Here is a 70,380-nt window from a genome sequence, read left to right as displayed (position 1 = left end):
TGCCCCAGTCAAGCCCTCTGATGACGGCAGCCCTGGCCGACAACTTGACCTTGGGAGAGACACTGTGCCAAAACCACCCCGTTAAGCCACTCCCGGATTCCCAGCCCTTGGAATTTGGGGGTAACGTGTCACATGGCCAGAAAACTAACACAGGAGAAAGGTGGGAGAAACCCTGAATGCTGGGGCTGGGGTGACTGTCTCAGTTTGATTCAGATTCACTTCCTTGCCACCTACCCCCCATCTTTGCCTCTGCTCAGGGAAGAGGCTGAAGGGAAGAAACTGCATGGGCCTGGGGAATGGACCTCGAAAGAAAGCCTCTAGCCCTCCTGTTGGAAATAAGAGCCAGGGTTCTAATGTTTAAAGCCACAGAAGTGAGGGGTGCAGGAGTGTCCATTCATTCATTCATTCATTCATCAAACATGGGCAGAGCCCAGGGAGCCTGGTGCCGGGCCATCCTCGGGCGATGGCTCAGGGAGGGGCAGAACAGACACCAGGCCTGCCCTCCTGGCATCTACAGTCCCCTCCTCCTGTGCCCGGTCACAAACATACAAGAACCCAAAGATACACAGACTGAAGGCTGGGAGTGTCCACTGCTGGCTGCTCCTTAGTCCAAACAGGACTCCGTGGCGGCAGAAAAGCAAGCGTGTTTTATTTTCTAGAACAGACGCCAATCGAGGCATCTTTCTGGAGGAAACACAGGCACCTCCAAAGACTTAGGAACCTGGCAAGGAAAAAAACCAAAAAAATCTAGCATCCAGCCTGCTGGTCAACCTCTCTTCCCGGCACAGCCCCTGGGGCACACACAGGTCACTGGGTCATCTCCTGCTTGGGAGACGCCCTCCCCAGCCCCACCCAGGTGTACACAGGTATCACTGTGGGTTTCAGTCCAAGGTGCTGCTGGGGAGTGAAAGTGAAGCTGAACCTGAACCTGACTTTGAACCTGGCAGGGAATTCTGCCAGCACACCCTGGCTGCCTGGCAGGTCCTAGCACTGAGCCAAAGCTGTTCTTTGTCCCCATCAGCCCCAGATCAGGTGTCAAGGCAAAGTGAGATGCCCGTTTCCCCAGCTTCTCTCCCTGGATCAGGCCTCCGTAGTTCCCGGTTCTGGCTCCACCACCCTGTCGCCTTCACTCCCTCCCTCCAGCTGCTCCCCCCTTTCTCCCCCAGATTCCTCCTCGCCTGCACTTGGACCCGGGCTTCCTGGCTCCCTGTGTGGTCCCTTTGCCCCTGTCTCGATGGCTGGCGATTTCCCCAGGAGGGAGCCACACTTCCCAGGCCTCTCCGGGGAATGTCTGTGAGCCCCGCAGCCTGCAGGTGACAGCTGAACCGTCACCTATGCCAGGACCTTTCACACGCCTGTGTGACTGGGGACCAGAAGCGTCCCCATCATTGTACCTCAAACAACTCCTCCCTGATGCTTTCTAGGACAATAGAGGATGGGACCCTTTGTTGTTCCTTCGGTTGAAGGGGAAATAATTTCCCTTTATTTCTCAGCAGTGACAGCCAAGCTACCAGATACTGACTGGCACCTCCGTTCCTTCCCCCAGATCCTCAGCCATCTGGGGACGGCTCATCCCGCTCACACCCCAGCAGAGCATACTCTTCGTAAGTCCTGGAAATGACCATCCGCAGTAACTGCCGCCCCGGGGCTCCCGATAGCATCCCTTCTGCTGTGACAGAGCTTCCTGAGGACACAGGCACTGGTTGTCATGGCCACGTCACTGTCACAAAGTACACCCCCTCTGCCCTTTCTCTTCAAGCTTCCTAAGACATTCGGACCAGCTTCTGTAGCCAGTGCATCTAGGTAATCAAAGTAATTTGCTAAGCCTACGGATTCCCGACAGCTCAGGTCTTCTGAATGGAAGTCAACAGATAGGTAAGAGCCAGCCTCCTAAGTAAGCAGGAAGCTGGGAGCTGCTGGCTCCTTCACACCCGCCTGTGCACAGGCAGAACCAGGCCCCAGGCTCGGGGATCAGCTGTCCTGTCCCTGGCCTGAGGCCTTCTTACGGCTGAGAAACGTCTCAACCACCAGGTCGATGCAGACCGACCAGCCACTCAGGCAAGTCTTAGAAGCAGGACCCAAGACCTGGGACAGAATCAAGTGTTCTTCCACACCAGAGAGCACGGTTAAAGTTTCGGTGTGTCCATTCCAAAACCAACAAAACGTGGCGAGTGTCTGTTCTGTGCCCGGCACTGCTGCGTGCCGGCGCTGCCAAAAAGAGCGCCCGGACTTCCTGCCTTTGGGGGACAGCTATGGGCTTGGGACAAGCACTACAGGACCCCAGAGCGCCGGCTTCGTAGAGGAGACGACATTCAAGCTGGACTTTGAAGGATGAGCTGGAGTTTGCCAGGAGCAGGCAAACGCTCTCACCATGGAGAGGTGCACGGCTGTTGTGTGCTCAGAGGAATTTATGCCGTAACCAGACAGAAGGGGGCGGGGGTGCTATTAGGTGAGTCCAGGCAAGGGCCAGATTATGTATGAAAGATTTCACCTGCTGTGCTGAGAAGCTTAGGTTTCATTTTCTTTTTTTTGACAGGCTGGCATTTAGCCTGATAATAAAATACAGATCTCCTGATGCTTAACTAGAGCCTGGGTTTTAAGCTCCATCTGATCTCTTAGGGATGAAAAGTGGCTTTCTTAACCCATTTTTCTTAAACCTCCAGAGAGCACTTTTGCCAACATAATCTCTTGTTCTTTCTTACTCTGACATGAAGTTGCTTAACAGTGAAATAATTCATTTCTTTATTTCTCAGCATTGCCAACTGTGAGGGGTTTTAGGTTTTATAAAAACTCGGGTTGCTGTTGGCTGCCGTTGTTCAGGAAAAACCTGACGGCGTTCCAACGCTCAGCGGAGAGGCCAGTCTCCTGAGGACAGGAGAGGCTGGGTTAGGTCTAAGAATGCAGAGTCGGAAACTGAACTGAATTCTGTGCTAATAGGAGGAGTGAGCCCTGCGGCGCAGGGCCCACGGGCTATCCCCAAGTGCTAAGTTCATCAGCACTCAGTAAATAGTAGATAATGCACCTCCTCCTTGTAACCGCCCCGCCCCTGTCTCCTTCTCCCTCTCTCCACCCATTCCAGGTGGTTTTAAGTACCAGCTGTATACTAAAGCCTGCAAAACCTCTTTCTCTGACCGGCTGCTGGGCTCACCCACCCACCTGTGTCCTCGACATCTCAGTCACACTTTGCAAGTCTTGATTTCTGCGTCCGCCCCATGGCAGACTGCATTTCCCAAAGATGGGCACAGTAGCTCCCATCCCACATGCTCTTTTGTCATGTGACCTTGACCTTGACCCCCTGCCCCCACTGAGGCCCTGATCCTTATTGCCTCCCCTTGAAATGTGTGTGTCTTCAGGAGGCTCACCCTCGGGCACAGCCACCTGCTCTGAGGTTGCTACACAGAGAGGCCGGGTGGAGGAGTCCTGGCCGGCGGCCCAGGGGAGGGCCCAGCCGACAGCTGGCCTCCACGGTAGACGTGAATCTGAGCTGCCCCAGGGAACACCACTTGCACCCACCGAGTCCCCGCTGAGCTCGGCCCACCTTGCAGATCTGAGAGTGGAACTCTGACTGTTGATGTCTGAAGCCACTACATTGGGGATGGTGTGCTCCTCGGCCACAGATAGCTGGAACCCCCTCCAAATCGGCCCCTCCTGGCGTCTTCTCTTTCTCGGAGAAGAGGAGCATGGTTGCTCCACTGCTCAGGTCAAACCCCAGATGCATTTTCCTCTCCCGTCCCACATCTCATCTCTCAACAAACCCCGTGGCTCATTGGAGAATCAAGTGCTGATGACGTTCCCCGTTATGACACATCCACACATGGCCCCGTGCACACTGCCTTCGGAGCCTCGCTCAGCCACGACACGGCACCACCCCCAGCTTCCTCCATGTAAATATGTAACATTTGCACAGTGCTCCGCCATGAACATGTGTTTACATGCATGCTCACACAGCATCCTCACGAGAACCTAGGGGTGGGAAAACACTTTTGCAGCCCTCCAGTGTTTAGTCAGTAAAATCAAAGCTCAGAGAAATGGAAGTGATCAGCCCAAGGCCACCCAGGTAGTAAGCAGTAGCCGGTACTCAGTAGGTATCCCAGAGTCTCTGTGTTAGTTTGCTGAGGCTGCCATCCCAAAGTAGCACGAACTGAACGGATTAAAGCAGTACAAGTTTATTCACTCACAGTCCCAGAGGCGTAAAGTCCAAAGTCAAGGTGTCCAGGAATTTGGTTCCTTCTGGAAGCTCTGAGGGGGGATCTGTTTTACCCCCCACGCCAACCCGCCAGCATCTGGAGTCGATGACAATCTTGCACGTTCCTCGGCTAGAAGCTGCCCCTAATCTCAACCTCCATCCTCACGGGGAGCCCAGCTCGCTGTGCATCTGTCTCTCCTTCCCATAAGGCACCAGGCAGGCCGGATTAAGGGTCCACAGATCCTAACTTCAATTACATCCACAAAGACCTCATTGTTGGATAAGTCACATTCTCAGCTACCAGGGGTTAGGCCTCCCACGTATCTTTTGTGGGGACACAGATTAACCCAAAGCACTTTCATAAATCACAGGACTGGGCCTAACTAGCGGTTCTTGGGCCTGTTCTTGCTGGTGGGTCTTGCTTTGCCACAAAGCGCCACCTGGGAAACACACGTCCCAAAGAGTACATCAAAGTACCCACCAGGGGGCACCACTTGACCAGAAAAATAACAAAAATAGCTGTGGTTTATCAAATTCCCTAATGAGTTTGCTCCTTAACTTTATTTCTTTAATTAGGACCTTAAAAATATGACAACCCAGAGACTTCTGGCAAGATGGAGGCATAGGTGGACGCACCGTACCTCCACGCACAACCAAGATTAGAACAACAACAATTGAGAGGCAGAATAACACCCAGAACTGACAGAGAATTTATCTGAATGGAAGTCGGACAGCCAAGAAGTTGAAGTAGACCCGTTCATCCAGACCGGTAGGAGGGGTGGAGAGGAACAGCCAGGTGTGGGTCTCAGCAAGGAGAACAGGGAGCAGTGGGTGCATAAGGCAACTGGGGGCACATAAGACATCTGGGGTGCGCAAGATCGCAGTGGGTGGACCCTGAGTATGCAAGCGGCAGCTGGCGTACCCAGTAAGGCTGCGATTGTGGACCAGGGCGGAGCGCGCAGCCCAGAATCCCAGGGAAGGGACTGAGATCCCGAGAGAGTGGGGCTGCTGCCATTGTTCCCTCCTGCCCCCGCCCCCACACACAACGTCACAATCTAGCGACTGGGGTGCCCAGCCCCGGTGAACACCTAAGGCTCCGCCCCTCACCGTAACAGGAGCGACCACACCAGAAAAAAAAGAGAGAGAGAGAGCGATGGCTCAAATAGAAGAACAAATCAGTGCCCCAGAACTCATCCTTTTCAGCGACCAAGAAATAGCTAACCTATCGGATGCACAGTTCAAAACACTAGTGATCAGGAGACTCATGGAATTGATTGATTTTGGGTGCAAAGTAGATGAAAAAATGCAGGTTACCATAAAGAGATGAAGATGCATGGAGAACCAACAGTGATAAGAAGGAAACTGGGACTCAAAACAATAGAGTGGACCAGAAGGAAGAAAAAAGAAACCAAACAGGAAAGAATGAAGAAATAAGAATTCAAAAAAATGAGGAGAAGCTTAGGAACCTCCAGGACATCTTTAAACGTTCCAACATCTGAATTATAGGGGTACCAGAAGGGGAAGAGGAAGAGCAACAAGTGGAAAAGTTATTTGAACAGATAATAAAGGAGAACTTCCCCAATCTGGCAAAGGAAATAGACTTCCAGGAAGTCCAGGAAGCTCAGAAAGCCCCAAAGAAGTTGGACCCAAGAAGAAACACACCAAGGCACATCATAACTCCATTAGCCAAGGTAAAAATGAAGGAGGGAATCCTAGAAGCAGCAAGAGATAAGGGGACAGTAACCTACAAAGGAGTTCCCAACAGACTGTCAGCTGATTTCTCAAAAGGGACCTTACAGGCAAGAAGGGGCTGGAAAGAAATATTCCAAGTCATGAAAGACAAGGACCTATATCCCAGATTACTCTATCCAGCAAAGCTTTCATTTAGAATGGAAGGGCAGATAAAGTGCTTCTCAGATAAGGTCAAGTTAAAGGAGTTCATCATCACCAAGCCCTTATTTTATGAAATGTTAAAGGGACTTATCTAAGAAAAGAAGATAAAGAAAAAACATGTCTAGTAAAAAGACAGCAAACTCGCAATTATTAACAACCACACCTAAAACAAAACCAAAAGAAACTAAGCAAACAACTAGAACAGGAACAGAACCGCAGAAATGGAGATCACATGGAGGGTTAGCAACAGGGGCGTGAGAGGAGGAGAAAGGAGAAAAGGTTCAGAGAATAAGTTACATAGATGGTAGGTAGAAAATAGACAGGGGGAGGGCAAGAATAGTATGGGAAATGTAGAAGCTAAAGAACTTATAAGTATGACACATGGGCATGAACTAAAGGGGGGAATGTGGGTGGGAGAGGGTGTACTGTACAGGGGGGAAAATGGGACAACTGTAATAGCATAATCAATAAAATATTTTTAAAAATATGACAGCCCAGAGAGATTCAAGTATTTTCTGATTTTCCGATCACAGAATTCCAAGCAGCTTTAAAGCTCGTTGTTCCCACATGCGTAGCACTGGGGTTGGCGTCGCCCTGTGCTGACAGACTGCTCAGTGAAAGAGGGGGGGCGCCTCAGGGTCCTGACAACAGGGCACTGCGTTGTGAAGCCAGGAGAGCCACATTAGAGCAGTCGGGTGCTCCCACTGGCTTTATGATTTAAGTGAGATTGTGCATCAGAACATAAGTTGGTGCCTGGCTGGTGTGGCTCAGTGGATTGAGTGCCAGCCTACAAACCAAAGGGTTGGTGGTTTGACTCCCAGTCAGGGCACATGCCTGGTTGCAGGCTGGGTCCCCAGTAGGGGGCGCAAAAGAGGCAACCACACGTTAATGTCCCATTAGATTTTAGATGTTTTGGGACATCAAAAAATGTCCCATTTTGCAGATTTATGAGAACTCTCCCTCTTTCTCTCTCCTTCCCCATCTCTCTAAAAATAAATTAATTTTTTTAGAAAAATTACATTGAAAGAGTAGGATGGCCAGCCCTCCAGGATCAGACTACCCTTCTATCTCTCAGGGGTAATTTTCAACTCGAGACAAAGCTGCCCAAGAAAAAAGTGGCTGCTGGGCCACCACTCCCTTGCTGGCCCATCAGACACATGTCCCACAAACACCGCCAAGCCCCAAAGCACACTGGTTCCCAGAAAGCCCGCAAGTTCCAACACCACGTCTCCCACAAACAAAGTTTCCCGTTTCCTTCAGGTCACTAGTGAGGAAAGCCCCTGCCTTATGCAAATGCAGTGTGAAACTCTTTTTTTTTTAAGATTTTATTTATTTCTTTTTAGAGAGGGAAGGGAAGGAGAGAGAGAGAGAGAGAAACATCAATATGCGGTTGCTGGGGGCCATGGCCTGCAACCTAGGCATGTGCACTGACTGGGAATCGAACCTGTGACACTTTGGTTCGTAGCCCACGCTCAATCCACTGAGCTATGCCAGCCAGGTCAAAAACTCTTTTAAGTTAAGTAAGAAGGGAGTTGGAAAGAAAACTCACAGAAGAAACCTCAGTGTAAGTGTCCCTGAGTCTGGATCCCCGGTGTGACTCACCTGTTCCTTGGGATCCTGGCTCTTTGCCTCAGGGCTTACCTGAGATGGTTACAGATGTGTCCAACCCGTGGCCCGTGGGCTGCATGCAGCCCAGGATGGCTATGAATGCGGCCCAACACAAAATCATAACTTCACTTAAAAACTTTTTTTTTTTGCTCATCAGTTTTCATTAGTGTTTGTGTAGTTAATGTGTGGCCCAAGACAACTCTTCTTCTTCCAGGGTGACCCGGAGACACCAAATGTTTAGACACTCCTGGTAGAGGCTCCACCGATTCTCCACGGTTATCCTCACTGTCTCCTTACAGGTGGTAGCAGCGTCTGCCCACCCACCCACCCATCCATCCATCCATTCCACAAAATTTCAGGGCACCTAAACTGGGCCTGGCACTGGAGCAGGCGCTACAGGAAATAAACAAACAAATAAATAAATGAGAACAAGGAAGGGAAGTTCTGTGCCCTTGGGAAATTTACCTCCGGGTCAGAGGGCTCCGCACCCCATGCCCAGCTAATACTAGACTACTGCTAAATTGTGGGGATGGGGAGAGTACATGGGGAAACCAGATGCATTGTGCTTTGAGAGGAAAACCAACCATCAGAGAGAACCAAGAGAAAGTCCTTGAGTCAAGGTCCTCCCTGAGGAGGTGAGAGGGTGCAGGAGGGATGATGAGACTCAGGAAGGGGGGCGGGGTGGATTGCAAAGCCACACTCGAGCACCAGCTTTTGGAGGTGTCTCGTGCCTGTGGAAGGATGCTGGCTGCTTCCTGCAGAGAAAAAGCTCTGGCGGACTGGCAGAATAATGGATGGCCCCTGACGTGGAAGGGAGTGTCTCCCAGACTCTGTATAGCTAAAAATTTAGCCCATAGTGTACTTCTAACCCATCCCTATGTTTAACTGATGAGGCCCCTGAGCAAAACATCTTCACTGCTCAGACATGAAGATGCTGCCACTCGCTACATATAATGTCCTACCAGCCTCTGCTTCTCTCCATCCCATGTCCCACAGGCAGCTGGTGCCGGGACCTTTTGTAATAAAACCACCCCCCAGCGCACACCAGGATTTCTCTCCGTGCAGAGACCACCTGCATTGGAAACACCTGAGGTGCCTATTTTTAAAAATACGGAGTTCTGGGCTCTCTCAACCAGACTTGGTGAGTCAGACCCTCTAGAGCTGGGATCCAGAAATCTGTGTTTCTAGCAGGTTCCTCGGGTGTTCGCCATGCTCTGTGGTCTGGGAACTTGCAGAAATCTGCACTTCACTTCTGAGAAGACAACACGGACCAAGGACGGCGTTATTGGGGTGCCGTGCTCATGCTTTTGAGGGGCACTTGGTTAATAACAAGTGTTAGAGGTTGACTTGTGCCTCCCCCAGCAAACTCATATTGAAGTTCTAAGCCCCAGTACGTTGGAAAAGGACTTTATTTAAAAATAAGGTTGTGGCAGGTTTAATTCATTAAGATGGGGTCATTAGGGTAGACCCTAATCCCAATTGACTGGTGCCCTTATACAAGGAGAAATGTGAACAGAGTCGCCCACACAGGGAGAATGCCACATGAAGGTGAAGATAGAGATCAAGGTCATGCTTGTAGGAACACCAGACATGGCCAGCAAGCCACCGGAAGCCAGCAGAGAGGCAGGGATCAGATTACCCCTCCCAGCCCTCAGAAGGAACCATGCCTGCTGACACCTTGATCTTGACCTCCCAGCATGCGTGACAGGGAGACAGGACGTTCCCGCTGTTCGCCCCACCCAGTCTGTGGTACTCGGTTACAGCAGCCCTGTAACAGCAGACTAATAGAGAAAGGCGGAATGGTGCAAACGCTACCCACCAGCCGGCCTCAACTACCCATTTCCGGGAGAGGAAGAGAAATCTAAAAAGCCAACCTAAATCTCTCTCTCCTGCAAAACCACAGGGAGCATCAATAGACCCAGCAAACTCCTTCTCTTAGGTCTATTCGCCTTCCATTGAAGGCCCATTTCACCAAGCTGATGGGTGGAAACAGTAGTGGCAACCGTTTGGGCCCAAATAAAGAGCTGATGGCTAACACAGGCAGGGGCGTTTGAAAGCGGGAGAGCATGCGCACAGGACGGAGGAGGTGGTGGGTGTTCCTTGCGGCGGGAAAATCCCCTCCACAAGCTCATGGAACACACTGTACTTTCCTGTGTGGCAGCCGACGTAATCCTCTATCAAAACTTCTTAAAATCAGCCTAGGGAGGGTTGCAAAAGACTTGTGAGGGCAACATGAAAGTTCTGTATCGTGATGGTTGTGGTTGTTGGTTACATGACGGTATAATTTGTCAAAGCCCATTGAATTGTACACTTGAAACTGGTGATTTGGTGGCATGTAAATTATACCTCAATAAAGCTGATTACAGTAAAAAGACAGTGCATAAACAACATTCTGGTTAAATGTGTTTTGTTTGGATCAGGGAGAAAGAAAAAAAACCAACAATTGTGGGATTTTTTTTGTTTGTTTTATTTTTAACAAAAAATCGGCCAAAAACAGACCATTTGATTTGAAACACAGTGTGGGAAAAAAACAGAAAAATAAAAGAAAGGTAATTCTACGGTACTTCATCGGAAAATGGGAAGAAGACACATATATCTTAGTATCCACATTCAGATAGTTAATCCAACTTGTAAAAGATGATAAAAAGAGGAAGAAGAAAATCCTATTTTTTCTGAATACAGAAGAAACATTAAAAGGACTCATGAATAATCCTTGAGTATAAATGCTGTTAAATGTGGAAATAAGCAGGGAAGTGTCCCCATTAGAACTAATGAGAGATGTGCTGGGAACTTGCAAATTAAAAGATAAAGGTGGGAAATTAATGTGTCACTGAACTAAGCCACATGTCCACAACTCTGACCTTGACTTAATACTGTCTACGTGGAGTGTTTACAGCACAGTCCTGCTGAGTAGGCAAAAACGGGTATGTGTAAGGGACAAATTCAAACTTTCGAGCTTAGGATGGGAGACCAGGTGGCGTTTTCTATCCCAGAGCAAACCCGAGCTTCTGATTAGCTGACAGAAGTGCCCCGGGAATCGTCACTCTCGTGAACACTTTCTCACTCACATCTCCAAACTCACTTAGCATCAGAGTGCAGTAGAGCCCTGTGGTTTGTGGCCATCCTGCACTGAATGGGGAGACATTTCCGGCCAAGGGAAGGGACAGAAGGCACCTAGAGCACGGCTTGGCTCAAGAGGGTAATACTTTCCTTAGGTTCTCTTACGTGAAGCAACTCGCCGCCTTCTGAAGTTGCACCTCTGTCTTAGATGTTGTATACTGGATTTTTTTTCTCCCTCATATGCATTCCAGATGGCAAGCAGAGGTATCTAGCTTAGTCTGATTTTAGAGAAAAATCCCAACATTGAGACATACCAACTATGAGAACTGGAGCAAAATAAGTCAGCCGTCTAGACCTTTGTTTCTTCATCACAAAAGGGAATAATATTTACCTCTTGAGTTCATTGTTAAAATTAGGGTTTAGCCCTGGCTGGTGTGGCTCAGTGGATTGAGCACCAGCCTTCTACCTGAAAGGTCACCAATCCGAGTCCTGGTCAGGGCACATGCCTGGGTTGTGGGTCAGGTCGCCAGGTAGGTGTGCACGAGAGGCAACCACACATTGGCGTTTCTCTCCCTCTCTTTCTCCCTCCCTTCCCCTCTGTCTAAAATAAATAAATAAAATCTTTTTTAAAATTAGGGTTTATAATACACGTAAAGTGCTTAGCTCTCTACCTAGTGTTGGTTACAGACTCAAAAACTACACTAGTATTAGATGATACTTTTAAAGGGTCTCATTGCAGCCTTTCTACAATTACATGGTGATACGTAACAGGTCATCTTTTAAATTTTGCATAAATCAAGAAGTTTAAAGTTAAGTTCATCACATTAAATCCATAGTAAGTAGAGAGCTGCTGGGTTTTTTCATTCATTCACCCCTTCAACAACTATTGAATTATTGAGAGTTCACTATATGCTGAATACTATTTCAGGCATGGCGATAGAGCAGAGAATACAGCAGATGCAGCCCCTTCCCTTACAGGCGTCATAATCTAGAAGGGGAGCAGACAACATGAAAACAATCAATACATGAGTGAGGTGGTGTTCGGTGCCCTGGGGTCGGGGGCTCCGAAGTGGTGGTTGTGTGGAGTGCTGGGTGGAGACAGATTGCTGCTGCATTTCTGAAAGGAAGGCTCCCTGAGGAAGTGCCATAGAAGCAGCAAACGCAAAGGCTGTGAGGGCGCTACATGTAGACATCTGGGGCAAGGCCATTGTAAGCAGACAAAAAAGCACGTGCAAAGGCCCTGAGGCCTAAGCCTGCTCGACGTGTTTAAGACACAAGGAGGCCTGTACGACTACTGCCCAGAGAGTAAGGGGGCGGAGGGAAGGAGAGAGGTCAGAAGGAGGCAGACCATGGAGGATCTTACGGGCCATAATAATTGAGATGAGGCCTTCTGAGCAGAGAGTAGCAGGGTGGGACCTACATTTCACTCCCCCCACCTCCAACACTGGCTGCTTTCAAAGAGGCATGTTCCTTTTCTTATCGTATGTTTACATTTTAATAAGATCGCTCTAGCAGCTGTGTTGAGAATAGACTGCAGAGAGAGACAAGGATAGAAGCAGGAAGGCCAGTGGGGGGCGCCCACATTGCAGGAGGAGGCGAGCAGGCTTGGACCAAGGGGATAAAAGGCATTAGATTCTGGATGTGTTGCAAGTCGAGTCCACAGGGAGTGCTGAGGGATCGTATGCAGGCATGTTTTATTCTGAGCAAACTGCCAGCTCCTGAGATGGGAGAGATGGCAGAAGGCGCAGATTTTGTTGAGAAATTTGGATGCTTGATTTTTATTTTATCAGTATTAAGAAGCCTGGCAGGAATCCAAGTGGAGATATCGAGTAAGTAACCATACAAAGAAGCCCAGGCAAGAGAGGAATGCTGACTGCATCAGCTTTCTGTGGCATTTAAAGAGATCCACAGGCTGAGCTCTGGGGTCAGAGATGGGAGTGGGAGGCCGAGAGGCAGCTGGAGACCTTGGGGCCCAGGGAGGAGAGGGCAGAGCTGTGTGGAGGGAAAACACCGGTATTTCCTTTCTGGTCGAGATATTTGGCTTTTATATTTGCAAACTAAATAATCGCTTTGGGTGGCTTTTCTAAAACCAATCATCCTTCCCAAAGGCCTAAGTTTTTGTTCTCCACAGAATCAAAAACCATTCTCAGCTTTGAAGTAACACCTGAATTTTTATTTCCATCACCCTGTCCCGGTTTCAAGAGATCTCAAGGTCCAGTTTCAGTCACTAACCCAAGCGATCACTGTATTCCTTTCTTATACACAGACGCTTCTGGTGGGAAGAAAATATAGATCTAAAGAATTGGGTCACTCTCTTTCTTTTGAAATAGTTTGAATTCGAATGAGTCTGCTATGCTCAGGAGTATAAATCAGACTCAAGGTGCAGAAAGCCAAATAAGAAAGCAATGAAGTATCTGAACCACTGAACAAAAATTACATGTGTATATTGATACAAAATAATTCCAGCCAATTATAATTCTCACAATATGTCATCATGAGGCCTTCTCTGTGATTTAGAAGCAAGGATATTTATTTGCTATGAGGGTCACAAATAATAATAAAATGTAGAGCCAAATAGCCATTGGGGAAGAGGAGAAACGGCCCCAGGCAAGGTCTGACGACAGTTTATGTGGAGGAAGGGACCAAATAGACTTGGGGAAAAAATGTACTGACTGTCATTTGCCCCACACTCCACGCCACTTGCGAGCTTAAACAATCTACCGTGTCTTTTGAACCAGGTTGGTTCTTACGAGATATGACGTGACCCTGATCATGTTCCGATGAAACCAGCGCCCAACCAGATTTTCTTCCCAGTGAATGTTTACCTCTACATTTCCAACACAAGGAGATTCTGAATTCCCAGTGTTGGACTCCTAACCTTAGAAGTGCATCCGCAGCTGAACGCCAGGGGTGCCTCCTGCCCATAAGCCACGTCCCCCTAAAGAGGGATGCAGAGGGGCTGGTGTCTGCTAGGGGCACTTCTGCACCGGGAGCCCTTCGGCGTCTGTCGGTTTTCCCCACGCTCCAGCTCGGCCCGACCTGAGAGGCCCTGGCAAGTGCAGAGCGCAAGGTAAGCCTGGCCGCAGCCCACGCACGGGCTGGCCTCCAGCTGGACACCTGTACTGCCTCCGAGTTACCCGTTAACCACGGTCGCGGGTAGATCATAGAAGCTGAAGGAACGCCTTCTCCCGGCCGACAGCCGCACAGGATAACGGCGGCCTCTTTACCGAGGCGGATCAATTTGGCAAAGGGAAGGCAATCGGTCTTTATCACCAGGGCAAGCGCTAGGCCTCCTCGGTCCCAACGCTGGAACCGCGAGCCCCCGGCCTCCCTTACCAACCGTGCAGCTGGGCCCCGCCCCGAGCGCGGGCGTGCCACCGGGCTGCGTGCGCATGCGCGACCACGGCAGGGCGGGGCCTCGGGCTTCGCTTCAGGTCCCTTCCCCTCCGGCTCCTCCCCGGCCGGTCCTGGCGGCGCGGGGCAGAGTGCGCCTGCGCGGAGCCGGTAGTCCGGCAGGGCCGCAGCCGCTCGGTGGCCGGCGGTTGCCGTGGGGACCGCGGGCCCCTCCCTCCTGCGTCCCCGCCCCACGCCGTTCCCCATCGAGACGCCGCGGAAGACCCCGGCCCTCCCCTCCCGCCGCCGCGGCTGGAGCTGCAGCTGTGACCCGCGAGAGGCGGTGCCGCTCCCAAGATGTCGCAGACGGCCATGTCCGAGACCTACGGTATGCGGCCCGGCGGGCGGGGAGGCAGGGGCGCGGGGGCCCGGAGCCCGGCCCGGAGTGCGGGACGCGATCCGCTTTGTCAAGTTTCCCCTGGCTGCTTCTCCGCGCGCACGCCGGTGGGGGTTTCCTCCGAGAGTCTGATTTCAGCAGCTCAGGGTTTGGGCAGCAGTCGGAGCCCCAGTTCCCTCCGCGGTATTGTCCCCGGCGAGGGGTGTGCAGAACTTCGGGCGACGCCTGCATTCCAGCGTGAGCCTCGGACGTTCGCGGTTGACCTTCCTGGTTTGGGATGCCTTTCTTTGCACCTGATTGGGGGAGGAGTAGTCGGTAGACTCTTCCAGTTCCTCCTCCGGAGACCGCTGGCTTCGTTCCTCTGTCTCGCTCGAGGTTTTTAGCCCTTTCTAGTTGCACTATAACTATTTATAAATGTTTTCTTTTTTACCATAAACGCCTTGGAGGCAGTCCTGTGTTGAACCTTTGCCTCCCCCCCCCCCCCGAATACCTACACCTGGAGTTGCCCACAAAGATTTTTTTAATTAACAAAAGCCTTCCCACTACATATGCTGTGTTTTTTCGTTGTCGTTGTTGTTGGTTTAGTCCTGCATGGTGAAAAAATGAACCACACAGCATACCACTGCGTCCCATCAGGGGTGAGGAGGTGTTACCAGTCTGTAATCACTTTCAGATGTGTGCATGCAGACTGAGGCTTTGATTCGGAGTTTTACAGTCCCAGGCATAGGCTCAGATTCAAGTGCAGGCTCCTCAAGCCCACCCAGCCTTGTCTCCATTTGCGCTGGCGCGCTGCTCTTTCCCTTGGGGGATGTGTGCGCGGGCATGTGGAGTCCGCGTGCTAGGAGGGCGCGCGCTGCAGGCTCGGCTCGGGTCTCAGAGAGCTTACTGTAGAGTAGAGGGTACACTATTAATCCAATTTACAGTGTAATGAATGGTTACAAACGCTGCAGGAGTTCTGAAGGAATGTGGTCCTTTACAGTGTGTTACAAAGAAACCTAACCCAGACTGGGAACAGGAAGGCGTTAACCAGGCAGCACCGCAGAACAGGACATGCCCACGCCCTGAGGGAGATGGAGTTCCACTAAGGGGAATGTGGCTTAAGCCCCACAGCAGCCCGCGGGAGAGGGGTGAGGGTGAGGCAGGGGGAATCTTGAGGTCCTTAGAGAGGTGGGGTCCCCATGCATGTGCTCCTTGTTGAGCCATTCCTGAGACAAATGCATGCTTGAGGATATGGGGGTGGTGGGAGCAGGTCTGTTTCCTAGAAGGCTTTGGAGATCTTCCACCAAGTTGCTGGCTTCATAAGGACCAGTGTTGTCAGAGATGCAAATGCATCCACGCGGTCTGGTTCTCTGGCTAGAGAATCACTGTCCGATTTCATAAATATATCCTCGGGCAGTTTCTGGTTATCCTTTTGCTTTACTTTTGCTCCTTATCCGACCCTTTTTTCCCCCCTTTCTTCGACCTGGATACAGTTAACCGGGAGGGGTGGAAAGTCCACATAAGCATACCCAAGGGGAGGGGGGTATGAATTAGTAAGAAATGACTGGAAGAGTTCAGGAGATAGAGCTCTTATGTTTCATTATTCTTACGTAAAATAGTAACCATGGTAAAATGTAGGATACTTTTGGCATGTCTGCTTCTTTCAGACAGAGTTCATTGACCTTTTGAACATCACAAGAACTGATTCAGTTCTGATCACAGGGCTTTGATCATTAGGATTCTTATTTCATAGCAGCTTCCAAATATGCTTTTATTTTTTACTAATTCAATTGAACCTGTTCCTCTAGTACAGGAATTCGAGGAAACTACTAGAAAACCAGTTTTAGAACGAGCAAATGTGGCAGTTCAAAGCGTCAACCTAAAAAATTAAACATCATCCCAGACCAAGTCCTAACACTGTCGTGTTCCCTTATCACCGGCCATATTTGCACAGCGTTGTTGCCTCAGAGCAAAATGGTCAGGGGCCCTCCTTCCGGACGTTTGCCTTTTGATAGCTGGTTTAAAAAAAAAAAAAAGTTTGCCTAAACTTTAAACTCCTATCTACTTTAGGCTCATTTTTTTTTCTCTTCTGGAAAAGAATGCTGTGTGTAACTTGGGACAAGTAAAGGCCAGTGCTTACAATGTACTGTTAATGAGGTAAATGTTTAGCATATTACAGCAGCATTTCACCTTTCATAGACTGAGCAGTGTTCCACATGTTGCTGCTTTGAAACCACTAACTGCATGAAAACTAGATACTTTACATAATATTGTAATACAGTATTGCAGTCTTAAATACATAGGTTTCAGATTGAAACCCTCAATCCGAATAGCCCTAAACTGAAATAGTGTTTCCTAAATATTGTTACATTCACAGTACTCTTAAAGCCCTGGCCAGTTAGTGTGGCTTGGGACTCCCAGAGGAACTCCAGCCACCCGAGACTTGGGAGATCGCAAATTGACCCTATTTCTTTTTTTTTTTTATGGTATTTTTAAAAGATTTTATTTATTTATTTTTAGAGAGGGAGAGAGAAAGAGAGAAACATCAATGTGTGGTTGCTGGGGGCCGTGGCCTGCAACCCAGGCATGTGCCCTGACTGGGAATCGAACCTGCAACATTTTGGTTCGCAGCCCGCGCTCAATCCACTGAGCTACGCCAGCCAGGCTCTAAAGTCATTTCTGATACCAAGATTTGTGAGACAGACTAACAAATCAAATAGGTAGTACCAAGCAGTGATGTTTAGAAAGGAGCTGAAAAGTTTAAGTAGTACAGAATATGTTATGAAATGATAAGGGCTGAGGCAGTTTGAGAGAGTGGAAAATCTAAGCCAAATCTCTGTATACAGGGCCCGGGTGTGGTTGGTAGGGTACGTGCCTGTCTCACACGGGATGGGTAGCAATTTGAACATTTCACCAAAAATGTCATAAATAATATTGTACCTGTTTTTTAAATTTATTAAACAGTTATTAAATTTATATACATTCATTAGGGGCATTATTTGTGACAGACCCTGTATATTATAGTTCATGCCTTCTACAATGAAAATACTTTATGAAACAAGAACATAAATTATTGGTCCTATTCTAATGAATACTGCAATATACTCTTAATATTTTTTTTACTTTGTGCTTTATTTTTTAAATATAGTATTTACCACATAATCTTGAGAATTATTGAGATTTGTAAATATATTTTATATATATATAAATTATAGGCTGTTGTGGGTTGAATTCTATCCGCCCAAAGATAAGTCCAGGCCGTAACCCCAGGTACCTGTGACTGTGGCCTTCCTTGGACACAGGGTCTTTGCAGATGTAATGAGGTTACAGACGATGAGCTCATATTGGATGAGGGTGGGCCCTGATTCCATGAATAATATTCCTGCAAAATGAGGAGAACTTGGTCACAGACACACGCACAGAGAACGTGATGTGAAGACAGAGCCTGAGATGGGAGTGATTTATCTACAAGCCGGGGATCACCGGAGGATGGCCGGCCACCCCGAGAAGCTAGTAAGAGGCCAGGAAGGACCCTTCCCTGGAGGCTTCAGCGAGGACACAGCCCCGCCAACACCTTGGCTTCGGGCTTCTGGCCGCCAGAACCGGAAGACAGTACATTCCTCTTTCAGGCCATCGTCTGTCTTTCCTGGGTGCTCGTTCACCGAAGGGAGGACGTTAGAGGCCTTTTCTTTTCTCTTCCTCTCCCGGAGGGTGGCCTTGTCCCCTGCGCCGACATCCAGCCGGGCAAGTGGGCATCCGCCACACGCCCTCTCCCTTCACAGCATGTCCAGGGGCAGCCGGGTCCTGGGGGCTCTTCCTTCTGAGCAGCTGTCACACCTGCTGCCCCTCTCCTGGCCCCGGCCCCTGCCTGCTGGCCTCCCCACCGCTCTCTCTCGGATTTCCATCCCGCTCTCCCTGCCTGGGAGTGAGTTATCCCGTGATGTTACAGATTTATTCCCCCACTCCCAACAACTCCGATAACTCCATTAGAGTACTTGCCAGTGGAAATGGTGTGAAGGAAAAGCCTTTGAACCCTCTGCATCTAGCAACACTTGTCTCTGGATGTCACCGCTTCCCCTGCCGGTCTGCTCTTGGTAATGGACTGTGCTCCTTTGTTCGAAGAAGACTTGGTTTGTGCTCCTCCGTAGCCATGACTCTGGGTTGGAGCTAAAGTGACGTGCAGGGCATTGTTGCTGAAGGGACAGATGGCGTCACGCAGGAGAAAAGGAAAGGGCTCTAACGTTCTCTCTTCAGTGGGTGAGTGAGTATGTGGGGAAACAGAAGATGGCTTGAAAGAGGAATTGATTGTCTTACAGTTCTGGCGGCTGGAAGTCCAAAGTCAAGGTGTCCTCGCTGGAGACTCTAGGGAAGGGTCCCTCCTGGCCTCTTACTAGCTTCTAGGGGTGGCTGGCCATCCTCTGGCGACCCCCGGTGTGTAGATAACAGACTGCGGCACAACACGCACGTCAGTTAACACTGTCTGCACACTTTCTCCCTCTGGAATCCGTCTCGATGCTTTTTGCCAAAAATACGTTTGTGTGGCGAGAGATTTGGCCAATACAAATAGGTCCCCGATGGAAATGGTTATGCCACCTGGAGATGCAAAGCCAAGGGCAGCCCTACACTACCCGGAACAGTGGACTCGTGTGTGACAGTACTCAGTGTGACCTTTGTCCTTTCGTTCTTTTACTTCTCTTCTGTGTTGTGCTTTTGGCATTTAAGAAATCTTAAAAAGCGGCTAACAATGTCTAGATATGGGGAGGGATATGTTTTAGAGGGAAGTTTATCGTTTTCAAATGAATTTGTAATCATGCAGGAAAGAAATTGGGCACTTAAAAACAAAGCCTCTCTCTCCTTTGTTATAATGAAAAATACTATTATGTATAGCACCCTCCATTCTAATACTGCCTCTCATGTCCATTGTTTATCCTGGTTGGCGCAGAAATCCTCATCGGATGCACGCCACACGTGTGCACCGCCCGTGGGGGCCTTGCAGGCCTGTCCCTGCGTTCAGGCAGCTCAGCTGTGACAGAGCAGATCTGTCTTTCCGGACTAGATCGCAAGCTCTTTGAAAGCAGGGGACTGCTTAGTGGCTTTCTGTCTGTCTTGCTGTGAGTAGCTCCTGGCCACAGCTTTGCCAAAACGCCAAAACAGCCCGATTTGTCCCATTGGAGAGGGGTTTATTTTCCTCTCAGTTGTAGAACATGGAAGAAAAGGCCTGGGTAAATAGAAAACCCTGCTCTAAGACATAGTTTGATCCTTTTCTTTATGGTGGAAGTCTGACAGCTTTTCATCTTGTAACAGAAATGCAGCCCTAGTGAGGTCCTCTCTCACAGACAGCCGTGTCCGAATTAAAGAGGTCACATAAGGCATCCTTTAAGAAAACAGTGCAAACCTGAAACCTGTGTCCCCAGTGCATCGGAGCAGAGCACGCAGAGGTCCTTTGCTTTCCGGAGCTGCAGGGCGCAGCTGCTGCCCGGTTCAGTATGGCTTTGTACCTGGGGAGAGAACACGTTGGTCAAATGGGAGCTGGTCGGCCATGGAGGTAAAAGATCCGAAAAGACGGGCTTTGGCGTGCCCATCCGGCACCACGGTGGGGACAGGTGCTGAGCCCAGAGCATAGCCCGGGGCCCCCAGGGGCCGACATGTTATTGTGGTGACAGATGTGTCAGGTGGTGTGAGTCTGTGGTCACCAGACCTTGAATTGCGTGCCATTTGGTCGTTAAGTAAATATTTGTTGAATGAACTCCCCTGGTTTGAAATCCGTGCTTACTTAACAGCCTTCTGATTAATTGACTGTATGATCACAAACAAATATTATGCCTAACAGAAAATGTGTGCTTAATAGCTAAGAGATCCTTAGCTCTTTTGGTCATTTAATCAGGTAGAATGCTTCCAACCGCAGTTGGCAGAAAACCCAACTGAAAATCCTCCAGGTTGCATAAAAATGTGTTTTTTCAAATAAGTGTAGCTGAGGCTTCAGGGCCGGTCGGTTCAGGAGCCCAGCTGTGTCAGCGGGGACCTAGATGCTTCCCCTCCCTCCCCTTGCGGGGTGAGCCCCCGTCCCCTCAGACTTTTAGGTGGCAACTCTTTGTCATTGGTGGGGACATGCTTCCTCATTTCCATCCACAGAAAAGAGTCCTTTCCTGCGTTTGTGAAATAGAAGTCCTTCTTACCCATCTGACTGGGCCACATCTGGGCAAGGGCCTGCCCCTGGACCAGTAACACCTTGCCCTGAGAGTGTAAGCCTGGCTTTCCAGCCCAATCACTGGCAAGGAGGAGGGAGCCAGGAGGACCATTATCAGCTTAAAATAATCAGACCCCTGTCCTCAAGCTTGGGGGTCATGTGTGCCTCGGTCACTTGGCTCCTTGGGGAATGGATGCTAGGCAGGCAGCACCTACTGCAACAGCTTCTGCTGGGGTCTCTAAAACACGTAGGTGCCGTTCAGTTTCAGCCTGGCCCAGTTCCTGATCTTCCTGAAGAAGACGATGGGCTTAAATGCTCTCCGGCCCCCGGCCCCCCCCCCCCCCCCCCCCCCCCCCCGCACAGCCGTGGGAAGAGCGTGGGCCTCACGTCGGGCACGCAGATGAGGGTCCCTTGTCTCCCTGGGAAGAAAGATCGAAACGTCTCGTATGGTTTCACAGACACTCCGCACTTGCATTTGGTCTTAGTTTTTATTGTCTTTTTGAACGTGCTGATGATATTTGGTGTTTCGATCACGGTTCCTCTTCAGACTTACTTGGACTGTGGTAATACTCTTGGGAAGAAAATGTGAGTTGGCTATTTGGTGGCTGTTACTCTTTGCCCACTTTTGTTATATCAGCACTTTGAGTACTTTTGTCACAAATATGGATGTAAGCGAGGATACTGTACCTGCCACATAATTTGTAAGAATGAGGTCCGTGTTTTGGATTATCTTTTTAATATTAAAATCAATAGAGACCTTCATAATCTAGACATGACGGGTAAAACTATTGATAAAATTTCTATTAAAGTATATTTTGTTATTATGTAAATAAGTTCTTTAAAAATGTTCACAACTACAAGTTATAAGTGACACATTTTTAATCCCTCTGGTATATATTAGTAATAAAATTAATTTTCCCGAGTTACGTTTTCCCAAGAACAGTGTCATTTCTAGCTGTTGAGTGACAGAAGCCTTCGGGTCAGTGTCCTCAAATATGTGCTGATCAGAGGTTCCCTGGTACTAACCTGCTGTTGTTTCCATTCTTGGGCCAGGAAATCCTTCCTTATTGAAAAACCATTGGCGTGTGTGGGCAGAGTGGTAACGGTGACTTCCTCCTAGATGAGCGGTGAAGTCAGGACACAGCACACAGAGCCCTTGGCGTCCACTGTCTCTGAGCTTCCCCCGGGCAGTGGGGGGTGAACACTGGGGCCCACCCGTGAGGAGGCTGAAGGGTCAGGGGCTCTGCCCACCGTCCCAGAGCTGAGGAGGGGTGGGGCAGGAATCTGAGCTCAAGATTGTCTGGCCTCACGTTCCCCAGGGTAGTCAGATTCTTCCTTCCCTTGTCTTTCCCCCTGCAGAAATCTCCTCCATAAAATCTCTGAGTGCCGACCCAGATCAAATGTTCTTCCTGGATCTCACTGCTCTAAGGCGTGTCCTAGGCAAACACTGGATGTTTAACATAAGTCACATAAGTTCGATCCCGAACTCGGGGTGAAATCGGGGACGGGGCGGGCACCAAGGCTCGTACCTTCCAAACTAATGTGGAGACCGGGAAGGTTCTCAGGGGGTGCCCTCAGAGATCTGCGTCACCTCGGAAGTCGCACGTTCTGCTGGGGTATTGGGGGCTTGCTCCATAAACACAGTTCAGAAAGCCATGTTCTCTGCATACAGCCTCATGAAATTCCACCCACCTCTTTCATCACGCTAGAGCATTCTCTGAGACCTGCACTAAAGCACTCGGCCTTATTTCTTCCCAGGGTTTTCTCCTCCCTATGTCTAACTCAGAGCCAACATTCTACTCTTCAGAATTCCCAGAACTCGTCTCCTGGCTAAGGATGGCTGATTTTATTAGGTCTCTTCACTTCTGGCTGCTGCACTGGCCACTGACTTCCTTTTCTGGGCAGTTTTCCACTTTAGGAGAATAGTTTCTTTTAAAAACTTACATCAAGCAGAAGCACCTAAGAACTTGCGGCTTTGATGCCGGCCGGCTGGCCAGCCCTGCTCGCTCCCCTGCTGACTGCCCTTGGTCCACACAGCAGGCCGCAGTGGGACGGGTCCTAATGAGCACTCGGGCAAAACCGCAGGCCCTGGCCCGCCCCCGGCTGCCACTGGAGGGCCTGGGCTGCTGATGTTAAATCCACAGAGGCTCCGATCCCCTGTGCTGACCTCCAATGCAGACCCAGGCAGACCTCGGCGGACTTGCAGCGCCCCCCTTAGCCCTGCTCTTTCCCCCTCCCTCCCTTCTCACTCCGCCTGCCTCCAAGGGTCATGTGCTGCCCGGCTGCCCACACCTTCCTTCCCCTAAGCCAGCATTTCAGAGGCTTCTGAAATACCAGTCATCCTACGTCCTGTGCTCTGCTAACTCCTCACTGCTGTCATCAGATAACCTTGGGGTCATTCCTGATTCCGCAAGGTCGCCTGGCTCCCAGCCTTCCTCTCCACCCCAACTCCTCTCTGACCCTGGGTGACTGCTCCCCCATACAGAGGGGTCCGTCAACCCCTGAGCATCCCAGGTCTGTGACTTCAGCTCTCAGCACCCTCTCTCACCTCTGCTGCCCCCACGGAGGGACTCACTTCCCTGGCTGCTCACTGGACATGTGTCCCCTCTGATCACACCCACCCAGGTTTCACTCGCAGAGCTCCGGCTCCGGGTCCCCACCGCCCCGCCCCTTCTTTTCAGGCAGTGAGCTGCCCCCTCTCCAGATACGACGACGCCCACGCCCCCTCCTTCCACCTCTTCTTCCTCGTCCTTCCACTGCACACGCTTCGCAGATTCCAAGCCCAGCTTCCCAGGGACGGAGCTCTCTGTAGGTGCAGATCACTAGGCTTGGGGTTTCCCCTTCCGTCTGGGTGCTGAGTCCATCGGCGGTGTTAACCCTCCACTCAAGCCCTTCCTCTCAGTGGCAGCCCAGGACAGGGAGGAGGATGCCACCCTGGAGGAACTCACTTCTCCAGCCGGGGCACTCACTCACCTCCCCGCTTATGCTGTCCCCTTGCCCTCCTGTCTCAGAGGAGAGGGGGTCTCTCCCTGTCGGAGCCGGACCCCTGCCCTTGGGGTCGGGGGCTCCCGTCACCCACCACCCCTGTCTTTTTCTCCCGGCAACTTCCCCCTCTGCACCCTCCCGGGACTCCCCTCCTCCTCTTCCCGCACAGCCAGGCTTCCTGTGACAGTCTTCGGTACTTTTTCTCTCTGCGGCGGCTCCCTGACTCTTCAGCTGCCTGACTGCGCCCCTGCCTCCAGTGAGGGGGACTTTACCCGGGGTGCGGGCGGTCACCCTCACTGGGCACTTGGCAACCGCCGTCATCCTACGTGGCTTCCCTCCTCCGTCAGCCCCTGTAGAGACTGCCCCTGCCCCCGTCTCCGCCCCGCTGGCTCCAGGGTGTTGTCAGTGTAATCTCTCCGGATCTGCACTCCTTATCTTGCCACGAGATGGACTCCTGCACAGAGGCTTTAGCGTTCCTTCTCCCAGGGGCTGACGGCACCCACCAGCGGGGTCCCCCAGCCAGAAGCCAGGTCCCCGCAGGCAGGGCCGCCCTCCTGTGCTCCCTTTCCGACCTTTGGAAACCTAAAAGCAAAACCACCGCCTGTGGGAGCGAGTGGGAGGGCCAAGGACATCTTGTCTACTCACGGGGCCTTCGTTTGCTTGAGGCCCCAAGGTCAGGGTGGACCGTCAGCTGTTGAACAAACACGCTGTGCCCTGCAGTCCCTTCCCAGCTGGCGTCCTGCTGTTGGAGGGGCCGTTGGTGTCCTTGTGGTCATAGCTCCCGTCCTGCTTCGTGCTTTCTGTCTGCTCCGCTCCGGGAAAGGAGAGGCTGCTGAGGGGAGAGTGTAGACTCGGGCAGGGGTTTCCAAGGAGGCTTCTCCTGGAGTTAACCCTTTGGCTTCGTTCACCACTTCCTGTTGGAGTCTTTCCGCTCCTGATCACTGTTTGTCTTCCTGAACTGCTGGCACTTGCTCAAGACCGATTTCTAATTGTTTGATACCGTCCCTGTTATTTTTCTCATGAAAAATTGAAAGCACATTAGTAGCATATACCCAATTTTAGATTTCCTCTTTTGGGTTATGATCTTTTCCCTGCCTCAAGTTTAATTCATTCTGACGAAACCCTCATCAGCTGAGTGTCATTACCAGAAATTGGATGCAAAACATTTCTTTGTGATTTTGAGCCCACAGATTAACACTCAGTGTAATAAAACACCATCAAATCTGATGAAAGTAGACATGATTATTTAACTACTTTAAGTTAGTTATACAACCTAACTGGGCATTTTCCTTTGTTAATTACTTTGTAAAAAAGTCAGGCCATTTTGCAGCTGTCAAGCGTGGTACACGCTGGCGATAAAAACAGGATCAGTTGGTGAAACCAATGCATGTGGATGTGGGGCCTGTGGGGGCCAGTGTGAGAAGCCCGCTGTTGTGAGAGACCAGCGGACCTCGAGCACTGAGGACAGAGCACCAGGCTGCCCCCCGCCCCCCCGCCCCGTTCTGTACTGGACTGCATGGGGCCCCCGCCCCTCTGGAGCTCAGGGGCAAGGACGAGGGGGAAGTCCAGGTCCCCGTGTGTTCACTGGGGCTCCCCACGGGGCTGGGTGCTTGGTCTCGGTGCGCGTTGACCGAACACGCGCGTCTCCCAACAGGAGAGGCTGGCCTTCTTAGCTGACGCCCCTTCCTTCCTGGGCACCGTTTCCCTCCCGGGGCACATCTGTGGGTGCTTCCTTCAGTTTAGGACCATGCGTCGTAAATGTGGGGTTGTTACCTGATGATATTACCTACTGTATTTTTAAGAAAACTTTTAATTGGGAGATAGAGTCACCATCAGTTTTCAGGGAAAAAATAGAGATCTCATGTCCCCTGTGCCCTGTTCTCCCCAGCAGTGGCACCCACGAAACCCGCACAGGATCTCAGCTGCAGGACCCCCACGTCCTTCCGTCCGCACAGCTGCAGACACAGCACCTCTCCGTCCCCGTCCCTGTGTCCGGTCCCCGGCGCACACTCCTCCTCCCCCCCGCCCCCCGCCCCTCCTCAGCCCCCGGCAACCACTGACCCGCTCTTCACCGCTGCCATGCCGTCATTGCGAGAGCGTGACATAAATGGAGTCATGCCAGGTGTAGTCTTTGGGGACTGACTTTTCCCCTCAGCATCCTTGTCTGGGGATTCGGCCAGGTCGGGGCACAGGTCCGCAGTCTGTTCCTTTTTCCTGCTGAGTGGTGTTCCTAAGTTAACCATTCACCTGCTGAAGAACAGCTGCATCGTTCCCAGGGTTTGGGCTTTTACCAGTGCAGCTGCTGTAAACGTTCGAGTACAGGGTTTCCCGTAAACCCAAGTCTTCAGTTTCCTGGGACAGATGCCTGGGGTGCAGTGGCTGGGAGTTGCGCGTTTAGTTTTTTAAGAAATCTCTGGACTGCTGTCCAGAGTGGCTCTGCCATGTCACATCCATCCCCACCAGCAGAGGGTGAGCGGTCCCGGGTCTGCGTGTCCTCACCAGCATCCGAGGTGGCCCTGTTCTCTGTGGTGGCCATGCCAATAGGTGTGTAGTGGCGCCTCATTATGGCTTTAATTTGCATTTCCCTAATTATTGTCTAAGGATGTTAAAAATACGTTCATGTGCTTATTTGCCATTTGTATATCCTTTTTGGTGAAATCTCTTCATGTCTTATGTCCAAAATTGTTTGATTTTTTTTTCACTGTGGACTTTCGAGGGATTTTTTAAAAAATGTATATATCGTAGATGCTACTAGTCCTTTGTTGGTCCTTTGCAATGTCTTGTAGATCATTTTCCAGTCTGCAGTTTGTCTTTTCATTGTCTTAACAAAGTTTGCTACAGTGCAGAGGTTTCCAATTTTGATGAAGACCATTTTACTAGTTTTTCCTCTTCTGGATTGGGGGGGTGGTTGTTTGTGTGTGCGAAATCTAAGAACTCTGATTAGCCATACTTTCTGAAGCTTTTATATTTTTCCTAAAAGTTTTAAAGTGTTTTATCTTTAAGTCAGTGATTTATTTTGAATTAATTTTTCTTAAGATATGAGACTTAGGTCGTAGGTCATTTTCCCCTATTACGGATGATCACTGCTTCAGTGCCATTTGCTAAAAAGCTAACTTTCTCCCATTAAATAGTTTTTGCACTTTCGAAATTGATTGGACACATTAGTGTCTGTCCGTTTTGTTGGTGCTCTATTCCGTTCCACTGACCGCGTGTCTCTCTCCCTTCCAATAATCCCAGAGTCGTGATTACTGTCGCTGCATTCGAATCAGGTGAAGTGACTCCTTCCACTTTACTCTTATTTTTCAAAATAGTTTTAGTTATTCTAGTTCCCTTGTCTTTACATTTAACTTTCAGAATAATCTCGGCTGTATCTACCAAAAAGCATTGCTAGCATTCTAGTAGGGACTTTATTAAACATATGTATCAGTTACTAAGTCTGGTCTTCTAAGCCAGTGCACACAGCATGTCTCCTCGTTTACTTAGGTTTCCTTTTGTCTCATCGGTATTGTGTAGTTTTTAACATAGAGTCCTTTACATGTTTATCTCGGCCTTGTTGAACTCATGTATTGGTTGTAGGAGGGCTTTTTTTTTTTAGATTCCTTGGATTTTCTATGTAGACGATCATATCTGGTAGTAGGAAGAATTTTATTTCTCCCTTTTTGATCTGTGTGTCTTTGTTTCTTTTTCACACCTGGGTGCGCTGGCTAGACCCCCCTGTGGGTACTGAGTGGGAGTGGTGGGGGCCGCCTCCTCACTTCCCTCCCTGGCGGGGGGGGGGGGGGGGGGGGGGGCAGAGCAGTCTCTCACCGACACAGTCAGCTGTAGACTTTTTCAGCTCCCTTTCTCGAGTTGAGGGGGTCCTCCTCTGTCCTCGGTTCTGAGAGTCTTTATCATGAGTGAGTGTTGGTTTTTGTGAAATGCTTTCTCTGCGTCAGTTGATATGATCGTGTGACTTTTTTCTTTTCACCTATTTATAGTGTAATTATATTGATTGATTTTCAAATATTTTAGACTTTCATCCCTGAAGTAAAGTCCATTTGGTCATAGTGTATAATTTTTATATTATATATAGTACTGAATTCAGTTTGCTAATATTTTATTAAATATTCATAAGGGATATTATTCTGTAGTTTGTTTTGGTCTACTACTGTCTTGTTCCAGTTTGGGTGTCAAGGCAAAAACAGCTCTATAAGACATCCTGGGAACGTTTTCCCTCCTTCCGCTTTCTCAGAGAGGTTGAGTGGATTGCTGTTGAGTCTTCTTCATGTTTGGTAGGACTCTCTAGTGAAACCCTCCTTGTTTTAAAATTACAAATTCAATTTTCTTTATAGATCTAGGTCTGTGTAATTACCTGTTTGATGTTGGGTGAGTTGTCATGCATTGTGTCTTCGAAGAGTCAGCCCCTTTCATGGATCGAGAGGTTTTGTGGGTCGAGTTGTTCGTGTTGTTCTTTGTCACCCTCTCCACGTGGCGATGTGCTTGTTTCACCCCGACACTGGTTGTCGGTGCCTCTCCCCTGGTTCCGTGTCAGTCTTCATACACAAGTGGGTGACGGATGGCCCTGCGTGTTGGCCCCCACGCTGTTTTCTTCTCACGGCAAGGTGGGACGTTGGTGCAGAGCTGCCGGCACCAAACTCCCATTCTCACCTGCTTGGCTGTTAAGCACCGCCCAAACAGGCGCGTTTTAGCCGTCTAGAGACGGCCTGCTCCGCACACCCTGTGAAACTGCATTCGCCATGTGATCCCCTCTGATGAGACAAGATCTCAAGCTGCTGCCGCCTGCCAGACTGCTGAGCAACGCCACCCAGACACCTAAGTCCCTCTGATGTCCTGTTCCCCTTCTGGGCACCTGGTCAGGGCGGTCCCCTGCGGTGCGGGGCTTCCCCTCCCACCAGCTGTCCAGTGCCACCCAGATCAAGTGTGTGCAGTGCAGGGCCTGGCACACGCAGGTCCCCATTCTCTGTTCTCCATTCTCCGTTCAGCCCCAGACCCCTGAGCGCGGCACACCCGCGCTTTGTCTGTCAGCCTCACTGTTCTCTCCGAGGAGCCTGCGCTGCTTTTCATGGACTGTTTCTCTTTTGTGTTTCTCTTTTGTGGTTTCTTTATCAATGAAACTCAAAAGTTTAAAAAAAGAAGAAGAAGGGAATGAATTTCTCAAAGCCCAAACGTCTACCAGGGTTTTTCTTTTGTATAGAAAACATTTGAAATTTCTCGGGTGTTTTCCCTATCATGCATATTCATATTTCTTTGAACAGTGGCTAGAAAAGGAACAGATTTTATTTATTACAAGAGTAGTTTTCAGGCTTCCGGCAACAAAGGAAATTGTCCCGAAAGCATGGTTTAAAAACCTCTGAACTACCATGTAAGCCGAGTACCAAAAATGTGAGAAGGTAAGTCACCCTGTTCCTTGTCGTTTTCACAGAGCATCGTTGCCTCATTTTTTTCCATTAACAGCCAAGATTTCATTAAGCTTCATGATTGTAGTCTAAGAATACATGTATAGCTCCTGCTTTAAAGTTATTTTTCACGGTCTCTCTTGTTTTTCAGATTTTTTGTTCAAGTTCTTGGTTATTGGAAATGCAGGAACCGGCAAGTCGTGCCTACTTCACCAGTTCATTGAAAAGAAATGTAAGTGGCGGGAAAGGGTCACGGTCTCACGCACACCTTCTCAGAGCGCCCTCTTGCTCAGCCTGGCCTGGCGGCTTCAGCCTAGCGCAGCGTCCACCCCAGCTAGCTCTGCACTGCCGGGGCCTGGGGCCGGCTAGGGTGGTCAGCATTAACCTTTTATCCCCCGCCCCCCCAGGAACAGAGAGACTTTCCCCCCTGGGCAGACGGCGTCCCTGGTTCCCAGGGCGGTGACGTGAGTCTCACAGTGGGGGATGTAAGCTGGGGTGGAGGGGGGCTGGGCAGGCTTCGAGCTTTTAGCTTGTCCTCCGGTCATCGCAGATGTTCCCCTGCATACAGCTCGCTGCGGCTGGGCTCGCCAGCCGGGGCTGCCCGCCTCCCTGCCCGTCCACACCGATGGTGTGGGTTTCTCCAGCAAACAAACCCCTTCCGAGCTATCGCCACGCAACACTCAAGTTCCTGACTCCCCCACAGCTACAGTGTGCCTTGGGTCTCGTTTGAGTTTTGTTTACTCTTGTCTTTTCCTCTGAGTCCCTGGTTTCCAAGTTTCTTTTGAGCGTCTTTGGTTCCCTTGTATTTCTTTAGAGTGTTTCTCCATTCAAGGAGTTGACACTCTTCATTCCTCATCTGTGACGGAGTTGCAGATCTGTCCCTGGCGGCATTTGGAGCGCCACCGCAGGGGACAGACGGGGCCCCTGGCTCTCTCGTCTGTCGTAACCAGCTCTGAGCCCAGGCTCTACCGCACGGGGTTTGTTTCAGGGGGTTTGAGAAAAAGCTTTATTCTCTCTGAGAACAGGGGCTGTGCGGGTCATGTGTAAAACAGTGACCGCTTGCCCGCTGCCCACCGGGGAAACGAGTGGCTAAAGCGAACGACACTGCTCACAGATTTAACCCTGGACTTGAGTGTTGCTTGTTTAAGTCAGTCAGCCTGTTTCCTTACAGTCCTTACATTAAATGTCTTGTTCTCTTTCTTTTTCAGTCAAAGATGACTCAAATCATACCATAGGAGTGGAGTTCGGTTCAAAGATTATAAATGTTGGTGGCAAATACGTGAAGTTACAGATATGGGACACAGCAGGCCAAGAACGATTCAGGTAGGTCTTTCTCCAACATATTAAAAATATTCGAAAATTGCACTTGAAATAATCAATTATGTTGTCTTAATATATGTGCCGTCCCCCAGCCCCTCCCACAAATGTTAGAAACTTCACCTCCAGAAGCTTTAAGACGAGCTGAAAGTCAGTCTCTCTCCCCAGAGCATCAGTTGGCCAAAGAGCCCCCTCGAGTCTGTCCCGAGTGAGTGCGTCCGAATTTCGGGGCTAATCTGTCCGTGGAGCCAGGGAGGCCGCTCGGATGCAGCAGTGCATGCTCTGCAGCGTGCTCAGAGATACAAGGGCACACGATAACACAGTGTTTCTGCATATTTCACTTTTTAAAGAGAATTTTCAAAACTGTCTGAAGAGGTTTTGTTTTTTACATTAACAAACTGTGTTTTTATGGTCGGTGCACACAGTACTCTTCTCTCGGCCATGACTGGTGCTCCCGGCGGTGGCCCCGGCTCACCGCAGACGCGGCCCCGTGTTCCGTGTGCCGTGGCTGCTGGAGCAGAGGCAGAGCGGTGTTTCGGGTGGGCTGCTGGGACACGCACCCAGTCGGAACAGAACAGACTGTCACGTTTCAGAATTCAGTTAAGTAAAATTAACTCTCACTGCAAGCATTTCACTTAATTATACACTAATTAATTGACCTGAGTCGGGTTCATGCTGTATTCTAAATGCTCAGTAATTGTTTGCTTCAGAAGTAGTGTAACCATTTTCAGTCACGACCATTCTTCTGGAAGCGCCGGTTAAACCTGTTATGTCTTCTCACTCCCCAAGTCCCACCGAAATGACTATAAAATAACTAAGGTGGTATCAACTAAGATGAGAAAATTTTAATGAAAAAGGAGACTGCTTAGTTGTGATTAAAACATTTCGGAAAAAAGGTTCCAGATAAGAAGTAGACGGTGTGGTGACCGACTGACAGCAGAGGGAGCTGCACGTGAGAATGCTGGTCGAGGGGGAAGGCTGTGTCTTCCCGGCCGGACCCAGGACGGGCCGGGGCCCGGGAGCTTCAGGCTCTGCAGGAGGGAGGGCTGAATGTTCACAGTGCATGCACAGTGAGAGGCTCAGTCTCCGAGCTGAAGCAGGGACTAGGCCCCGGGTCAGAAGGCACCGCGGAGGGAGGGCCGGGGTTAGGCAAGGGCTGGGAGGAGGGTGATTCATGGAAGGTCTGGGACCCTCACCCTCTTCCCCCACTGCTCCCCTCGTTGCTGGGAGCCAGGAGCATATGTTTCAGGAAGGAGAAACGAGTCTTCTCCACAGAAAAACAGGAGCCGCAGAAGGAAGGCCTTGGGATGCTAACATTTCCGTTTCCCCAATAAACCAGCCCAGTCTCTGTCCGTCCATCGTGTGGGGACGTCTCGCCGAACACTTGGAGTGCTGCTCGTGGAGCACTTCTTGTTCCTCGCTCTCGAGTACAAAGGCGCCAGGGCTCACCAGGCGTTTGGAGAACGCTTCTAAAATAAAAGAGCCCAAAGGAAAGAAAATAGTAACTTTCAGGGGACAGGAAAAAAAAAACACTGAAACTACAGTATCCTCAGAAATAAGAGCAGAGATCACATTCAAGTAATGGGAACAAAGTTATATTTTTAAAAGAGCAATTAAAATAATATTAAATAGAGTAGTGATCTTCCAGGAAGTTAAACAAGAAATTTGAGATGAAAGGGGAGAGACGACATAAAAAAAAAAAAACCCACGCAGAATTAATGCAGGAATTCCAGGGCCTGGCTGCTAGGAGTTCAGAAGACAGGGGCCGAGGAAACAGTCAACGAAAGTTTTCCATTGAAGGATTACGATTCCAGACGTACTCGCCTGCCCTACGCCAAATACAAATAAGTGAGTGGGAAAAGTGTCCAGACAGGGCAGGTCGTGTGAAATTTCAGAGCGCAAGGGATGGAGTGAAGGAACAGAGATTCCAAGAAGAAAAACAGTCGCATGTGAAGGATTGGAAATGGGAATCGCACGGCCCATTCACCAGCGTCATTTGGAAACTAGAAGATACTGAAGCGTTGCCTTCAACACTCAGCACGAAAAACTCTTTTCCAACCTAAAATCTGAAATGTAACCAAACTGCCAATTAGATGCAAAGGTAAAATCAGAATGCCTTTGGATATGCAAGGAAGCAGATGGAGGTTATCTTAGACACTACAGGAGCTTATACTTGACCCAGAAAGAGTCAAGCAGGAGCTTATACTTGACCCAGATACAGTCAAGCCAGTAGGGGCGGTCCTGGGCAAGAACGGGAAGTGTGCCCTGGCTGGCGTAGCTCCGTGGATTGAGCACGGGCTGCAAACCAAAGCATCGCAGGTTCGGTTCCCGTTCAGGGCACATTCCTGGGTTGCAGGCCACGGCCCCCAGCAACTGCACATTGATATCTCTCTCTCTCTCTTTCTTTCTTTCTCTCTCCCCCCCTCCTTCCCCTCTCTAAAAATACATAAAATCTTTAAAAAAAAAAAAAAAAAAAGAATGGAAAGTGTCACTCGGAGACATCTGAGATGGTGCTGCCAGCCAGCAGAGTGGGCATGACGGGTATAGGTGAGCTAAAGATCCTTTATCAAAGCAGGAAAGTGACAAGCTCTAAAATTAATAATTCAAATCATTGATAAACTTTTTTAGAAATACCAAACACATACCAGAAAAATGAAACTGTAAGGTTCTTCAAAGTAAGGATTTTTTATATTTTGGATTTGTTTCTCCAGAGCCCAGAGTAGTGCCTAGCACATGGGTGTCCAACATGATTGAGTCATTAATCCAAGAAAAAATCGAATTCTGAAGGAGAGTGCTCTCCTTGGGGGGTTGGGGGGCAGGCACCAACAGGCAGGAGACGGCCAGCGGTGTTCCATTTCTAGCCTGTTGGCAATATTTTACTTTAAAACTCTGTACCTGTATTACCTGGGCTTAAATAACTTTTGGGAGAAAAACTTAATACCTCAAAAAAGTAACCATAAAGCTTAAATTTATATACTTGAGAAATTTATATAAGAAGCCATATGTCAAGATACAGTGTTGTAAAATAAATTTTAAAATAAATTATTAAGAAACAGATGTTAATGTGATGTCTCTTGAGGAGAACTCTTAGATAGATGCCTCTTTCTGCAAACCAGATGCCCGCTGAAGCTGAAGCGGAGAGAGGAGGGGCCTCTTAGTGTGCGTGGAAACGAGGCCCCTCCCCCACCTCCCGCTCTGGAGGGAAGAGCCAACAACCCTCGCCCTCCCCCGCCCCCATCCCGGCCGGCTGCCCTCGCTGCCCTCTCTCACACACAGCCCGTGCCCCCTGTGGTAACAACCTGATGATGGGGGAAAGGGGGCTTCCCCCACATGCCTGCCCATGGAGGTAAAGCTAAAAAAGCAAATCTACAAATGGCTGCCTTTTCAACATGTAACGTAATCATGAGCAGTGCTGAGTTTTCCTTAAGTTCAGCGGTTCCTCCCCCCCCACCCCGGTGCAGGCATTGTGCATTTCCGTGGTGTCTGTTTTCTGTCACCAAACGTGGGGTTTATCCGAACTCTCCAACTGGCAACTCAGTTCGGTTGTGACACCACCTGGAGTCAGCTCAGCACCCCCAGATTAAGGGCTCAGTCCCACAAGAGTGCCCCCACTAATGGGCCCCAGTCACAAACGGGGTGCCCAGGCCACCCTCACTTCTGCCCAGCAAACTACAGAGTCAGGGGTCTCCATACCTCCCCCGACAAGCCTTTGGGAATTCACTGGAACGACCCGCAGAACTGAGGAGAGCACTGAGTTTGCTGTTACCAGTTCACTCTACAGGACGCAGTGCAGAACCGCCGAGTGGAAGGGATGCATGGGGCCCGGTGTGTGGGCAGTGAGGGCTGAGGCTGGTGATCGGACTCGAATCCGGCCCCCAAGCACCGTGGGCCACATAGGCCTTGATGAGGAGTCGCTGCTCTGGGGGATGGAGTGAGGGACACAAGTGGCCGTGGGGACATGAGCCCTAGGCAGCTGCAGAGGTCCCGGCCGAGACTGGGCGGTTGGATCGGAACGGTGCTGGGAAGACACGCACAATGTGGATGTGGCCAGACGGCCCGGCCAGCAAGTCCAGTGTGGAGATGAGTGAAAAGAAGAATCAAGAATACAGAGATTACCGGCAGGTTAAATACCTGCTTTACTCCCTCCCGCCAAGAAGGGCCTGGAGGGCGGGGACCGGAGTCTGTCTTGCAGACATTAAGTGTGACATGTTCCCCACGCAGTCACATGGAGATGCTGGGGCAACAGCTGGAGCTTCCAGAAGTGGTCTGAGCTGACGGTCAAATCTGAATCAAGAGCATTCATAAAAGAGAAAACCGAGGACCCAGCCCTAGGAACTGGGGTGCACCCAGGGCAGAGTGGGGATGCTCTGGAGTTGGAGAAGCCACAGCTGGTGAGAGGAGGAAGGCGTCCCAGAGCACAGAGTGATGCAAGGGAGGAAGACCGAGAATGCCTCTGGGGCCAGACACGCAAAGATCAGTGACCTCCACCAGCTGTTCACTTGAGGGGCGGAGGTGGGCTCCAGGTGGGAGGTGAAGGCGAGGAGGCAGCAGGCGAAGTCGGCTCCTGAGAAACCTGCGCACGGGAGAGCCATGGGCTGGTGGCTGGAAGAACTGGGTAGCATCTGTTGTTTTTTAAGATGGAAGACCCCAGTGCAGATTTTATGATGTTACTGGGAAAAGCCAAACCCGGGGGAGACCGATAATGCAGGGGAGAAAGTGTGTCAGCAAAGAGAGCAGTCCTCGAGAGCACAACTGACAAGACGCACCGTGGGGCTCGGCTGCGATGGGCGAGGGAGGGCGGAGGGGTGAGCTCGGGGCACGGGGCTCTGGATTTGTGATTCCCACCCGAGGGCCTCCTGAGCCCTTTGCCCCGGCCGCTGTGTGGGGGAACGGGGGTGATCAGAACCCCCGGAGGAAGCAGGGTGGGACTGCTCAGTGCTCAGTGCCACTCGGGTCCGTGGTGGCTCCCTTCATGCCTTTGGAAGCCTCGCTCTCCTCGTGCATTCTCACAGGACCCTCGAGGTCTGCAGGGGAGCTTCGTTCTCTTCTAGAGGACACGCTTGTCCCGGCCTAGCGTCCCCACCTCCCTGTCCTTTCTGTGATGTGATTTCAGACAGAAGCAGCTGCTCACACACATGTTTACATGTCTCTGGGTCACTTTTTTTTTTAGAGGGGAAGAGAGGGAGAGAACAATCATTGGTGTGCAAGAGAAACATCCATCGGTTGCCTCTCGCACATCCCCAACTGGGGACCTAGCATGTGCCCTGACAAGGAATCTAGCTGGTGACCTTTCGGTTCGCAGGCCGGCACGCAGTCCCCTGAGCCACGCCAGCCAGGGCTGACTCCTGTCTCTTTTAAAGCAGCACCTGTCCCTGCGCTGCAGTTTGCAAAGCGAAAATGGGTGCTTTGGTGCGGAAGATGGTGCTCGGCAGGGAAGGGCCTTGAGTAGCTGAGAGTAAACGCAGTGAAACTCTTTCAGGTCTGTGACCCGGAGTTACTACAGAGGCGCCGCAGGGGCTCTCCTGGTCTACGACATCACCAGGTAATGCAGACCCCCCCACCGACCCCCAGTGGGAGAGGCACCAGGCTGCCCCCGTCAGGTCCAGGCGCATCTGTGTGCTGTGTGTGCAGCGGGCCGCCCGGCTGGGAGTGGGGAAGCCCCTCAGCCCTTCCACTTGGGGCCTTGCAGGCTTGAGCCAGCCGCTGCCACAGCCGTACCATGTGAAGAATATCTCCATCAGCATTCACCTAGATAAGCGTCATTGTGTCTCAACAAGATGCTTTGACACTCCCCCTAAGGTTCACCGAGTGAAGCTTCATGTGCCGTAAATGACTGGAAATACTTGACACTGGCTGAGGTGGAGGGCACAGGCTGTGGGCTCAGATGGCCTGATGCCTCAGTGCTGGGCTGCCGGCCGGGTGACGTCCTCCGGCACAGTGTCCCAGCTGCCTGGACTCTAGTTTCCTGGTCTGCAGAATGGGCAGCGGTGACCGTGCGATGCTCGTGCGGCACTGGGCAGGCACGCCGGCTGGTGTAAAGCTCTTGGCACTCGTAAGGATTTAAGTCGGCACTGCCCTCCGTGTAGTCATCCCCCACCACCCGCGTGTCGCAGTTAAATGACAATAAAAAGGCAGTTCCTTGGTCTCGCCCACCCGCGCCGATTCAGGTGCTCAGGAGCTGCATCCGTGCAAGTTACTGAACATGCCAGTCCTGGCACAGGTCCCATCAGACAGTGTCAGCCTCGGTGTTGCCCGCAGGGCCTTAGAAACCTGTCACCTAAACAGTCCCCCGAGGGCTCTTTCTGGGTAGGAACTTGCCCCACTAGAGGGCATTCCCCAGCTTCTGTGACACACAGCCTGTGTGGGAGTGAGGCGCCCGGCCCAGACTGGCCCCACTTACCCAGTGCTGAAGGGCTCCACTGGCTGCGGTGTGGTCAGTAGGCTGTCAAAGTGCCAGCAGGGGGCGTCTGTCCTTGGCTGCGTGAGGGCTGGAAACAGCAGGTCTGAGAGTTGGTCCTGGGTTCAGAAAAGACCTGGTCACATCCTGGCTGCGCCACTGGCTGCCCTGTGACTTTGGTAACTTAGTTCGTCTCTCTGGGCCTCGGAGCATCATTGTGTCACAGAGGCCTTATAAAGAATCGGTGTGATAAATTCCTACAAAACAAAGGAGCTGCGCGTTGCACGGATTGATTGCTCAATGGCAACAATTAGATCTTGTGTTTCACATCCTGGGAGCTCAATAAATCTTTGCAAATTTAATGAAGGACCCTTGTTTCCTTTCGCACCTTGACTGGGCAAACAGAAAACAACAGAACATCTGATTTGCTGTCTCGTTTTTCTGGAAACAGACCAGAGCAAACCCTGGGGGGACGGTGTGTGTATACTGGGGTCGTTCGGGCTGCCTGAGTCGCCGTGAAGGGTGCTGGCATCGCCCCGGCATGTTTCAAAGCAGTGCGAGTGGTGTGAGTGACCGGAAAGAGTTGCTGGTTTTATAAAATACATGTATTATTTTCACAATCTTGTGTTACGCAGCCGCGAAACCTACAATGCGCTTACTAATTGGTTAACAGATGCCAGAATGCTAGCAAGCCAGAACATCGTCATCATCCTCTGTGGGAACAAGAAGGACCTGGACGCGGATCGCGAGGTCACTTTCTTAGAAGCCTCCAGATTCGCTCAAGAAAATGGCAAGTGACCTTTGACCTGTCAGTGCTCTTTGAATGGCAGATTTGGGGGTGACATTGCTTTCAGCTTAGAATAGCTACTGGAGTTTTGAAATTAAACTATATTTAGGAAATGTGGGCCTTCCAATTGGTTACTATGAATTGAGACTGACTTAGCGTATTTTCACAATACTACATTCTGCCTGTGTAAGTTACTATGATGATAAGAGCAAATATGCTAATATTCCATAATGACTTTTCAGTCCAGGATCTTTGAATGTGACAGGTCTTGGTTTAAAGTGAAATTGAGAACAAAATTCTTAAAGGCTGTCTTCAGATGATGTCATCTTTTTAACGTAGTTTAAAAGTAAGATAGTGAAATACTAGATCTAAATAGGAAGAAGTCGTAGGAGAAATATTGGTCTCAGTGGCTTTATCTTGGTCCCATTGAATTTAAGTCATTTGGTTAGAGATGCTTTTGAGACCTCTCTGAATTCCATGTAGGACACACAAGATTTGCACATGAAATTAGCAGTTGCTTGTAGGTAACAGAATGATAGGAATTCAGGTATTTTAAAGAACTTTAATTTCTAGAACCGACCACGAACTAAAATGTCCTGATACTCATTTTCAGTTCGACTCTAGGACGACCACACCGTACTCTGACACACTGACTGGCTTTCTGCTGGGAAGGTGAACGCGAGGGGGACACGGGAGCCCTCGTGCGTGCGTCAAGAAGCCACTTAGAAATGCAGAAGCTGAGACTGTGGTGGCTCAGGAGGAGCTCAGGGGTCACGGGCAGGCACCGCAGCTCTCCCAGTGAGGGAGCAGGGCCCGAGGCTGAGGTTCACCTCCCAGGGCGCGGGGAGCCGGCCTCGCTGCCGGGCTGCAGCTGCCCCGGGGGATAAGAGGAGCATTGATTCCTCTGAAACCTCTTCAGGGTTAGAATGACAGACTGCAGCACAGCCCCCCAAAATGTAGACACTTGTACATCATATTTGGGGTGCCAAGCAGCTGATGGGAGAAGGAAGTCGTTACTTCTTCTTGGGTGGGAGCTGGGCCGTTTCAGCCGGCCTGCATCCTCGCAGGAGTTGGTGCCCTCAGATGCCTTCCGTCTCTCCCACAGATGTGGTGCTGGCCCAAGAAACTAGTACTTTCCAGAGAAGGCTAGGCTTCTGATAGCATTTAAAAACACATAGTAACAGCCTCGGCTGGCGTGGCTCAGTTGGTTGGAACGTCACCCCGTACCTGAGAGGTTGCGGGTTCCATTCCCCAGTCTGGGCACGTACGGGAGGCAAGCACTGATGCTTCTCTCTCACATCAGTGTTTCTCCCTTCCTCTCTCTCTAAAAGCAATGAGAAAATGTCCTCTGGGCAAGGATGCAAATAAATATGTATACGTGTGTATGTATTTATTGATTTTATATTTGCAAAAATACATGGTTTTAAGTAATAAATTACATTTCACCTGCTACTCTAGGAGAATACAAAACAGGCTGTTGGTAATTGAATAATTAAGATTGGCTTCTAAATGTGGCTCTGTACTGTGTTTGATGTCGATTTTAGAACTGATGTTTTTGGAAACAAGTGCACTAACGGGGGAGAATGTAGAAGAGGCCTTTGTACAGTGTGCAAGAAAAATACTTAACAAAATCGAATCAGGTAAACTTAATTTATTGAGTCAGTCTACTTTGAACGTTTGGGTTGTTGCCAGAATCTGGCTCTCACAAGTAATGCTACAGCAGTAACCGTGTGTACATGCTTTCACGCGAGTGAGTGTGTGTGGAGACTGCATTCCCGGAAGTGGAATTGCTGGGTCACCGAACGATGGCCATCGGAAAATGCGTTCAGGCCGTCACGTTCCCCCTGCCGGCCCTGCAGCAGCGCCCCGCCCCACGGGGGACGGGTGCACGTGCTCACTGCACTCGGGCCCTGCCCACAAGGGTCTCACCAGACTCTAGTGGAATTTTACCCATCTGGTTAGTGAAAATGATACCTTTGTAGTTCAATTTTATATTAATTTACCTTTGTGTACATAATATATTCACATAACTCCAAACTGTAAAAAAAGCATCACCCTCCACTGCCACCCCCTCCCGTCCCCCAGCCATGCAGAACTCCTCCATGAGGTCAGCCGTTATTATCAGTTCTTCACGCACCTTTCAGAGCTACTTTACGCCTAGGCAAGCAAACACAGATGTGCGTATTTTTCCTCTTTAGTAAAAGCAGTGGTGTGTATACACCACGGTCTGCACTTTTTTTCTTCTTCTTTTTTAACTTAATATATTTTGAGATCACAGAAACATAAAACCTTGTTTTAAAACATTTGCTTGTTCCTCAGGTGAGCTGGACCCCGAGAGAATGGGCTCCGGCATTCAGTACGGAGATGCCGCCCTGAGGCAGCTGCGGTCGCCGCGCCGCTCCCAGGCCCCGAGCGCGCAGGAGTGCGGCTGCTAGAGCGGCCGGGAGTGCGGAGGTAGGTGCCCCGTGCAGAGCCTCTGCTGGCCGCCCAGCCTCCTGCTCTGGCCACTGCCCGGAGACCCACACGTGCTCTACGTAAAGACCCTCACTGCTGTTTGCTGCTGCGTTACGGAAAGGGGGGTGACTGCATAATTAAATGTTAGACATTCTCCAGGGAATTTCCCATTCTTCTCAAGCTCACATGGAACACTCAGCAAGAGAGACCAAATTCTCGGCTACAAAACACATGTTACTACATGTGAAAGAACAAAAGTCATGCAGTGTCTGTTCTCAGACCACAGTGGAATTAAACTAAAAATCAGTAATAGAAGGATAACTGGGAAACCCAAAATACATGAAGGTTAAACAACATACTTTTAAATAACTTATGGGTTAAAGCAGAAATCTCAAGAGAAATTTGAAAGTATTTTAAACTACATGAAAATCAAAACAGCATCAAAATTGGGGATGGGGTGCAGCAAACGCAGCACTTAGAGGGAAATTCATAGCTTTGAATACATACATTGGAAAAGAAGAAAGATCTAGATACACTCACTTATGTGCATACTATATAGAAAACTAGGGAAAGGGCAGAAGAAATGAAATAATAAAAATTAGAGCAGAAAGTAATGAAATTAAAAACTAAGAAATCAGTAAAAAAAATCAACAAAGCCAAAGCTGGTTCTTTGAAAGATTAATAAGATCAGTAAGCCTCTAATCAGTCGAAGAAAAAGAGGAATGCAGGTTGCAGATACCCGAAAGGAAAGGGGGCGGGAACACCACTCTGCAGATCCTATGGGCAACTCCAAGCCAACAAAGCTGATAACCTAGCTGAAATAGACCAGTTCCTTCAAAGACACAATTTGTTAAAACATACAAAAAGGAATAGACAATTTGAATAGGCGGATATCTATTAAAGAAATTGAACCAATAATTAACAGCCTTCCAAAAACAGAAAGCACTAGGCCCAGATGGGTTCACTGGTGAATTCTACCCAACATTTAAGGAAGAACTTACACAGATTCTCTACAACCTCTTTCATAGGGTGGAAGTAGATAAATACTTTCTGACTTATTCTATGAAGTCAGCGTTACCCTAATTCCAAAACCAGACAAAGACATTACAAGAAAATTACAGACCAATATCTCTCATGAGCATAGATGCATAAATCCTCAAGAAAAATATTAGCACATCAAATCCGACAATGTATGAAAAGAATTGCATACCACCTCTAAGTGGGGTTCACCCCAGGCATGCAAGGCTGGTTCAACATTCCACAAGTAATTAATGTAGTCCATCACATCAACAGGCTACGGAAGAAAAATCAAACGATCATATCAAGAGATGCAGAGAAATCATTTGACAAAGTCCAACACCTATCCATGATGAAAACTCTTGGTAAACTGAATAGATGGGAGCTTCCTCGATTTGATTAATATCTACAAGAAAACTTACTACTGACATCACACTCAATGGTGAGAGACTTGAAGCTTTCTCACTGAGATCAGGTGCAAGGCAAGGAGGTTCCCTCCCACCACTCCTTTTCAACTTCATACAGAATGTTCTAGCCAACACAGTAAGACAAAAAAAGGGAATACAAGGTGTACAAATTGGAAAGGAAGAAATTGTCTTTGTTCACAGATTGTTGCACGTGGGTCACCGGCCAGCAGTGACCATGGAACGCTGTGGATGGCTCGCCGAAAAACACGCGAGAACAAAACACACATGCACAAACTAGTTTCTGTGGGAAAGTAGGGACGAAGTGGCCACCCCCCCTAGTGGGGAGGGCCCTGATTTACTGTCCACACTTGCTTTTATTGGGCTCATTTTGCATAATAATTCAGGTAAAGTACAGTACTCATCAGGGGGAAGTAAGGAACTATAGAAAGCAAGGAACTCTGCTGGTCTATTGAGTTGGGGTCAAAGAGCTGTAAGACTTTGAGGAACAAACTTCCTCCTTGGACCCCTCTCATTCAGCTGAGAGCATTCTAAACAAAGAAGGTTTCACAGTAATTTACATATTCTTTCTTAGGCCTGATCACCCGGGGAATCCACTCTTTTCAGCACAGAGCTGCACCACCCTGTCATTGTTTCAGGCTTAGCTGGAGCAAGGGAACTAAGGCAATAAGGAGATTTTCTCCCAGACGATGAGAACTCAGGCTATGTCAAAGCCGAGGAGTGAGGGTCCGTCGCCCTCTTTTGCTGCAGCCCCCAAAGTCCTTCTTTTGGGGGGCCTCCCAAAGTGATCGTGCCTGCCTTAGGTCGTTCCCCCCGTGGGGAATCTTACCCGTCTTTGGCTAACCGACCAAACTTTTTGGGGTTCAGTTATGAATAAAGCAGCAGAAGCAGCATTCCTGCCAGGGAGACAAGCCCTTGTCTCCTTGCTGGCTTACAGTTCCAAGGGCGTTCCCTTAGCCTTAGCCTTAGCCTAGGTGGGGGTTTCAGCTTCTGATACCAGTCAGGGCGGTCTCCAACAACAGATGATACAATTACCTATGTAGAAAACCTGAAGGAATCCACCAAGTCCTATATAAGTGACTGTAGAGCACAGTTGCAGGATGCAAGGTGAACAAACCAAGTCAATCACTTTTCCATATACTAGCAATGATCAAGGGCAACTTGAAGTTAAAAACACAGCCCTGGCTGGTGTGGCTCAGTGGATTGCGCGCCAGCCCGTGAACCAAAGGGTCACTGGTTCAGTTCCCAGTCAGGGCACATGCCTGGGTTGTGGGCCAGGTCCCCAGTTGGGGGCGTGCACAGGGCATCCTATCAATGTGCCTCTCGCATACTGATGTTTCTCTCCCTTTCTCCCTTTTTTCCCGTCTCTAAAAATAAATAAATTCTTTAAAACACACACACACACACACACACGCAGTATCATTTGTGTTAGCATCCCAAAAAAGGACACTAGCTAGACATACATAACAAAGCAAGATCTATGTGTGGGAAATCAGACTGATTCTAACTTTTATACAGAATGGCAAAAGACCCAGAATGGCCGACATGACATTGGAGGAGAAGAGCGAAGTTAGCAGACTGTCGCTACCCAACTTCAAGACAGTATAGCCATAAATCAATCAGAGTGGTATTGGCTAAGAAATAGACGAATGGATCAGCGGAACAGAACAGAGAGTCCAGAAACAGACCCACATAAATGTAGCAACTGATCTTCAATAAAGAAGCAAAGGCAAGACAATAGAACAAAGATAGTCTTTTCAACAAATGGTGCTGGGACAACTGGCCATTCACATACCAAAAAAAATAAATAATCTAGACACAGATCTTCCACCCTTCACAAAAATTCACTCAAAATGGATCACACACCTAAATGTTAAATGTAAAATGATAAAACTACAAGGAGAAATAGGAGAAAAGCTAGATGACCAAGGGTATGATGATGACTTTTAGATACAACACCAACCGATAAGCTAGACTCCATTACAACTTCTCTGTGAAAGACAAGGTCAAGAGAATAAGAAGACAGGCCACAGACTGGGAGAAAATAGCTCCAGGAGACATATCTAATAAAAGACTGTTATCCAAAATATACCAAGAACTCTTCAAACTCAATGGTAAGAAAACAAGCAACCCAAGGTTATGTTTTTATTGATTTAAGAGAGAGAAAGAAACATGATGTGAAATAGAAACATCAGTCAATTGCCTCCCACACATGCCCGAACTGGGAATCAAACCCACCATATGAGTATGTGCCCCAACCAGGAATCGAACCCGCAACCTTTTTGGTGTTCTGGACAATGCTCCAACCAACTGAGCTAGCCATCCAGCACAACAAGTGACCCAATTTAAAAATGGACCAAAGACATTAACAGACACCTCACCAGAGAAGACAGAGAGATGACAGTAAGTATGGAAAGATACGTCACATCATATGCCATAAGGGAAATGCAAATTAAGATAGCACCGCTACAAACCTGTTAGAATGGCCGAAATCCAAGACACTGACAGCACCAGGTGCTGGAGAGGATGTGGAGCACAGGAACTCTGAGTCATTGCTGGGGGAATGCAGAATGGTGCAGCCACAGTGGAAGACAGCTTGGAATTTTCTTATAAAACTAAGTATACTCTTACTATGCGATCGAGCAGTCCTACTCCTCAGTATTTACCCCACGGAGCTGAACACTTACGTCTGCACGAAAGCCTGCACACAGGTGTTTATAGCAGCTTCATTGCTAATTACCAAAGCCTGGAAGCAACCAAGATGTCCCTCAGGTAGGAGAATGGGTAAGCAACCTGGCACATCCAGACAATAGATTACTCACCGCTAAGAAGGAATGGGCTGTGAAGCCATGAGGAGACGTGTAGGAACCTTCAGTGCACATCACTAAGTAAAGGAAGCCAATTTGAAAAAGGCACGTACTGTATGATTCCAACGCTATGACATTTGGTAAAAGGCAAAACTATGGAGACAGTAAAAGAATCAGTGGCTGCCCGGGTTTCGGGGAGAGAGGGATGAAGAGCCAGAGCACAGATCGGTAGGGCAGTGAAACACTGTGTGTGATGTCACAATGATATCCATTGTGTTCCACGTACACGTGTTCCAGCCCATGGGATGCCCAACACCAAGAGTGACGTGCACAGTGGACATGGGGTGATGACGTGTCGGTGTAGGTTCGTCTGTTGTTACAGTGCACCACTCTGGTAGGACAGTTGCGGGGGGCAGGGGTAGATGGGAAATCTCTGTACTTTCCCCTCAGTTTATGCTGTGAACCAAAAATTCCTTTAAAAAAAAATAAAGTCTTAATAAGTTTTTAAAAACCCTAAAACAGCCACTCAAATACCACCATAAAAAGTCATGGCTAATAAGCTAAAACAGGAATTAAAGTGGAATACAATACATGATACAAATAATCCAAAGAAGGCAGAAAAAAGGGGAGAGGGGAACAAAGAACCGATGGGACAGATAGAAAACAAATAGCAAAAGGATAGATTAAACTCAATTTTTACCATTTTTAGGAGAAAAGTTAGATGTCCTCCTTGAAAGAACTGGAAGTCCTTCCATGCCTGCTCAGGAAGAGAGGAGGGGCCGTTCTGACGGGAAACGGAGACATCCCTGCCCTCGGGTCAGGGAGGGGGGGTCCGGGAAGCCGCGTGCCTGGGCCTGCTGCTAAAACAGGAGGCCCGTTTACAGAATTTGCAGACAGAGATTGTAACGTTTTAAAGCCTCCTCTTTCTTCCCATTTACCACGGTGGGCTTTCTACGTACCGCCAACATTATCTAAAAGGTGTGCAGTTTAAAAGTTGGCAGTATTCACTGCTCCCTTGGGGATTTTAAGCTATATCTGTGCATTATAGATATGCATGTTTCTAAACTCTTCTCACTGTTTTCTAGGTGTTCCTGCAGTGGTATCTGGGACCCAGTTGTTGGAGCTTGAAGAGGAAGTTTTCTACCACCACCTTTTTCTACTTTATACAGAAGTAGATCTGTGTCCGGGGGAGGGGCGGGGGGAGGTTTGGGTGTTACGTAAGCTAGTGAATGTGGCTCAGCAAACCACGTGGTGGAACCCCTCCAGTGGACCGCACCGTGAGATGTGCACACGTGTGTGAACGTGTTCTGTTCCGGTTTCCTTCCGCCTCTGGTCCAAGCCCTGGCCGTGCACGGTACATACTCTAGCCTTGCGTCTCCGCAGCATGGTGTCTGGCGTGTGACCTAGTGGGAGTCACCCTGCACGCAGTCCAGCGTTTTACTGTTCTTAATCATGTGGCCTGAGGTCTGCTGGCCGGGAGGCGTGCGGTCCTCAGGCTGGTCGTGTCGTTCACACTCCGACGTCGCCGGCCAGCGCGGTGCTCGCTCGGTTCCACGTGTCGCAGTCCACGAGGTGTGATCGTGACCCCACCGAAACACTACGCAGTCGTTACTCACGCAGCAAAAGGAAATCAGAAGTGCAGTTCCTCTGTGAACTTGACCCTGTCCGGCACTCTGCTGACGTCCAAGCACCCCCATCAAGATTGCATCAGGGTGCGCAGCTGACAGCTGCTGCCTCCGGCGCTGCGACCAGCCCCACGGACTCGGCACCGGCCCCCACACTCACCAGGCAGCTGGCCCGCCCGTCCCTGTGGGCACACGCGCTGGCGGACCGTCACCTGGGCTGCACTCCCGGTCCAGGCTGCTGGCCCCTCTGGTCTTCCCGCAAGAAGACACTCGGTCCGCGCCTGTGCTGCTTGGGGGTCCGGTGTTCGAGCGTCACTGCCTCTTTTGTAAGCCTTTTGTTGTTCCGTGTTCCTTTGAAGGAAACCCACTAAATCAAGTTAATATTAAAGGGACGCCACTAAGAAATTCCTGTATAGCTTTCGCCGAATACGTAAATGCCTTAGTACAGTTATTAAGTCAGCACGTTTTTAATTCATGTGAGGTTTGTTGAAGTATAATATGTATTGTATTGCAAAGACTGTTCTAATATCTTAAAATGTCAATGCAAAAAATATATAATACAACTTTTCTTTAAAGTCGAAATACAGCGTTATTTAAGGCTGAAAAGTTAGAAAGTCGTCTTCGCCTCGGACGCGTTCTTCCACTTGACTCTCTAGCTCCAGGCTGGCTGGTAAGTTTCATTTTCCCATCAGCAGAGCCCAGCGGCACTGCCCACGCCGGAAGTAACGTGGACAAAACACCAGTATGTATCTGTTCTAGGTATTTTAATTCTGCTTTTAAAAAGCCTTGAGTATTTTACTTTGAAAAGTCAGAACAGGAAGCAAACTCTCGGACGGAACTGCTCCTCGGGCCTCGCTGGACGCACGTGTCCTTCAGTGTCGCGTTCCTGACGGCTCTGCAAGCTGCTCCTCTCGGAACGGCTGCCTGCACGGGCCAAGAGCATGTCCACTCCTCCGCATCGGTTTACTCCCAAGCAGGAATTTTTTAAGTAACATGAATGTTAAGTTGATTTACAAACGAGCCTGTTAATTAAACCATAGGTACTGCACAGAAATTCCACATCCTCTGACCAATAAAAGCTGCTGGAGAACCAAGCCATGGTGGTCCTTAATGAAAGCCTTTAGGGAAAGGGACGGAAGGGGATGGTCTTGTGCTACATGTCAGTGCCGTGTGTTCCAACACCGCCGACCAGCCCCCTGGTTTTCCGGGCCCCAGCTGGGTGCCCTGCAACTACTCGGTTCCACGCTGTCCACCTGGAGACAGTACCAGGTCCCACCGATTGAAGACTTAGTGTGCCTCCCTCTCTCTCTCTCCCCCTCCCTCTCCCTCCCCCCCTCCCAGATGCCAATCGCAAGTCCAGGTGATTCTGACCAAATGGCCGTAAAGCTGAGGTTCCCACACCCCTTTCCTTGGGTTCCATTAAGTTGCTAGAGCAGCTCCCAGAAACTTATCAGTTTCAGGAAGACAAGTAGCAGGCAAGCTGCCAGCTGTCACTGTTTAAGATGAGAAAATACCAGCATGATCCCGTCCCAGGAGCCCACCCATGCTTTTCCCTTCCCGCACCTCTTCCCCCACAGGCATATGTCTCTCAACCTCTAAGGGCCCCGTGACAATACCCAGGAGCAATGGGCAGCGGCAGCTCCTCTTGGGGGCCAAGCCCTGACCCTGTCCCCCAGGCCCCCCTTGCTCTGACCTCCCCGTGAACTGAAGCGGCCCGCCCAGGCTCGCTCTCCTGTTGCTTCCTCTGTCCTGGAAGCCCTTCCTCGTTTCACTGTCCCCGGCCTTAATAATAAGCACGCCCTCAAAGTCAAAAAAAGGAAATACTGCTTACAGCTATAAAATAATGTGATCGGCGAATCTGCATTTGGGTTCAGTTTTTTATGATGAAGGTGGTCAGCATGCACAAGTCTGACCAACGACACATGAGCCGCTGTGCCGGCCGGCTCCCACAACGGTCTGCGTTGTGGCAGTCTTGTCGCATCTGCCTCTGCCCTGGTTTTCTATGCCGTAGCATTCGGAAACATCCAAGGCTCCCAATTCAGTGTGCAGCTCTGATGATAGGTTTTTAGTTTTATGGGGTCACCATACCTTTGGGAGCTTCTTCAAGGGTGCTGTTGCAGAGCCAGCGATGGTTGTGTTCTTACCTCGCAATGATGTGAAGCTCACTTTCTGCCATGTGTTGGAAGCAAAATGCCCCTCTCTCATACCACATTATCGAAGGTGATTTCCCAGCATGTGGCTCGTTGTGCCAGAGTGCGGTCCCCTAACTCGGGTGACAGTTATCCTCAGCCAGGACACCAGGGCAGCCAGCCTGCTACCCGGGGCCAGTGCAGCTTCCGAGCACCGGTGCCCTCGCTCTGCTGGCTGTGAGGTGTTTCTGGCGTCACCCCTTCCCGTGGAACCACACGAGGGGCAGGTGATTCCAATCATCCCAACATGCCTGTAGCCCGGAGTGAAGAAGGTATTTAACTGGGACACGTGCGCCTCTGGAACTGGCTCACCGAGCAGGAGGTGGTCAGGCGCCACCAAACACGCCCTTGCCATGATCTCTGAGCTCCCCCCCCCTGCAAAAGGATGGTGCCCTCACCCTTCTGTGGGGGGCCGAGTGACAGATGCACCTCTGACGGCTCCTTTCTCTAACTTGACAAGTACGTTTTCTGTTCAAGAGCACCAGCACTAAGAAAACTTGCTACGTTTTACATGTCCAAAATGGAGATAATCACGTTCACTAAGTAGGAAAGGACCTACTAATGATGCATGAGAGTAAAATACTGATTTCTTTTCGTTGGGTGGGGCGCCCTCAGGTCGTTTTACATTGACTGGGAACTTTTGTAACAGGATTAATGCGGGGTAAGTCTACCATATCATTCCCTTTTCAGGAAGTCTTCATTTTGGTTTCTGTGGCCAGAGTTGGCCTCGCATGGCCTCGCACCATGCCCATTTCTAGGGGAAAATGGTGCTTTCCGGCTCTCTGACGGCCCCTGGCTTTCTCAGCCCTTCTGCACCTCCCTCTCCTCGGTGATGCACCCGCTGGGCGGCTGCAGCCCTGCAGGGGGCAGTGTAACACTCCTCTGCGGGAGCCTCTCCACCCTGGACTGCACACTCTGTTCATCATTGGCTGTCCTAGCCTTTCTCTAGGTCTCCATCCCATTGATCCACACATTGTCCTTATTTGTCTTCTGTACTGGGACAGGGCTGCCTCCTGTGTGCCCGACGCCTGGGGCCTGCAGGAGGACAGATGGTCAGAGCCAGCTGTGCCCTCAAGTCTTTCTAAGGTGCCTGCATATCCAGCCTATCGGCTCCAAGAACCCCTTTTTGCAAAATCCCCCAAGGGCGGCAATGTGATCCTGCTAAATCCCTTCCTTTCTGGGAGGGAGTTTCCTAACAGCCAGGTGACCTCACGGAGATGGTGAAATAGGAGACCCCCCAGCCCCCATCCCCCCTGACCAAGGTCAACAATAAGACAGCTGTGCCACCACAAAAGCAGGCCTGGGAGGGCTCCGAGTTCACTTAAGAAACTTCACTGCACGGTAGAACAAGACACCTGGGAACAATCAATCACCCAGAAAGGGCGGGAGGACCAGCCTCATCACCCCTCACCGCAGCCCCAGGCCCCGCTGCTCAGCATGGGAGGGAACTCCCTCCCCCGCTGGAAAGGCCTGTGCTCCCTGGGAAAGGGCGAAGGGTAAGCGACTGGCTCCTGACCTTCCAGGGCACCACATGGACCTGCTTCCCTTTCACCCCGGCCAGAGACCACAGAGAGGGCCAGGGGCACGGGAGGGAGAAGGCTGGCGTGTGGGCCACGCACGTGGTGGGAGAGACTGGGGTCGCTGGCGGCCTGCTCCTCGGAGGACCCCGGCAGTTTCCACGTCTGAAGAAATCAGTGGCCAGCACGCTTGCCGTGGATGCCCGCCGACCCCACCCTGGATGTGCCATCTGCAGGTGCCAGCCACCTGCGTGCCTCCCACCCCCCCCCCACCAGAAACCTGCCCAGTCTCTGCAGCTACAAGAGTTTTTCCTTTGAACCTTACAGCAGAATTGCAAAGCCAAAATACGGGAGTTGCTATGCCAATAGCGTCCTCATCAACGTGGTGAGCGTTCCTGAACCCTGGCGGATTTCCGAGAGAGTGGCGACCATCGCCACTAGGAAACGAGAGAGCCAAGAGGAACAGAGGAACCAGGGTCTCCGATGCCCAGGGAGGGCAGGGCTGGGACCTGGGGCAGGCAACAGAGTGGCTGTGGCAGGCAGGCTGCCCCCAACCCCCAGGAAAAGGCAGACACAACAATAAGATTGTCCTGAGGCAGAGTGCATGAAGGGGAGCCTGCCGGAACTGAGGTGAGAACTGGACAGATTTACACGTAGCCAGAGACTCAACACTCCTATCAGTGACAGACAGGTGGACAGAAAGTCACGACAGACACAGAAGACCCAAACGACAGCATGGACCATATAAACCGGCATTTCCAGAACTCTCTCCCCAGCAACACACACGTTTTTCCTGTGTGTATGAACATCCATCAGGACAGACGAGATCCTGGTACATCAACGTTTACAAACAGAAAATAAATCGTAGAGTATTCTCTGACTATACTGGCATTAAACTAGAAATTGGGGAAAAGATAACAGGAAAATCTCAAATCAGCTGGAAATTAAACAACATACTGATAAATAATCCACCAAAGAGAAACTGAAAAATGCTCTAAATGGAAGGATAATGAAAATACAACATTGAAATGTGTGGGGACAGCTAAAGCAGTCTTGCCCTGTCAGCAGTCGTGAGGGTGTTCACATCAGGCAGTCCTGCGACCCCAGCTGGGTGCCCTGCAACTCAGCTCAGCTCTGTCACTATGCACGGGAGACAGCGTCCGACCCCGCAGGCGACCCCGCAGGCTAAGGGCCGGGTCCTGCAACTGCCCCCCTCCCCTACTCCCGGGGCCAATCGCGTGTCCAAGTTGTCGCCTGTGCCTCCAACTGGCTAAAAATCGAAGGTTCCTACGACCTCCTCTTTAGGTTCTACTGATTTGCTAGAACACCTCGCGGAATTCAGGAAAACCACGTACCTACCGGATCCCTGGTTTGTGATAATAGGTCGGAACTCAGGAACAGCAGATGGAAGAGACGCGCAGGGCGAGGTGTGGGGGAAGGGCGCGGCCCCGCCCCGTGCTCTCCGGGCGCACCGGTCTCCCCGAATGTCCACACGTCCTCCAGCCCAGACGCTCTCCAAGCCCCATCCTTGGGGGTTTTAACGGAGACTTGAGTACATGGGTCTGATGAAATCATTGGCCACCGGCTACTGAGCTTAATCTCCAGCCCCTCTTCCGTCCCTGGAGGTTGGGGGGTGTGGGGGGTGGGAATGAAGGTTCCCCTGGCATCCAGCCCCCACCCACGGGTGCTCTCCAAAGGTCACCTCATCAACAGAAACCCAGGTGTGGGGAAAAGGCCTTCCCAGGTCTTGCGTCTTTCCGGCTCCGCAGCTGTTTCAGGGCCGGAGAACGACCAAAACCTGCCTCTGTTGCCTGCTCTTCCTCCCCAGTGTTCCTTCCACATTTCCTTTCCGGGGCATTTCCCTTCCGTCTGACGATCGTCTGTTTACCTGTTCCACCAGAGCACGTCTGCTGGCGAGCCATTCCCTCGGGGTTGTCCGCAGCTGGGAAGTCTTTATTTTGCTTCCATCGTCCGGAGGGACATGTCCCTGGCTGTAGAGTCCTGAGTCAGGGTTTGCTGGTGGCACTTCCCATGCACCACATCGTCTCGGCGGGCGTGGTTCCTCGGGTGGAAAAACTCACTGTCTTTTGACAGGGCGTTTCCCCAGTAGGGAACCTTTCATTGCTCTCTAAGCTGCTTTCGAGATGTACTTTAGTTTTCAACAGTTTAAGATGTTTCTGGGCTGGGATTTCTTGGGGTTCACTCAGATTACTCAGGAGGGTTTCAGCCATCGTTTTTTTAAGTTGTTTTTTTTTTAGATTTTATTTTGTTTTACAGAGATGGGAAGGGACAGAGAAAGAGGGTGAGAAACGTCGATGCGCAAGAGATACATCGACCCCAACTAGGGACCTGGCTGCAACCCTGACCGGGAATCAAACCTTGCCCTCTTGGGTGAAGAAAGGTGTTCCTCCTTCAGACCCACTGGCGATCTCGGGGTGGCCTAGGGGCTCCAGCAAAAAAAAAGGAAAAACAGACAGAAAAGGGGGCATGTCCCCCACTCTCTCTGAGGGCTCAGTTCCTTTCCTGTCCCTCGAGCCGGACTGCGGCAGGGCCCTGCCCCACTGAGCTCACTGCTGTGCTGGGGGTTGTGTTCAGGCTTGGAGACACCCAGGATCCTTTCAAAGGGTGAGCCCGCCACTCGGCAGGTACTTAGCATCCTGGAGCTCCTCCCCGATTTGCACGTGGGAGTTTGCCCTCCCCGTCCCCCAGAGCTGTGCTACAGGTTCGGTCCAGGCTTGTGGGTGTGTTCAGTGAGAACCAGAGGGGGGTGTTGATTCCATCTTACCTGCAACCCGGACCCTCCCTAAAACAAGTGAGAAAGTATTACAGAATGCGTGTGGCATTAACCCACACTTCTAGGACGGGGGAAGAGCTGTGTATGTGTACCCCCCTCCCAGATCAGTGCTTAGGGAAAAGGTCTAGTTCATACACACCAGACTCAGCACTCGTTTCCTCCAAGAAGGGGCACAGAAGTTTGGCGATGGGGTGCTACAGAAGGGTATTCTCATTTTGTATTCCATACTTTTTATTTTTTTTAAGATTTTATTTATTTTTAGAGAGGGAAGGGAGGGAGGGAGAGAGAGAGAGAGAGATCAATGTGCAGTTGCTAGGGACGGTGGCCTGCAACCCAGGCATGTGCCCTGACTGGGAATCGAACCTGTGATGCTTTGGTTTGCAGCCCGAGCTCAATCCACTGAGCTATGCCAGCCAGGGCTCCATACTTCTTTTAAAATTATTTTAACCATACACTACTACTTTTGTAATTTTTCAAAGCAATAGGAAGGTATGAGGTAAACAATGGGGAACATTTATAGTTTGACTCAACATATATACACAGTGTCTTCTCCTAGAGGCATCTAACATACCTTGTTGAACATTTCTCTCATGACCAACCCACTTAGGATTCCATGTGATCACATATTTTTTCCAACCACTGATGTACTAATCAGAATTAGTTCCCAAAAACCAGAAGTTCCAGCCTGTAATACCAACTAAGTTTATTCACATTTTTTAAAGTAACTGCAACATTAAATATAAGCAAAAAGCAATACACGGTTCTTATCAAATACAAGCTAAAATTCCCACTGCTGAGCTTTGGGATTGCCCACGCTTTGCTCCTTTGGAATGTTCAAGTGCATGGAACACTCAGAATGAACTTCTAACATGGGGAACGTCGCTAATTATTTTTTTAAGTCCAAAAAGAAGCTTCGCAGGTCTTCATTCGGGCGTCCTGACTTTCAAAATGGAAACAAGCACTAGGGTGCAGCTGTTCCCACTCAGACGAGCAGGCTTGGAAAGGACAAACCGGAGCCCAAATCTAGACACGGCTCCCGGCACCGGATTTGGGATTGAGCGTACACGCATGCCAAAGGACTCCCTATTCCAACTACTGCACAAACCTCCACTCCAATCTCAAGTGTCTGGGAATGACCCAGTCAGGCTTTTCAGATCACTTTTAAATTATTCAACAGATCACGACACGATAATAAGGACCGTGGGAGTCAGGCATTCGCAGTTCGATGACAAGCCAATGCAGAATCAGGCTTTAGAAATATTAGCACCATTTTCAGTCTAATCCAGTGGAATGTCAAATTCTCCACTAAACAATTTTTGACCGAAGTAGTAACAAGTTTTTACTTCTAACATGTGCTTCACCTCACTCCCTTTTTGCCAATATACTTCTGAATATTTTAAATATCAAGTCCTGTAACATCCCGTGTTTGAAATTTCTACCCAGGACAACATTATCAACTTACAGGAGGAGGGGAATACACTAAAGATTTTTAACCTGCAAATTGTGCAATACTCTGGCTGTATGATTTCCAATAACTCAACTGGCTGTTCTATGCAATTTAGTTAGCTGAGTCTCCTAGCATAAAAATGATAAAACTGTTACATATGAAGTGGCATAAATAAATGCTGACAGCAAGATGAGCAATTAAGATAACCTATACCTTATTATAACTTCAGTTAACTTACAAAATGTTGATATGTGCTTAGAAATTTTATGGGGAGGGCTGGTATACATATAGCCAGAGGTACCAAGTTAAGTAACAGCAGTCTTTTACATTTTAAACAAAAATTAAAAGAAAGAATTTAATTCCTATTTACTTCTCCTTCACCTGGGTCCAGCAGTTGTGAATGTCATTCAGTATTCTATTACTTCTCTTAATAAAAGTAACAGAGAAACATGTTTATGGAAACTGTTTTAATTAAAAGCTTAAAACCAACATTTTAAAAAGAGAGTCTGTGGAGCAATTATTTTATTCCATATTTTAAACACCACTGGATTCTCAAGCAGTTTGACACTTTTCAACATGAAAGGTAATTTTAAACTATCTTGCTGTCTTGCAAGGTGTCCCAAGAATTAGAAACATGATTACAACCACATTAGTTGCTAGTCCATCAAATTGTTACAACTTGAAATATTTCACAGGCTCAAAAGTTAACTTGTACCCCTACAGAGAAAAAAAAAAGAAAAGAAACCCTAACCTAATGACTTAACTAAGACATAGGAAGGGAAGTCACAATTCATTCATGAGTTATTCATCGTTCATGCACATTAAAAGTACTTTAAAAACCTTGGTCATTTGTCCTCTGTTTAAAAAGGGGAGGCATGGCCAACATCGCCTCCTGGGTTGTTCCAGGTCTCCCCCTGGAGTTTTCACAAGGAAGCTCTTTACATACGAGCCTGTTTTCTGAAGGAGAGAGGCTGGCCTGTTCCAAGCCTAGAGGAAGCTGGGTGTCTAAGGCAGTCTGTCCACGGGGGCCTGCATTGCCTGCTGGGTTCCCTTCCCTAAGATTGCCCGGTGCGACACAGAGGCTTGAGCAGAACGGCGGACCCCCAGCACGCAGGGAGTGGTCTGAAAGGGCAGTATCCACAGCCAGCTGCACTGCGCAACCACCACATTCATGTGACCTCTAAGGGCCTTGCAGCGTTCGAGGACTTTAATAAAACAGCAAAAGTCACCCGAATTCACTCACCTCAAAACGATGCAAAATATTTTTGAAGTCTTTTTTTTTTTAAAGCTCATGATTCTTCAGGATGGTTTTTCACAGCTTGCTACAGTTGTGAGTTGACATTATGTGAAGATTTTGTGTGGACTAAAACATATGTGTGTCCTAAAAAGTGATCATAATACTTCCAAGACCCGAAGTACAAATATCAGGGAAACACTCACACGCACATCAAACACCAAACTCTCACTCCCACACCTCCGGGTGCTAAGTTGGCAAAGTATCTTTCTTCTCTCTCCCAAAGACTCGAGCGCACTCATCCATCCTGCCAAGTCCGTCTCCTTTGGATGGAAACCAGAGCTTCTTCAAATCACTTTTCTGTCCCCAAAGCAAATTTATTTGCTAAGGAGAAGGCGCACGTCATCCACACACACACACCCTTACATCTGGACCCGCGCCCAACCGTCCTCTCAGGCGAAGTTCTGTACAAGACCTGCCAGTAGGAATGTATTTCCACCAGAAGTGAGTATGTATGTACATTATCGAGGCTGCTATCAGTGAGTTCTGGGGAGGAAAGAGTGGAGGGAGCAGGGTGGGCCACGTCTCTGATGGACACCTGGCTGTCCCTCCTCCCCGAGAGCAAGCCAGACAACCTCAGTTTCATTAAATAGAATTTCACAGAAGTTCTAACTATCACTGCTGACTGTAACAGACGAGACAAAAGCCCGAGTGGGTGTGTGCCAGCGGCCGGCAACCCACCCCTGGTTATGTGCTCTAAACGCCATTAAAAAGTGCCACGGCCATCTTTGACGCAAAAGAGACTTCAGTACTCCTCAGGACACACTGCGCTGGGCCCTCTTTTCTGGAATGCACTTGAACTAGTAAACTATTAAATAATAAGTGCCTAGGATCTAGATGATGATTGAGAGAGAAAAGAAAACCCCCACCCAGCCCAGATAATTCTTCAGTATCGCAGTCTGTGTGAAGCGCTGAACTGAAATACAATTAAGGTTAATTGCTCAGAAACTACCCAGGTTCTAGTTTCACTATGCAGGGCATCACTGTGAGTGCCGAAACTCACGTTCGACGTGACGCTCTTTTGCAAAGCCACACGGAAGGAAACTGAGTCTTATGCTGATGTTGGAACGAACCCGCCGGCTGCACAATCGGACAGTTCCTCGGGGCAGGACAAAACCAGCTCCGCCTAAACTTGTGAAAAACCTACTGAGTGTTAAGCATCCATAGCCATTTAAAGGCATTCGGTGTCGGTATCTTAAAAGATTAAGATGCTCTAAAACAAAACCCCTTACAAGAATATCAAAGATTTAGGGAATTATCTTCATAAATAACCCGATGTCTATGGCTTCAGCTGTCACCCGACTGTGGAGGTAGGGGACCAGGGCTCCTCAAGAGAGAAAGATCTTTCGGCAATTCCCTAAGAAGAATCTCGCACAATCCACTGGTCTCTGAAACCTGGTTCCTTTCGATGTTTTTGTTTTGTCCGGTTGTTCTTTCTTTTATTTACACCGCTCAGAGGCGCCCGCCCCCCCTCAGGCGCGGGCCGAGTAGCACCTCATGTACTCCGTCACCCACGGGTCCTCCGAGGAGGAAGGCTTCACCCTCCGGCTCTTCTCCACGTCCACAGAGTGTGCCCGCTGCCTCTGGGCCAGCAGTTTCCTTCTCTCCACCTGTCTTCTGTTCTTGGCCCGCAGCGCTGACTCGTGGATCTAAGGAGAGTCCAGAAACAGAAGTAGAATAAAGAAAGGAGAGTCCAAAAATGAAAGCATAATAACTGGAGAGGCTTTTGAAAGGATGCGCGAGAAGATTCGCGGTGACGCCACCCCAGGCCACCCGAAGCAGGGCAGAGGCGAACCCAGCTCCCCGGTCTGCAGCTCTGCATGCAAAGGCTTCTCCGGAAGGGAAGGGCCGTTCCCCTGAGGCTGCGGGGCACCCGCTGTCCGCAACAGAGACACGGAGCAACCAAAAATGTCTGTGGGACTAAATTCAGGTGCAGGTGCTAAGCAATGGATCTGCATGGCCCTCCAGAAACTGGCTCTGGAAAATTGCAGAATCTGCTTAGCATTAAGCACGGCTAAGTATTCCATGAAAGGACTTTAAATGTTTTACAGAGAAATAGTGGGGGGGGGGACGCCTCCAGGGATTTTAGCATGTGAGACGTTTCACGCTACAGATAAACCCCGAGGAACTGCCCGGCCGGTCGTTGCTAAACCACGGCTGTGTGGTTGGAGGCACCGCTCCAGCACCATCTGCCGCTGGGGCTCGGGAGGATGCTCAGGAGGAATGTGACTACGGAGTTTAATCAGGACTCAAACAGTCTGCACTTTCTCTTTGTGCCTTTCCTTCATTCTCTGCTTTGGGAGGTGGTAACAGAAGAACCGCTAACACATGCAACTGTTGGGTGGCCCTACACGTGAGGACACCCCGGTCTTACTTGTTCTCAGGACATGGGCCAGGGACAGGCCAGGCCTCAGTCGGAGGGGAGCTGACGCCCCCAGGAGTGGAGGGAGGCGTCTTCCAGTGTGCCTGGGCTGGGAAACACCCTGGTTCGAATTTAGTCCCAGGAGCACAGTGGGGGGGTCTTCGGCAGGGGGCAAGAGCTACGGGGGTAGCAACCTAACACGCAAACCTATGACACAGGAGCCCGGGAAACACCAGCCAGCAAAGCCGAAGGGCCTGGGAACCTCTCCAGACGCCCAAGGCAAACCTGGGCGAGCAGCCCCAGCCCTGGTTGTGCACCGCTCCCCCCACACCTCCTGGGCCCCCCAGAACTCGAGAACCCAGACTCCACCCACGTCTTCCCCAGGCTCACTATTGGTAAACCTTTCAGGTTCTCATGACCTCCTGGCAAAAACCCCTGACCTCCAGGCAGCCAACCTCCAGAGTCCTCCCGTTTGCCCATCAGGTGCCCAGCTCTGGGCTCTCCTTGGCCCACCGCACCATGCCCTGCAGCATCCCCGCGACCCCAGGGTGCGAGAGCCAATGACAGGCAGGCGGCCGAGCCCACCCTCCGCGGAGAGGCGGAGAAGCGGGTGCACGCGCACGCACCTCGTGCACGGGGGCCGAAGCGCAGACGTTGTGCGTCTTCTGGCTTCCCGTGTCCGTCTGCTTCTCCCCCCAGCCGTACAGGGCAAACGGGTGCTTCTTTTCTTTCACTCGACTCGACGACCGCTGGGGGCTTTTCACCGCCTTCCTAGTTCCTCGGGCAAACAAGGCACTGGGTTGTTGTCGAGGCTTCGGGCCGCTGGGTGGCCTGTCAGTCTCTTTTGTCCTGATCTCTCGTTCAGGTTTTTCATTTACGTCTTTGACTGGCGATGCTTTAAAAAAAAAAAGAGAGAGAGAGAGAAAACAAGATGAAAATGCTTTAAAATCAGGTTTACACAGAATTCCCTTAAATATCTGGGCTGAAGAATACATTACGCTGGGCTCAGGAACAGTTTCACGCAGTTCAATTCACAGGTTTCCCTTTGGGCAGAAGTGCAGGAACGAGCCCGTCTGATAATTTTCAAATGGTCTATCCCACTTTATTTATTTATTTTTAGAGAGAGGGGACGGGAGAGAGAAAGAGAGGGAAACATCAATGTGTGGTTGCCTCTCGCACACCCCCCACTGGGGACCCGGCCCCCAACCCAGGCATGTGCCCTGACTGGGAATCGAACCGGCGACCCTTCGGTTCTGTAGGCTGGCACTCAGTCCCCTGAGCCACACCAGCCAGGGCAGTCTATCCCATTTTTAAATGAAAAACAAATACAGCAAGGCTGAACCAAGCCTATTCAAAAGCTCATATTCTGAGATTAAATATTAAAAGTAAGGCAGCGCTGCGGCCTCACGGCTTTCTCCAAACTCCCAGGAGCAACCGCGATCCACTGTCAGAGTGTCTGGCTGCAGGGAAGAGCTGGAGTTTGCGGTAATCACCCAGCCGCTGCACAAGGATACTCTGTAAGTTACTCAACTCAAGTTCCGGGATTCCATTACTGCCCGATGTTCCACAATTAGAGAAGATGCTCTGTATGGCTCTTACATGCTCCTTGCAAGAGCTAGCTGGTGACCTCAATTTGAAAGCACCCCCCACCCCATCACAATAGGGTGTGGTTTCCATAGTTACTCACCTGGTGCACAGCTTTGCACCCCCAGCGTGACCAGCTAGAGAGAGAGCCGGCGTGGTGAGGGGGCTTCCCCTCCGCTTGCAACAGAAACGACCACAGCCCACACCGTCCTCAACCTGTCTGCAGAGCTGGGAAGCTCGGGCAGGGGACGGGGCGACCCACCGAGGGTGAACACCCCCAAACATAGCCATTTCCCTTCACTGCCGTTTATGATTTTGCCATTCCTGATTGTTTATGAACCCATTATCTTTTCCTAAAGGTTACATTCTTCCGTGGAAACCCTTTGTGAGCCTGTGTTTCATGCCAGCCTAAACGCACACTCGGCAGCGGGGGCTCCGTGGGGCTCCTCCCGGCTCCCCCCGGCTCCCGGTCTGAAGGACACCCGCGGCCTCTGATGCTCCGGAGTTCGGGCCTAGTGATGATCTCACAGATTGCCGGGCCACACTCCCTTCGCCTTTTAAAGACAGATGTGAATTCCTGACTAAGTTTTGTCACAATTCTTCTCTCGCTGAGGTCCGTGCTCCCCTTCGAAGTACAGTGAGCCCCTGCACAGCCCGTCCAGACACAGGGGGACAGACGTGTCGTTGGCAATGACCTCGACTCTACCACACTGCTTCGTTTATTACTAAATGTTTTAAGACAGAGACAAGCCACGCCCGACTCTGGGGTTCGGTGCTCTGCACCGCTGAAACTGCACCTGCAGACCCAGCCCCCGGGCTGCCTGCGGATGATGACCACACAGGATGGCAACCTTCCCTGCTATGACACATTCACGACTCGAACGTTTCTCTGAGTGATGTGTCCACACACATCTCCTCTCCCCTGGATCTAGGAGGCGGGAGAAGGAGCCCACTGGGGCCAAGACAAAGGGAAAGAAAAGGGAGCCAAGACTTGTGCAGCTATAGTCCTGAGAAAGAAGGAAAACGGCCCCGATCCTTCTCGCAGGCTCATCGCCCGCCCACCTCTTCCTGTCCCATTCTATCTAACCCACGTCTTCCAGCCAAGCCTGCCCGGAGAAGGTGGTGCCGATTCGTGTACAGGACAGGCTGGGGCCAGCCAGAAAGGACAGGGAAGGGAACCCCAGGAAGAGGGCGCGGCTTGTCCAGAGGCATGAGGAGAAGAATGGAGAGAAACAGCTCAGAATGACAGGTACAGAGAGTCCCGTGGATGAAGGCAGGGAGCAGGGAGCAAGAGGGAGAGAAGACCCTTTCAAACCCAGAAGATTTCACTGAGCCCTGGAACTGAAGAACTGCAGAGCTTTGAACTGAAAAATGACACGGTCCCATTTCCACTTGAGGAACAAGGCCTCCAGCTGTGAGTGTGCAGGAGGGGTTAGATCACAGGCAGGGGCAGAAGGGCCTGCTGGGAGAAAACGGCAGAGCCCACTTGAGTCATCAGCAGAGACGGCAGAGTGGGGAGGCACGAGGCGACCAGAACAGGGCTCAACACACCTGGCCGGTGCTCGGACTCACCTAGGCACTCAGAGCCACACACTGATCAGACCGGCGGGCAGCTGGTACCAAGGATGCTTTCCAAAAAGGCCTCCCCAGAGCAGAGAGCCCACAACACTGGGTTAGCCTCCCAGGTGAATGGAGAGTGGACATGAGGTGGGCGCTGAGAGGCAAAGGGGAGACCTCAGCTCCTACAGGTGTTTAGAGGGGACGGTCATGCCGTCCTCCGACGGATGGCTCGCCAAAGGTTGAGAAAGCGGGGCTTGGCACCTCGGTGTGAGATGCTCTTGGAAGAACAAAGCAGGCAGCAGCTGGACCTTTCATCAGGGGCTCGGGAAAGCAGGTGGGATTGGAGGAGGTTGCGAGCGAGCAGGTGGGAGCTGTGAATCTGATCCCCTGGAAGAAATGCAGTGTCAGAGGAGAGGGGAGCACGTCAGGCCCTGGGGACACCATTGTTCACGGAGCAGGCGGGCGGAGGAGGGGGGCCCCAAGAGGGACGCAGAGAAAGAGTAGCTAGACAGGTAGAAAAACTACCCAGCACAGGAGCTGGGGAAGGACCTCCAGCGAAGGAGAGAGCAGCTAACTGCGCCAAACATCAAGGAGAAGTCAGCAGGATGAGTGAGGATGGAGACGGACTCGGCAGTGGGCAGCCAGGCCGTCTGGTGCGTGGCAGAGGGGAGTGCGGGGTGGGGGACGGATCACAGCGGGCTGCACAGGGAGTAGAATGGAGACCCCCACTCAGGTAGCAGTGGGCTCCTGGGCCAACCCTTCCATCATGGATAACATTAAAAAGGGTGACATTAACAACTAAGTGTCCACCAAACACAGGAAACTCAAGTCTTCTCTGGGGACCAGGGCCTGAACTTGTTCCTACAGATTACTTCTCAAACACGGTCGTGAGTGTACTGCGGGGTGGCCAGTGCCCAGGGAGAGAGGACAGCAGGAAGGACCGGCAGGAGCAAAAGGCTGGAGATGATGGAAGGGTGATTACCATTCACAGACTATAACACAACTGCGTTTATCCCCCTGGATGTAAAGAAATAAGACACGTTCAAAACTGTCTGCATCAGCAGGAGACAAAAGATGGAAAAGACGGAAGAGACAGAACTTATTGCTATAACATTCATGTTTATAAAACTATGGAAATAGTGCCTGGCACAAGATAAGTGTATATAAAGCTATGTTTCAAAAGCCTATTCAGCCCTGGCTGGTATAGCTCAGTGGATTGAGCAAGGGCTGCAAACCAAAGCATCGTAGGTTCAGTTCCCAGTCAGAGCACATGCCTGGATTGCAGGCCACAGCCCCCAGCAACCGCACACTGATGTTTCTCTCTCTCTCTCCCCCTTCCCTCTCTAAAAATAAATAAATAAAATCTTTTAAAAAATCCTATTCAAAAAAATAAAGTTTAAAATAAAGACGTTTTCAGACAAACAAAAACTGTTCACCACCTTTAGGGTAGAAGATTAAATAAAATCCCCCTTCTCAGTGACTGACAGACCATTCAAACAAAAATAGATTCAGTTCTCATCCAGGGCTGTGCTGTCTAATACAAAAGCGACTAACCACATGTGGCTGTTAAATACTAATTCAAATCAATCAAAATTAAATAAAAGTAAAGAGTCAGTTTCTCATTACACCAGTCAGAGTTCAAGTGCTCCGTGACCACAGGTGGGGGGGGGGGGGTCGCCCTGGAAGGTGGCACCAACAGAGGGCACGTCCATCAGCACGCAAAGTTTTATTGAACAGCCTGATTATTTTTTAAGTATCTGAACAACAGAATGCATGCTTCTGACCTATTGGATGTGTGTGTGTGTGTGTGTGTGTGTGTGTCAATCTTGTCAAGCGTGAACACGTACACAAATTTGCATATCCAAGACCATAAAGCACATCTTAGTGCATTTACGAGACTGAAATCACACGGAACGTAATCTCTAACTTCAGCGTAAACACGCTACAGGCAGATCCTACCACCGCACAGAACCGTGAACACGCTCAATGCCACAGGGTTGTCCGCCTCCAAACGACCAAAAGGGGAAGCTGCATTGTGTGCCTTTTCCGACCACGTTTTAAGATTATTTTACTGTTGCTCAGTTACCGGTGTCTGTATTTTCTCCCCCCTACCCCCCCACCCTAACCATTTTTAAAAATTAAAAAGAGTGATGATGGAGGGCATTCCTTTCTCAATCCCGATCTTATTAGCATAAATGTTAAACTGCATCAATTTTGGGGAGGGGGAGTATTTTAAACATCATAATGAAAATTAGAAAATGTGCTTAAGGGAATAATAACACTATACACCAAAACTTGCACGAAACAGCTCAAGCAGGAACCAGAGGGAAATTCGCGGCCTGAAATCCGGGTAGGGTGGGGCAAGAGTAGGGTCACAAGCTCTGAGAAGGCAAAAGAGTTTACTCCTGTATCATTATTTTGATTGACTAGCGTGTTACTTTCCGTGTGAACAGCTGTAACCCTACTTCTTCCCCACCCCGTGCATATCAAAAAAAGAAAGGCAGGGCAAATGACGAGCATCCACCTTTCAAAGTCAGAAAGATAAGCCCGAAGAAAATTAGAGTCGGGGGAAAAAGCTCATGAATCAACGAAAACACGTAATAAACAACGAAGACCGAACACGAGCCCCACCGGTTCGGTAAAAGCCACAGGCACTGGTCTGCGGCTGCGCGGGGCCCCCGAGGACCAGCAGTGCGGACGCCACCCATTCACGGGGCCACCGGGGTCGGCCTATGACCCACATGCAACAAAGAAAACTCATGTAGTAGCCAAGAGTCAGCCTGGCAAAAAGCTGACAGAATCCACACACCTCTGGACTACTGACCAGGAGAGAAGGAAGTACAAAGTAAAAAGTGGAAAGAGAACACGTGGGGAGTTCGGGTTAAGTGTGCACTGACACATGCGTGTAGTCCCTCCCTCCCAAAGCCCCACTAGAGTGAAGGACACAGGCATAAACCCACAAGGGCGAGGAAGGCGAGGACCTCAGACCACCGGTGTCAGTAAAACGCTGGAAGATGGGGTGTCGCTGGAGAGGCAGAAGTGGCCTCCCAGCAGCATGCATCCTACCTCCCTGCAGGAGGAGGGCCCACAGGACACGAGCTGACCCCCAGAAAGCACGGGCCCCTGAGGTGCCAGAGTCCCCAGCAGGCCAGTGGGGTGGCTTGCCTGTTCCAAAGCCCAGCACCCATCGGCGCCCCGCCCAGATGCTCTGACGACATCACAGAAACACGCCCGCGTTGAGAACTAGGGTCCATGCTTCTTCCCCTTGAACCCGGGGCCAAAGAGGTGTTACGTGCGACCCTAAGCGGTAAAGGACAATACAGCATCTGCCCAGCTCTCTCTCAGGGACACTTTTTCTTGGAGGCCCGCCAGCATGTCAGGAGGAAGGCCAAGCACTGGAAGATGTCACATGCCAAGTGCCCTAGCCTCCCAGCTGGGCCCACAGACAGCGTGGGGCCAAGACAAGGCATACCCTTGCGCCTCCAGATTTTGAGAGACAATTACTTCCAACCTAAAATTCCCTGCCTCACTGAATCGGGAGGGTAGAATAAAGCTACCTTTTGACAGGCAAGGTCTCAGAAAATTAACCTCTCACACACCCTTTCTCGGGAAGCGACTGAAGATCAGCCCCACCAGGAGGTGGTAAACCGAGAGAAAGGACGTGAAAGCCACACAACAGAAGCTCCTACCCAAGAAAGAAGCCAAGGAGTCCCAGGGTGGTGGCCGAGGGCCCTCCCAAGATTCAGCCAGGCAGCAGCTGCCGAGAGCAGCCACCGGGCCAAAAGAAGTAGGTCAGAGGCCCTTGGGAGAGATGCCTTCAGATGTCCAGAGTGATAGTGAACCTGATGTGCGGCTTGGATTGTGAAAGAAAGAAAAGGGAATCGAGGCAAACAAGGTAGGTGGGACGGGTTTGAGCACAGGTGCGATACTGTAGATGCTAACTGTGGAGCTAATGAACTCCACGATGCCTATCCTGCATCTTAGAGGGTGTGGGTGTGGGTGTGTATGGGTTAGGACACAGGATAAAAAAGAGAGCGAGAGCCAATAGATAATGTTAACAACTCTGTAAAAGTCAAGACATGTCAATGAAGCAATGGTACCTGGAAAAACAGAAATAAACACCAAAGGGAAACCAGAGGAGTAGGCAGTGGTACCCAAGGAACAACTACTGGTATGTGTGTGGGGGAGGGACCTGCTCTATCTTTGCAATAAGCCAGACAGGACTACATGATTCGGCCCTGGCGGGGTAGCTCAGCTGGTTAGAGCAGGGGTCCTCAACCCCCAGGCCCAGGACCATGGCTTGTTAGGAACTGAGCTCTGTCTCCAGTGCTCCCCTCCCCACCCGCAGACAAAACCGGTCCCTGGTGCCAAAAAGGTTAGGGATCACTGGGTTAGAGCATCATCCAGATACACAAGGTTGCACAGGCAAGTATCAACCAATGGGTGCATAAATAAGTGGAACGAATTGATGTTTCTCTCTCCCCCGCCCTTCCTCTCCCTCTAAAAACAACCAAATCAATAAATAAAAACTTAAAAAAGAACAATATGATTTTATGTGTATACATGGCTTCAGTAAAAGCAGGAACTAAGTGTTTACATTTCATAAAAACTCAAGAGTGCTCATCATGCTAGCGTATCAAACCGCCCCCTTAAAAACAAGGGTCTTCAGATGCACCAGACACAGGCATCGGGAGAAGCCGAGACAGGCAGGACCAGCGCAGAAGACCCTGCGTGCGGCAGTCCTGAAAGCAGGAATCGTCCCATCTTCTCCCCATGCTTCAACCAGAAATACCAGCAGAAGAGAAATAACCGACCTCAGCCGCTGGCAGGATTCAGTCTCTAAGGAAACCGTACTAATCATGAACTCGGGCAAACACGCGGGCACCATCCAAATGACAATGCTACCTAAAAATTGTGCTTTTATACTCGGGAATGCAATGGACAGCTTGAGAGATCAGTGCCCACAGGAATAACCTGGAAGGCATGTCCCCTACCCCCACCCCCCACCTTCTGTTAGCCAAATTGCTAGCGCTGATCGCTGAAGCTGGTAGTTCTCCAGCTTCTATAACAGGCAGTCAGGAGTCTGGGCGGATTCGCAGGGAACGCGAGGATGGCCAGGCAGCTCCACCACATGCACTGAGGACCGCATAACAAGACGACGGTAGCCTGGCTCCGAGACTAATTTCCTCCCCTCCTCAGCCTCCCACGGAGTCTGACTTGATCACGGCTTACAGTCTGGTGGATATAAAGTCACTCATCACTTATCCTGCACTTCCACGTCTTCATCTATAAAATCGAGATGAAAAAAAAATGGCTCTCTCTCTTAGAATCGTTTTGAATCTTGACTGAGAAAATACACACATTCTGAGATCAGTGAGTGGATGTGTAACATGCGCTCGGTAAATTTCAGTTGTTTTTCTCACTGGAGCCTCTCTAAAATCGAGCGGCCCTCTCTGGTGGTGCCTGGCCACCGTTGGAGGGTGGCAGGAAGGGGCCACTGGTAACTGCGTCCGAGGCTTTCAACTTGGCCCTCCGCACCAGCGAGCATCCACCCGGCCTCACGAGCTCAGAGCCCCACACTCTGCCGCCCTCTGCACAGGAAAGGAGGGGCAGCGTCCGGGCTGAAGCAGCGCGCGCGCAGCATCCCAGAGCCATTTCCCCAGCCACGGCTCCCCCTGCGCGCGGCGGCGGCAGCCGGAGGATGCGCACCTTTGGGTGCGTGGGTGCGCAAGAAGCGGAGGGGACCCAGCGCTGGCGAGGCACATGCTGCTCCCACCCACCCGGAGTTACGCAACAGTCTGCGTAAACAAATGCAAAATGCTCTCAGGGACAGCGCGGCTGGGCCCAGGAGTTCACACCGAAAACAACAGCCCCATTCACAAGACAGAAAGCTTAGCTCGGTGGTTAACCTCTTGGGGTCACCTTTGAGAATCTGATGAAAGCTGGGCTCCTCCTTAAAAAGTGGGCGCTTAGGAATAAACAGATGGGGCTCACTGGCTCCCTAAGGCCACCTCGGCCCTCGCGTGAAGACCCGGACCTCGCCAAGGGCACTCGAATTGAGTTCGCGGCCGGCTCAAGTCACCTGATTAGGGAAATAAAGCGGGGGGCGGGTAACGTTGGCGGGTTGACATCTTCCTGATTTTGTCGGGGGCGGGGGGGGGGGGGGGGGGGATTCTCCATCCAAAAAAGAAAAAGAAAAAGCTGAGCGCTGCGAGAAACGGACTGAGCGGCGCAGTTGAGATGCCAAGAGCACATCCAGGCCTCCGAGCACCCCCTCCCGGGCCCGGTACCTGGCACGGACGTGTCCTCCGCGTCCCGGGCCTCCGCGTCTCGGACCCCGGCGTCTTGGACCTCGGCGTCCCCGGCCTCCGCGTCCCCGGCCTTCGCGGCCCCGGCGGCCGGCCCCTGCCGCGCAGCAGCCTCAGCAGGCGGTGGCGGTGGCGGTGGTGGTGGCGGTGGCGGCGAGGCCCGGGCGCACTGGGGCGTGGGGCTCCCGGCGCCCGACGACGCCGAGTCGTCCGAGTTGCCGCCCGGGCCCCAGTCGTCCCAAAGCCAGGGCGCGTGCGCCTGCTCCAGCAGCCGGCGGCCCAGGCGGTAGTGCAGCAGCTCGCGGTAGCACGCCGCGTACTCGTCCCAGCGCGGCTCCCGGTAGCGCTTCATGTACTCGCTCTTCACCCCGCTGCCCGGGGACATGGTGCCGCCCGCCGGCCCCGAGAGCCCGCCACCCCGCGCCGCCGCCGCCGCCGCCTACGGGACAGGGACACGACACAGAGGCCCGCCCTGCCCCTCCGACCGCCGGGCCCGCCGCGACATTTAAATCCGGGGCCCCGCCCGCACCAGGCAGGCGGGGGCGGGGCGCCGGGAGAGGGCGGGGGCGGGGCGGGCGCGGAGGGCGGGGCGGGGCTCCGGGAGGGGCGGGGCGGGCGCGGAGGGCGGGGCGGAGCGGCGAGGGAGGGGCTGGCGAGCGGGCTGCCAGTCTCGGGAAGGGGCGGGGCCCTGGGGCACCTACCCGCGAGGTGTCTCACCTAGCGACCCGGCCCAGAGATTTTGGGCGGCGTGCCAGGCGGGCGGCTCGGAGGAGGAGGGCGAACCCCTGGGCTGAAGGGAGGGGGGTCACCTCGATAGCGGCTCCGAAGCTTGGAAGTCAGAAGGTGCGGGCCGCGCCACAAGGCCGCGGGAGGCCGAGGAGGTGTGGGGCGCGGGGGCGGGGGCGGACCGGGGAGTGGAGGGGTCTCCGCGTCCTCCGAGCGGCCTCCGGGGAGGGGCTTACCTGCTTTCTGCCGCGCCGGCCGGTCCTCCGCGCGCGTGGCGCAGCAGCCAGGAGCGGCCTGCTGTCCCCCGCGCTTTCCTCCTGAGCAAGATGTCGCAGCCGGCGCAGCGGCCCGCGTTGCTGCGGCAGCCCGCTGGCGGAGACGCCGCCTCAATCCCCGGAGCAGACGCCTCCCCCGCGCGCTCCCGGGCCCGGCTCAGTGGGGGCGGCTGCTTCAGTGCAGAGCGCGGGGCGCGAGGATGCGGGCGGGTGGGCCAGGCCAAGGGACGGGGCCTGTGTCACCGTGCGCCCGACCGAGGCGCCAGCGCACCCACGTCCCATCAGGCGCTGCCCCAGGCACGCGCCACTGCAGGAGGCGTCCCTTAGGGTCTGGGGTCGCCACCCCGTCCGGTGAACCAGCTATCGACTCCGTGTCCCCTTCTGGACATCCTCTCTGGTCGCGTTTCCCTGAAACAACCCCGCGTCCACACCTTGCCTCTTGCTTCCTTCCTCTCTCTTCACACCTGTTACTCTGGTTTTAACCTTTCTTATGTTTTAGTACAGCTCCTTCCTTGTCTACACCCCAAACACTTTTAAACTATTTATTAAAGCTGCCACACCACTCTCTCTCACAGACCCATTTGCAGATGTAACCTTGACATTCAGTTGCGTTGTGCAGAAGTATGCAGCGTTGCCGGGGTTGTTACAGTTTCTAAAGTGGTTCCACGCGGACTCTTCCCCCTTTTAACAGGTGCCTTCCGAGATTAATTACAAAGAGATTTGAAAGAGGGGAAGTCTGGAAAACCAAGACGTGTTTAGCAGTTAGAGAGAGAGCCTCGGGCCACCACTTCACCAACTAGTCTCTGTTCTGAGTCCTGTCCCAGCCCCTCCTCACAGCTCAATGGTCCAGAGGGTGAACACTGCCAGGCGGAACAGGTTAGACCGTTCTGGGAACTTAAAGTTAGTAGTCCAGAAGTCGTTAGCCCTGGATTGTCGACATGCCCAGAGTGGCCCTGACTTCTCCCCTCCCCAAGATAAACCCCACCCAAACTTTCACATGCATTTCCCTTTGGTTCAAGCTGCCCCAGGCCAGGGTCCGTTTCTGCTGGTTGCAACCCAAAGGACTTTAATGATGTGTAGTTGCATGAAAAAAAATGCAGAAGAACATAATCTGTTTGCATTAGCTTTGGCTGCATAATTTATTACCCCAAAACTTAAAGGTTGAAAACAAATACAAGTCATTATTTCTCATGATTCCATGGGTTAACCAGGCAGCTCCTCCACTGGTGCAGACTCGTTCATACGATTGCATTTGGCTGGAAGGAGGGCTGGGCTGGAAGGTTCGAGGCGGCCTACTCACATGCCCAGCAGTGGCTGGCTGTGGGCTGGGCTGTCCTGCTGTCCTCCCTGTGGCCTTACCCTCCAGGAAACTAGCCTGGTGTCCTCGCTGGCCTGCCCCTTGGAGAGGGGAATGACAGAAGCTGGAAGGCCTGTGAAGGTCAGAGACCTTCCACTGCATTCTAGTGCTCAAATACTGAAGTCACAAGGCCAGCCCAGAATCAGCGAGAGCGAGAAATCAACTCCACCTCTGCACGCAAGGCGCAATGGCAACTTACATCGCAGAGGGGTGTGCGTGCTGGATGGAGGGACACGTGGCCATATTTTACAATCACACCACCACACACACACACACACACACACACAAGTATTCAATATATAAGCTATGATACTATTTTCTATATAATTAAAAATGGGATTAGAAGCCCCGGCTGGCATAGCTCAGTGGATTGAGCACGGGCTGCGAACCAAAGCATCGCATGTTCGATTCCCAGTCAGGGTACATGCCTGGGTTGCAGGCCATGACCCCCAGCAACCACACATTGATGTTTCTCTCTCTCCCTTCCTTCCCTCTCTAAAAATAAGTAAATAAAATCTTTTTTAAAAATGTGATTAGGGATGATTTGTTTTCCTTTTCCCTGCACAATTACTTTTAAAAAGTGCTATTATTTTTTAAAGTGCTATTATTCGTCAGAGCTCGTCCACTTGGAAGTGACATACACCCAGTTCAACCGACGCAAACAGAAAGGATATTTATTGGCTGTGGCTGAGCTAGACCCTGGGATCCAGTCAATGTCATTGAGACTCTGATTTCTTCTTTCTGTCTCTGAGCTCCGCTTTCCTCCTGGGAAACAGCCTGTTCTCCCACTGCAAAAGGACTTGCTCCACACAGCTGTGGAAAATGCCTGTTGTGGCCCCAAACTTATTTTGTCTGCCCTGAGGACCACCAGCAAAAGAAAGCCTCCTAGTATTCCAATGATAGAGAAAGAATCTCGAGCCAAACGCAAAGCTGTTGTCAGGGGTAGGAGGTGATATGATTGGTTAAGCCTGAGTCACATGCCCACGGCTGTAGGTGGGGATAGGGTAGGAGGCTGAGATTGACAGCCCCATGAGAACGGCAGGGAACAGGGAAGCAGTGGCGCCCCAGAAGAAGGAGCAGGCAGATGAAACAGATGCCCATCTGTCTATACATT

General features: G+C 50.8%; 2 protein-coding genes across 2 annotated transcripts; one reads left to right on the top strand and one right to left on the bottom strand.

Annotated features, from left to right (window-relative positions):
* Positions 1 to 14,226: 14,226 nt before the first annotated feature.
* On the top strand, positions 14,227 to 46,947 carry RAB4A (RAB4A, member RAS oncogene family). Its single transcript, XM_028531178.2, has 8 exons — positions 14,227 to 14,468; positions 29,176 to 29,256; positions 30,233 to 30,347; positions 35,821 to 35,883; positions 37,374 to 37,528; positions 39,070 to 39,165; positions 39,845 to 39,979; positions 45,314 to 46,947. The coding sequence occupies exons 1-7, from the start codon at positions 14,438 to 14,440 to the stop codon at positions 39,958 to 39,960; spliced, it is 657 nt and encodes a 218-aa protein (XP_028386979.1). The 5' UTR covers positions 14,227 to 14,437; the 3' UTR covers positions 39,961 to 39,979; positions 45,314 to 46,947.
* A 6,094-nt stretch (positions 46,948 to 53,041) lies between these two features.
* LOC114512426 (centriole, cilia and spindle associated protein) lies at positions 53,042 to 67,452 on the bottom strand. The gene is made up of 3 exons (XM_036016049.1): positions 66,891 to 67,452; positions 58,083 to 58,351; positions 53,042 to 56,743 (listed from the first exon to the last, which is right to left on the bottom strand). Exons 1-3 carry the CDS (start codon positions 67,291 to 67,293, stop codon positions 56,567 to 56,569), a joined length of 849 nt encoding a protein of 282 aa, XP_035871942.1. The 5' UTR covers positions 67,294 to 67,452; the 3' UTR covers positions 53,042 to 56,566.
* Positions 67,453 to 70,380: the final 2,928 nt, after the last annotated feature.

The sequence above is a fragment of the Phyllostomus discolor genome, chromosome 15 (assembly GCF_004126475.2).
Source record: "Phyllostomus discolor isolate MPI-MPIP mPhyDis1 chromosome 15, mPhyDis1.pri.v3, whole genome shotgun sequence".
Taxonomy (NCBI): domain Eukaryota; kingdom Metazoa; phylum Chordata; class Mammalia; order Chiroptera; family Phyllostomidae; genus Phyllostomus; species Phyllostomus discolor.
The sequence above is the reverse complement of the archived record's forward strand: the minus strand, read 5'-3'. Positions and strand labels throughout refer to the sequence as shown.

Excerpts from the sequence above, each read along its gene's own strand:
- RAB4A (XM_028531178.2), top strand. The coding sequence starts at position 14,438 with ATGTCGCAGACGGCCATGTCCGAGACCTACG. Across the intron at positions 30,348-35,820 it reads GCAGGCCAAGAACGATTCAG|GTCTGTGACCCGGAGTTACT; the intron begins GTAGGTCTTTCT and ends AAACTCTTTCAG. Across the intron at positions 39,166-39,844 it reads ACTTAACAAAATCGAATCAG|GTGAGCTGGACCCCGAGAGA; the intron begins GTAAACTTAATT and ends CTTGTTCCTCAG.
- LOC114512426 (XM_036016049.1), bottom strand. The coding sequence starts at position 67,293 with ATGTCCCCGGGCAGCGGGGTGAAGAGCGAGTACATGAAGCGCTACCGG. Across the intron at positions 58,352-66,890 it reads GGAGGACACGTCCGTGCCAG|CATCGCCAGTCAAAGACGTA; the intron begins GTACCGGGCCCG and ends TTTTTTTTAAAG. Across the intron at positions 56,744-58,082 it reads CTTCGGCCCCCGTGCACGAG|ATCCACGAGTCAGCGCTGCG; the intron begins GTGCGTGCGCGT and ends GACTCTCCTTAG.